Genomic DNA, 72089 nt, shown 5'->3' with positions numbered 1-72089 from the left:
TACTCAGCAGTGGACTGGACGTAGTTGAGGAAAGAATCAGTGAGTTTAAAAATAGGTCAATGGAGATTGAGATCATCCTGGCTAACACGGTGAAACCCTGTCTCTACTAAAAATACAAAAAATTAGCCAGGCGTGGTGGCGGGCACCTGTAGTCCCAGCTACTTGGGAGGCTGAGGCAGGAGAATGGCGCGAACCCGGGAGGCTGAGCTTGCAGTGAGTTGAGATCGTGCCACTGCACTCCAGCCTGGGCAACAGAGCAAGAGACTCTTCTCAAAAAAAAAAAAAAAAAAAATAGATCAATAGAAACTTCACAAGTGAAAATGTAAAGAGGAAAAAAGAAGAGTGAAAATTGAACCAGACCAGCACATCCAAAAACTACAAAATGTTCAAAAGGGAAACATAGATAACTGGTTCACAAGAGTAGAAGAAAGAGAGACTAGACATTCACTATGGTAGATCGCACTGTATGTAAATAAATACTACTTGAAATTATTAAAATAATAAAAATAAAGTAGTTTATGAAATCACAATGGAATTAAAATAGAAATAAATATCAGAAAAAAATAGCTAGAAAATCCCCAGATACTTGGAAATCAAACAACACACTTTAAATAACACACAGATTTTTCTTAAAGAAAAGCCCTAAAATATATTTTTAAAATGTTTTTAACTATACAGACATGAAACACAAGTTTTCAGAATTTGTGGGATGCAACAAAAGCAGTGCTTACAAGGAAATTTATAGCATTGAAGACATACTTTTAAAAAGAAACAAAATCAGTATTATGTTATTTTAGGAAACTAGAGAAAAAAGAGCAAGGTAAGCCTAAAGTAAGCATAATAAAAAAATATATATAACAGAAATCAATGAAATTGAAGACATAAAATCAGTAGAGAAAATTGAGAAATCCCAAAGCTGTTTTTATGTAAGGGTAAGTAAAGTCGATAAGCTTCTAACCAAGTTAAACAAAACAAAAAGCATCAACATGTAAGTTATTAATATCAGAAATGAGATCGGGGCCATTACTAGTGATACCATGGGCATTAATTAAAATAACAATGAAAGAATATTCTGAATAACTCTTTGTGAGAATTTTGATAATTTTGATGAAATGGACCAGTTCCTCAAAGTCAATTACTATAACTCACACAAAGGTATATAAGTAATATGAAGAAGTCTATACCTACTAATGAAATTGAATCAATAAATAATAACCTTTCCCCACAAAAATTACTGGGCCTAGTTGGTTTCACTGCTGAATTTAACTTTAAAGTTTAAGTTAAAAAAAAAAAGATACCAAATAATTATCTACAATAACTTCCAGAAAATAAAATCTGAGGGAAATCTTCCAAATTCATAAGCCAAAAAAATGAACGTAGACACCACTAAGCTTGCATCTTTCACAGAAATCAACTCAGTACAGATCATAGACCTAAATATAGAAAGTAAAAGTATAAAATTTCGAGAACTAAACATAGGAGCAAGTCTATGTGACTTGCAGTTAGGTAATAAGTTTTTAGACTCAACACCAAAAGCACTTGTGTGGACTAGCTTCAGAAGTCATATCCTGTTCTTTACATGGTATACTGGTGGTTACACAGGTTGGTCTTATTCATTGAGCAAGATGACTACACAAAAGATTAATATCACAAAATAAGAATCTTTGAGGGACATCTGGAGGCTGCCTACCACTTCCTCAAAAAAAAAATCATGTCAAAATTTCAAACTCATGAAATCTGACTCCAAAAGCGTATTAATTCTGGCACTGCCAGTCACCAGCTGTGTGACTTTAGGTAAATTACTTTAACTCTTTTCACTTCTCTTCATTTCAATTTTGCACTCATGAATTGAGGATGGTGAAAGTACCTCCCTCCAGGGTTATTTATAGAATGAAATAAGAAAATGCAAGTAAAGCAGCACAGAGACTACAACCTGGTAAAATTTAATAATAGCAGCAGCAGCAACCACCACCACCATCACCACCATTTTTGAATGCATAGATTGTATTATTATTGTGCTAACTAGTTAAATGCTTTCCACATATCCCCTCATTTAATCCTCAGTTTACCACATTATTCTATTTATAGTTAGAAAACTTAAAAGGTGCAATATTTAATGTACTCATTTTAAAGAAAACTACTTTGTAGTTTTAAATTTAAATTTAAATTCTTTAAATTTATTTAAAAATAAATCCTGAAGATTTATTTTTCCTTAAAGTTATTTCAATATCACAGAATGCAGTTTCTTAGGGATAGTCAATGAGAGGAAAATCATACTGTACCAGCTAAGTAGCCTAGTAGCCTGTAAACAGACTTCTCCTTAACCTGTATTTCAAGCTCTTGATAGCAAGTGCTTTCTCTCTCTCTCTCTCTTCATATATCTATAAATTTGTACTCGAACTTTTGGCATTGAATGTGGTCAGACTTAAATCTCAGGATCAGAAAAACTGTTAGGTAAAATGATTACAAAGCTAAATTGGTGACCATCACAGAAAGTTAACCTGCAGAATTTAGGCTAATCTCTACCTCGTCATCCTTTGGTAATATTCTGAATTTAAAACGAAAGCTTTAAGAAATGAAACTTGTCAGGCGTGGTGACTCACGCCTGTAATCCCAGCACTTGGGAGGCCTAGGGAGGCAGATTACCTGAGGTCGGGACTTCAAGACCAGCCTGACCAACATGGAGAAACCCCGTCTCTACTAAAAATACAAAATTAGCCAGTTATGGTGGTGCATGCCTGTAATCCCAGCTACTTGGGAGGCTGAGGCAGAAGAATCACTTGAACCTGGGAGGTGGAGGTTGAGGTGAGCCAAGATCACGCCATTGAACTCCAGCTTGGGCTACAAGAGCAAAATTCCGTCTCAAAAAAAAAAAGAAAAGAAAAGAAAAGAGGTACAAGAAATGATAACATAAGAAGTTTTGCCGTCATGCTTTAACTATCTGAGAATCTCAAACAACTGGAAACACTGAATAATAAAGAGCAATATAAAAGGGACATTGATTCTATGATTTACCAATAATGGGGCTGGAAAGATTCAGCCACTTTGATTGTTTCTTTTGTCAGTTTTGTGTAGCTATTATTTTTTCAGTGTAAACTGTAGCCCCATGGATTACATAAGAGAAATTCAAAGAGCAGCATAAACTTAAATCTTAGATGTTTCCTTTCCATAATTAAGAAAGATTATTTGGGTTTTTACTTGTTTCACCATGGCTTAGTAAGGACGACCTTATTCAAATAGAGCACTTAGAATCACAATATCATAACATTTTTGAGAGGAGAATGGTGTCTGTATATATATATGATATCATCCATCTTATTTCATAATGTAGAAAGCAAGAATGCTGGAAGTGAATACATTTGTCAAAGTTTATAAAGGCCAGAAGTCACCAGAGTCCTAAAGATTTTAGTATTACAAGTTGACATACTACTAGTCTTATGTAAATATGAACCTTTAACGTATAATTTTCTAAAAGGTAAAATCATGCACATATAAGACAACATATACCAAATATTTTATGCAACACATTAATTAATGAATCCCTAAGATGTTCAAAATATTGCAAAAAGAAGTTTTGAAACAAAGTGTTAATGGGTAAAGTTAGAATATCATTATTGGTTGGATACAAAACTGGTTAATATTCAAAATACCATAAACTATTATCAGTGGAATTGTCTGTTCCACTGGACATAAATTATTTGCATCTCTACTAAGTGAAAATCTCAGAGTTACTGATCCTGAAGAACCATAATATAGAATAGATAACACAAAGTCTCCCAGCACCTCACTGAAAGAACACCCAGTAATTTATTTTTCTCTTTTTGTACATTTTGAATAATTTTTGTAATGGTTTTGTTTTTGGAAAGTACATTTCCAAAGTAAAAATTTCTCTTTTTCTTTTAAAGTCTTATGAGAATTACATGAAATGGGAAATTATAAATGAAAATGCTATGTAAACTAACTAAAAATGCAAATGTCAGGCTGATTGTTTTTCTTCCTAAATATATTTATTTTATGAAATAAACCATTTTTGTTAGTGTTGATGGTATATATTATACATTTTCTTATAATATAATTATCACTTAATTCCAGTCAGTGAAGCTCTTATAGCAAACTCCACTCTGCAGAAATATAGCTGCCACCCTGGAGCCTCTGTCAAATGGCATTCCCCTTTACTTTAAAATAAATGTATATCATCTGTTTCTTCAAATGCCTGGACGCTTCTGCCTTTTGCAGTGTACATTTAGTGAACTTTACTTTGTAGTTAAGAAATTGTCACCTTTATAGGTTTTTATAGCTTTTTTTCCAGTAAATTATTGACTATCATGTGCTGGCTAAGTGTTACTAAACGTACAATTGAGAAAAGCCATACCATTTTTGCCAACTACTTTAATAATGTGTACCATAAATGGCCATTGCTAATAAAAAGCCCCAGAATGCCCTGCAGTTAACCTCCTGCTTGTCTATTTGGCGAATCGAAAGGTCAGAGCCTGAAGGCAATGTCAACACTTGATCAAACTAAAAAGAATAAATAAAGATACAATAATAGTCTAACTCCTTGTTGACAGAACGTTTCTAAGCCCATTTGAGAGACATGGTGTCAGCTCTCCGCAAATATCAATCCATGTCTGATGCTTCCTGACAAATGAAGAATGATACTTACAAAATTGTGAAAAAAGGTGAGTTTTTATTTGAAAACTTTACAAATCCCCTTTGCAAATCTCCCTTTATTTTTATATCTCTATTTACTGTGAACCCCTAAAGATGCCAAATATAAACAATTATAAGGTCCGTAACATAGAAGGATATAGCAGATAATAAATTGTGCATACATGTGTCTGCGTGTGTTGTATAATTGCTGGGCTTTGAGGGAAATTTCTGTGTGCATGCATGCATATGTTTTTTTAAAGCAGAACTTTCTTCAAATTCTTCTGATTGTGGCCATCCTTCATTGTGAGTCATATGTTGTGAGGAATTTTAACTATTTAAAAAACTGAAATCTAAATTATGTGAAGTGTATGAATATACTATGTGAAATTTCCTGATTTTTAAAACTGGCCTAATTTTTATAAAACATGAATAATAGTCAAACAAAACATGTCTGACCAAAATATATGTGTGTCGTGGCAGTAATAATGGCAAAATTTAGTTACCCATTTTAACTATAAGTACTTCATTATATTTTACTTTGATAAAAGTAAAAAAGAAGCTGATATTGCATTAGAAAAATATTTATTTTTAGCTTTCTCAAACACTTGTAAAATTTATTTACTATTCGGTTACTAGGAACAGAATTGAAAAACAAAAAATGTTATCATAAAATTCCAATATTTAAACAATTAAAATAACCTATAGAAATTATAAGAATAAATTATGCAAGACATTTTAAGTAAGTTTAAGGAGTAAAATTTTTTCCAAAACATAGCTAAAACATGTTTTTTATTCATTTATTTACAAATCTCATTCAGTGGAAAGGTGGAATACAATATTTAGTGATTTTGCCTAGTAGCATAATGTGTCCAAATGCTTTGGCTGAAATTTCTAGTCAATTAAGGTAAAGATGAGATGGCCTGGAATCTACATTAGCAAAACTTTGCCACTCAGTGAATTTGCCAATGTCATAGCATCCACTTAAAATGAGGAAATCATGGGAAAGTGAATATAACCAAATTCTGCTAAATGCCCTCCTTGTTTAAGTTAAAGTTCATAATCTTTTTTAGCCTGGCCTAGATTTCAGTCACACCTCTTACTTCCTTCCCTACTTCTTATCACTAGCTAGTGTTGCAAGAGTCAGAGCATCTTATAATACTTAGTAGAAGAGCTTTGCAGTGGCTCACACCTGTAATCCCAGGACTTTGGGAGGCCCAAGCGGGGAAATCATGAGGTCAGAAGTTCAAGACCTGCCTGACCAACATGGAGAAACCCCATCTCTACTAAAAATACAAAAAATTAGCTGGGCATAGTGGCTGGCACCTTTAATCCCAGCTACTCAGGAGGCTGAGGCAGGAGAATTGCTTGAACCCAGGAGGCAGAGGTTGCAGTAAGCTGAGATCACGCCACTGCACTCGAGCCCGGGCGACAGAGTAAGACTCCATCTCAAAAAAAAAAAAAAAAAAAAAAAAGAACAAGAATCCTGGGCCAAGTAAATTAACCTCTTAAGTCTCAGCATCCTCATTTATTTTTTTCAAGTTTCAGAATGCTACAATTTCTAGCTTTAATTTCTGAAAAATAAATGTATATTATAAGAAGTAGGTTATTTATTTGGTAGAAATCTGTCACCTCTGGGAAAATAAGTAATACGTAATTACAGTAGAAATGTCATTTTGGCTAGGCCTGGAAATACACTGATAGTAAAGTTTAAAAAAGCACCCACCAAACAAGATCGAATAAACTTTAATATATTTAGTACCTCAATTCCCTACAAGTAAGGCAGGACTTTTTTTTAATTGAAGTGGTCAGGTACAGTCTTAGTCTGTTTTGTGTTGCTTTATATCTGAGGCTGGACAATTTATTTAAAAAAAAAGCTTTATTTGGATCATGATTATAATGGCTGGAAAGTTCAAGATTGGGCACTTGCATCTCGTGAAAGCCTTATTAGGCTGATTATTTTTATGACAGAAGGTGAGGGGGAGTTGTGTTGTGCAGAAATCACATAGTGAAAGAGGAGAAAAGACCGAGAGGTGACATGCCAGTCTCCTTTGAACAACCAGCTCTTGAAGAAACCAATAAAGAACTCACTCACTTCTGAGAGAGGGCATGATCTATTTATGAGGAATTTAACCAAAACACCTCCCAGCAGGCCCCACCTCCAACACTGGTCAAATTTCAACATGAGGTTTGGAGGAGACAAACATCCAAACCATAGCAGGTACCTAAATCATCTCATTAGAAAGGAGTCGGAAAGGCTTAACTGAAAAATAATCAATTCAACAACAGACCAACCAAATAGCTTTAGTCTCTTCTTAAGTGCCATAAAAAGCTATGCAAGATCTACTGTATTATTTAATGTAAATAATTATTTATTAGAGAAAAATAAAGTAAATATAAAGAATAAACTTTAAATGCTCGTTATTCTACTACTCAATTATAAATACAATATTGTAGTAAGTTTCCAGGTTTCTATCTGTAATGTTTTCTATTAACATTGCTGTAATCAGCATTTAGATTTATTTTTTCACTTGGCTTTGTATTATAAACATAGTGTCATATAATTAAATAAGGTTCTATTAACAATGTATTGTGACCACAGACTCTCACATAACCAATAGCCAATTACAAAGAAACTTTAGTGACTTAAAGCAATACAAATATTAATATATTATCTTGCAGTTATGGAGGTCAAAGGATTACAGTGGGGACTGCAGAGTGGCATTTCTTCTGGAGGCTGTAGAGGAATCTGTTTCCTTGCACTTCCAATTTCCATAGAGAACTTGTGTTGCTTAGTTCATGATCTTTCAATCTTCAAAGTCAGCAGGGTTGCATTTTCAATTCCCTGTGATCTCCTGCCTTCCCCCTCATAAGGACCCTTTTCAATACATTAGGCCAACCAAATAGGATGATACAAGATAATCTCCCCATTTCAAGATTCTTAATTTAATTTATGCAAAGTTTCTTTTACCATGCAAGATATCATGTTAACAGTTTTGAGGATTAGGACATTGACATCTTTGGGGCCATTATTTAGCTTACAATATAAACTCTATTTTTGACATGTGTTTTTATTTTTTCTTGTTATAACTAACTCTGCATTTCATATCTGGTTGAATATACATTTTCTGCTTTTTTAGATAACTTCAAAAAATTATTTGCTTTGGTTTGCTTTCAGGATAAATCTTTAGGAGCGTAACTATTGAATGTAGGTTATTAAAAATACTATGGTCTTTAATTCATTTTCCAGTTAACAAAAAAATGCATCAATTTACATATCTCCTAGCAGTTTATGAGAGTGTTGAAAATGACATGCAAATTGTAAATGGATTAGCAGACTATGTTAACTCTTAAATGAGCTGAGGCTATGTTAAAATACTGACAGCTTTTGTTGATAAATCCCTCACTCACCACAGCCGATACTTCCTCCTTTCACAGTTTTGTCTGTGCCCACTCTGTGTTGCGCAGTACAGAGATATTTTAGATTCATAGTGTATCCCCAGTTCTCTTACACATCTACTGTTACAGGGGCTGCCTCTACTGCCGGAAATTGTATTTTACTCCAAGTCTGTTTAACAAACCACTACACAAACTTCAGGTCTGTCTGCCTATCAATACCATTAATAATAATAATAATAAACACTATTTGGAAAACATTTTCTAATTTACAAATAGCATTCACATCCTAATCCTCAACACCTAGTCCCAAACGCTAAGATTCATAGAGCTGCCCATTTGTAGATGATGCTCCAGATAAGCTGGCATTTGAGTTTAGAAGGAGAAAAATTCTGGAGAAAAATTCCAGAGAAATATTTAAATATCATAAATTATTTTGAACCTGCTTATACTCTATGGTTATAAAACTCTTTCCATTAATGAAATAGCTTTGTTGTTGCTACTGTCATTTTTGGTTTTATAAAAACTATTTTTATTTTATGATAGTTAAATATTCACAAGAAGTTTTAACGATAGCACACAGATGTCCTTTGTACCCTTCATTTTATTCTTCAGTGGTAACATCATATATAACTATCACTTCATAACAGGTGAATTGACATTGGTACAATGAGATTATAATTAGAGAGCAAGCAGAGTTGCATGCAATATGGTTCCTTCTCGGTTTCTAAGTATAATTTATGGAGACCTAGGGTATGTGTACTTCTGAATTTCCATTTATTTTCAATAAGATTCCCATAGTTCAGAGACTATATTCAGCAGACAATTTTCACTATTGTTCTATTTTCTATAAGACTTCTACATGAGTGATTTGCAGTTGTGAGAAGTAAATATTACTTTTAAAAATACCTCATAGATATTAAATTTCCCAGGATATAGGGAGCCCTGGGCATATTATTCAGTCACCCTTTATAAAAGAGCTTTAAAATCATTTAAAGGCTTTAGATTGGAATCATTCTAGTGAACCTCTACATTTAGCTTCTGTGATCCTGTATACTTTCAAGATACAAACGTTAAATTATGAGAAGTTTGCATGTGAAATGCCTAATTTGACAGTTCTCATTGAAAACCTTGGCAACACCACTCCACTGTCTTTCCAAGTAAAAGTGATGTTTCTGAATACAATGATATTTTATTTTACTTATATATCTAATCATTCTGATTCAAAAGATAGCAACATTCTTCAAATATAATAATTTGAAGTGTGTGCCTTTCTTAACAATAAGAAACATATTATTTGATCTTTGCTTATTTGTATAATCAGAGCAAAAGTTGTATTTATTTGGGACTATCAGATCATTTGTGAGTGCTGATGACCTTAAAAGGAATCTTGATTTATATTTGAGAAGCTAACAGAGATATATGCCTCTTTTTTCTTTTCTAAACATATGAAAATCTTCATGGAAAAAATATAACAAAGAGGTGAACTAATTACTAGATTCTCAGATGTTATATATACAAACATAAAATGATAAATCATTGCCATAGGAACAATAATGAGTTATGGAGAAAACCTATTCTATGGTGTAATTAGCTTTGAAATAAAAGATCCACTTACTGTTCTTTATAACAACACTATATTTTTTCTTAAATTAATTCACTCCTCTATTTTTAATAACAATACCTGAAAATTTTTAGAAAAGCAACAATATAAGAGGATTGTTGGTCTGGGTGCGGTGGCTCACGCCTGTAATCCCAGCACTTTGGGAGGCCGAGGCAGGCGGATCACGAGGTCAGGAGATGGAGACCATCCTAGATAACACAGTGAAACTCCGTCACCACTAAAAATACAAAAAATTAGCCAGGCATAATGACATATGCCTGTAGTCCCAGATACTTGGGAGGCTGAGGCAGGGGAATCATTTGAACCTGGAAGGTGGAGGTTGCAGTGAGCGGCGATCATGCCACCGCACTCCAGCCTGGGTGACAGAGAGAGACTCCAAAAAAAAAGAGGGATTGTCTTTTGGGATTTTGTATAATGTGCATTACATTATATTATTTAAAAATGCATTTAGAATAGCAACTACATTGTTGTTTAGAACTTGAAATATCACTAATCTTGTACCTTTAGCTCTCACTGTTCATATCTGTTTAGTATGAAGTTTAACAAAACAACTTGAAGTTCATTCAACTCGTTACTTTGTTTCTATCATTTTTTGCTTCTTTAGTAAGCAACTTGAGTCCAAATGGACACACACACAGACACGCAAACACACACACACGCCCACATGCATACCCTTTTTTCCTGTAAAATAGTTAGATATTAACATGCATTAATAAGAAGGTATAAGAAGTACTGTTATCAGATTTATCAATCATCCAGTTTTAGATTCAATGTGATTTTTGTGACAAATCACAGCTATTTATAGTTGATTACGGTAAACTTAGTGTTATTCTGGAGTATATAGTTTAGGTAACAATAAAAAAATAGTATTTATAGAAGTAGTGCGTAGTCTATTTAGAGAGATAAAAGCTAAGAATGTGAAATAAATAGGGAAGAATTCACTTTTGAATGAATAAGCAAATAACTTTTAAAATTGAATAATGAATGTCTCTGACATTCAGATGCACACACACACCCACACACACACACACACACACACACACACACACACACCCACCCCCCCACACACACACACATGCGAGATTCTTATGGGATAAGTTAGAAAAGAGCACATGTTAATGATAAAGAATTACAAGTAGATTCATTAGTTTTTGCATTCTTAGCTTGAGAGGGATCTCTGGAAGTATCACACACATATATATTAAGTACCGACTATATGTTTAATACTCTTCTGAAAAATATAATTCAGAAAAGAATCACTTAATAGAGCTTGTTTACAAGATATATTTAGTCTCCTTTGAAATAAAAAGCCAAGCCACATGAAATGAATAGTAAAAAATACAACTTTATTCCACCTTTAATAATACATAGAGCCACCAGATAGAAAATCAATAAGGAAACAGCAGGTTTGAATAACATTGTAGACCAAATAAACTTACCAGACATATACATACTTTTTATCCAACAACTGAAGAATACACATTCTTTTTAAGTGCATGAGAGACAATCTTGAGGATAGATCATATATTAGGTCACAAAACGAGTCTTAAAAATTTAAGAAGACAAAATCATATCAAATATCTTTTCAAACTGCAATGTATTAAAACTAGAAATCAGTAACAGCGAGAAAATGTGTATAAATTAATAACATGCCCTTGAACAAGCACTGGGTCAAAGAGAAACTCCAAAGAGGATTTATAAATATCTCAAGATGAAAACAAAACATATTCAAACTAATGGGATGTAGCAAACATAATGATGAAAGGAAATTTTATAATGCTAGTACTGTTTTAGGACTTTCCCTTTAGTTCAGCTAAAAACAGGATCCTTGTCACACAACCATGAAATATTAGGCTCACAGACATTTTGAGAGGTAAGAAAAATTGAATTTATTTGGCAAAAGGGAAAAAAGAGGAAACAGGGACTCTTCACAGAGTGAGTCTTGCTAGTATAGGCTTCCCACCCCACAGATTGAATTCCAGGTTCCACCCCAGAAAAAGAGAGGCCAGGCTCCTCCCTGCTGCAAATAATGCTGACTTCCTGAAGCTCCACCCCAGTGCACACTCCTCCTGGTGTGCAGGTCGGTTGGAGTTTCCCTGAGGACTTCTTTACATTTGGCTGTCTTAATACTTACACTATAAAAGATATATCTCAAATAAACAACTTAACTTTGCAACTCAAGGAACTAGAAAGAAAAAACCCAAATTAACAGAAAGAAACAATAAAGATCAGAGAAAATAATAAAATAGATAATAGAGAAACTATAGAAAATATCAACAAAACTGAATTGGTTTTTCTTTTTTTTTAATTTTATTTTAAGTTCCAGGATATAAGTGCAGAAAGTGTAGATTTGTTACATCAGTATACATGTGCCATGGTGGTTTGCTGCAGCTATCATCCTAACATCTAGGTTTTAAGCCCCGCATGCATTAGGTATATGTCCTAATGCCCTCCCTCCCCTCACCCCCACCCCCTGATTGGCCCTGGTGTGTGTTGTTCCCCTCCCTGTGTCTATGTGTTCTCATTGTTCCACTCCCACTTATGAGTAAAAACATGCCGTGCTTGGTTTTCTGTTCCTGTGTTAGTTTGCTGAGGATGATTGCTTCCAGCCTCATCCATGTCCTTGTAAAGGACATGATCTCATTCCTTTTTATAGCTGGATAGTATTCTGTGGTGTATATGTACCACATTTTCTTTATCCAGTCTACCTTTGATGGGCATTTGGGTTGGTTCCATGTCTTTGCCATTGTAAATAGTGCTGCAATAAACATACATGTGCATGTGTCTTTATAGTAGAATAATTTATATTCCTTTGGGTATATACCCAGCAATGGGATTGTTGGGTCAAACGGTATTTCTGGCTTTAGATCCTTGAGAAATCACCACATCATCTTCCACATGGTTGAACTAATTTACATTCCCACCAACAGTGTAGAAACATTCCTATTTCTCCACAGCCTCATCAGCATCAATTGTTTCTTGGCTTTTTAATAATCACCATTCTGACTTGCATGAGATGGTATCTCATTGTGGTTTTGATTTGCATTTCTCTAATTATCAGTGATGTTGAGATTTTTTTCATGTTTGTTGGCTGCATAAATGTCTTCTTTTGAGAAGTGTCTGTTCATATTTTTTGCCCACTTTTTGATGGGTTTGTTTGTTTTTTGCTTGTAAATTTGTTTAAGTTCCTTGTAGATTCTGGATATTAGACTTTTGCCAAATCAGTAGATTGCAAAATGTTCTCTCATTATATAGGTTGCCTGTTACTCTGATGATAGTTTCTTATGCTGTGCGGAGCTGTTTAGTTTAATTAGATCCAATTTGTCAATATTGGCTTTTGTTGTAATTGCTATTGGTATTTTCATCATAAAGTCTTTGCCCATGCCTGTGACCTGAACGGTATTGCCTAGGTTTTCTTTTAGGGTTTTTATGGTTTTAGGTTTTACATTTAAGTCTTTAACACATCTTCAGTTAATTTTTGTATAAGGTGTAAGGAAGGGTCTCAGTTTCAGTTTTTGACATATGGCTAGCCAGTTTTCCCAGCACCATTTATTAAATAGGGAATCCTTTTCCCATTGCTTGTTTTTGTCAAGTTTGTCAAAGATCATATGGTTGTAAATGTGTAGTGTTATTTCTGAGGTCTCTGTTCTGTTTCATTGGTCTATATGTCTGTTTTGGGACCAGTACCATGCTGTTTTGGTTACTGTAGCCTTGTAGCATAGCTTGAAGTCAGGTAGCATGATGCCTCCAGCTTTGTTCTTATTGCTTGGGATTGTCTTGGCAATATGGGCTCTTTGTTGGTTCCATATGAAATTTAAAGTAGTGTTTTCTAATTCTGTAAAGAATGTCAATGATAGTTTGATGGGGATGGCATTGAATCTGTAAATTACCTTGGGCAGTATGGCCATTTTCACAATATTGATTCTTCCTATCCATGAGTATGGAATGGTTTTCCATTTGTTTGTGTCCTTTCTTATTTGCTTGAGCAGTGGTTTGTAGATATCCTTGAAGAGGTCTTTCACATCCCTTATTAGCTGCATTCCTAGGTATTTTGTTCTCTTTGTATCATTTGTGAATGAGAGTTTGTTCATGATTTGGCTCTCTGCTTGTCTATTGTTTGTGTATAAGAATGCTTGTGATTTTTGCACATTGATTTTGTATCCTGAGACTTTGCAGAATTTGCTTAAGAGCTTAAGGAGTTTTTGGGCTGAGACGATGGGGTTTTCTAAATATAGAATCATGTCATCTGCAAAAAGAGACAATTTGGCCGGGTGTGGTGGCTCACGCCTGTAATCCCAGCACTTTGGGAGGCCGAGGCGGGCAGATCACGAGGTCAGGAGATCGAGACCATCCTGGCTAACATGGTGAAACCCTACATCTACTAAAAATACAAAAAAAATTAGCTGGGCATGTTGGCGGGCACCTGTAGTCCCAGCTACTTGGGAGGCTGAGGCAGGAGAATGGTGTGAACCCAGGAGGTAGAGCTTGCAGTGAGCCGAGATCACACCACTGCACTCCAGCCTGGACAACAGAGCGAGACTCCGCCTCAAAAAAAAAAACAAAAAAACAGACAATTTGACTTCCTCTCGTCCTATTTGAATACCCTTTATTTCTTTCTCTTGCCTGATTGCCCTGGACAGAACTTCTAATACTATGTTGAATAGGAGTGGTAAGACAGGATGTCCTTGTCTTGTGCCAGTTTTCACAGAGAGTGCTTCCAACTTTTGCCCATTCAGAGTGATACTGGCTATAGATTTGTCATAAATAACTCTTATTATTTTGTGATATGTTCCATCAATACCTAGTTTATTGAGAGTTTTTAACATAAAGGGATGTTGAATTTTATCAACAGCCTTTTCGACATCTATTAAGATAATGATGTGGTTTTTGTTATTGATTCTGTTTATATGATGGACTATGTTGATTGATTTGTATATGCTGAACCAGCCTTGCATCCCAGGGATGAAGCCGACTTGATCATGGTGGATAAGCTTTTTGATGTGCTACTGGATTTGGCTTGACAATATTTTATTGAGGGTTTTTGCATTGAAGTTCATCAGGGATGTTGGCCTGAATTTTTGTTGTTGTTGTTGTTGTGTCTCTGCCAGGTTTTGGTATCAGGGTGATGCTAGATGAGTTAGGGAGGAGTCTCTCCTTTTCAATTGTTTGGAATAGTTCCAGAAAGAATGGTACCAGCTCCTCTTTGTACCTCTGGTAGAATTTGGCTGTGAATCCGTCTAGTCCTGGGCTTTGTTGTTTTTGTTGTTGTTGTTGTTGGTAAGCTACTGATTACTGCCTCAATTTCAGAACTTGTTATTGGTCTCTTCAGGGATTAGACTTCTTCTTGGCTTAGTCTTGGGAGGGTGTATGTGTCAAGGAATTTATCCATTTCTTCTAGTTTTGTTTTCTCAAAAAATAAGATAGACAAACCTTGGCTCAACTAACTGATTAAAAAAGACAGAAAATTCTAATAGAATCAGAAATGAGGGAGAAGACATTACAACAGGTGCTTCAGAAATAAAAAAGATTATATGGGATGATTATGGATAATTATAATCCAACAAATTGGATAATCTAGAGGAAACAAATGCATTTTTAGAAACAAAAAACCTACCAATACTGAATTAAAAATAAATACTTTAATAGAATAATAACAAAGAGATTTAGGTAGTAATAAAAAAAATCTCCCAACAAAGAAAAGCCCAAGAACAGATAACTTCCTGATTAAATTCTGGCAAACATTCAAAGAATTAATACTAACTTTTTAAAAACTCATCTAAAAAACAAAATCAGAGGAAACATTTTCAAACTCATTTTATAAGCCTGCATCACCCTCATACCAAAGCCAAACAAAGATACAAGAAAGCAAGCTACAGGTCAACATGAACAGACATGCAAAACTCCTCAATAAAATAGCACCAAACCAAATTCAACATCACATCTAAAAGATTACACACCAAGCCCAAGTGGAAATTTTTCCAGGGAGGTAACACTGTTTTTTGTTTGTTTGTTTGTTTGTTTTTTTTATTGAGACGGAGTCTTGCTCTGTCGCCTAGGCTGGAGTGCAATGGCCTGATTTCAGCTCACTGCAATCTCCCCCTCCCAGGTTCATGCCATTCTCCTGTCTCAGCCTCCCGAGTAGCTGGGACTACAGGCACCCGCCACCATGCCAGGCTAATTTTTTGTATTTTTTTAGTAGAGTCCAGGTTTCACCGTGTTAGCCAGGATGGTCTCGATCTCCTGACCTCGTCATCTGCCCGCCTCAGCCTCCCAAAGGGCTGGGATTACCAGTGTGAACCACCAGGTAAGACTGGTTTAATGTACACAAAGCAATCAACAGGATACACCACATTAACAGAATGAAGGGTGATGAAAGCACCTATTGAGATAAGCATACTTATCTCAATAGATGTAGAAAAAGCATCGAAAAAGTTAAACCATCGTTCATGATAAAAGCTTTCAATAAATAGAATAAAAGAAAATTTTCCTCACAAAATAATGGCCATTTATGAAAATTCCAAGCTAACATCATAATCAATGAAGAAATATAAATGCTATTCCCCTATGATATAAAAATAGGCCAAAAATGCCCATTCTCACTTCTACATAACATGCTGTTGAGAGTACCAGCAAGAGGAACTAGACAAGTAAAACAACAAAATCACATCTATATCAGAAAGGAAGAAGTATAATTATTCATGTTTGCAGGTGACATGATCCTATATGTAGAAAACCCTAAACTCCATAAAAAATAGTGTTAAAAGTTACTCAGTAAAGTTGCAAGATACAAAATCAACATACAAAAATTAGTGGCATTTCTTTGCATCAATAACAATCTATGCAAAAAGAAATTTTTAAAGTCTCATTTATGAAAGCATCAAATTAAAATCCTTAAACATGAGTTTAACCAAGTAAGTGCCAGATCTATATGATGAAAACTATAAAACATTGATGAAGGAAATCGAGAAAGACACAAATAAATGGAATGATATGTTGAGTTCATGAATTAGAAAAATAGGCATTGATAAAATGTCTGTACTACCCAAAATGGCATAAAGATTCAATTCAATCCCTATTAAAACTCCAATTTTCATTTTTTTACAGAAATAGAAAAAGCAATCTTAAAATTTGCATGGAACTCAAAAGACCCTGAACAACCAAAACAAGCTTGACAATGAAAAAAAAAAGAGGTGTCACACTTCCAGATTTTAAATTATATTTCAAAGCTATAGTAATCAAAGAAATATGATAGTAACATAAAACCAGACACAGAGACCAGTGGATCAGAATAGAGAGCCCAGAAATGAACCCAAACCTATACAGTTAACTAATTTTCAACAAGGCTACCAAGAAGATGCAATAGGAAAAGAATAATTTGTTCAAGAAATGATGTTGGGAATACTATATCCGCATGAAAAATAATGAAATTGGACCCTTACTTATACCATACACAAAAATCAACTCAAAATGAATTAAAGACCTAATTCCATTACTTTAAACCATAAAACTTATACAAAGAAACATTGGAGAAAAGGTGCCTCATATTAAAGACAGCAATAATTTTTAGATATCACACCAAAAGCTCAGATGACAAGCACAAAAATTAAAAATAAACAAGTGGGACTACATCAAGCAAAAAAAGCTACTGCACCACAATCAATCAACAACGTGAAAATGCAGCCTAAAGATTTGAAGACAATAAATTCACACCATATATTTTATAAGGGATTAATATCCAAAAAACATAAGAATGTCACACAACTCAATAACAGCAACAAAACCAAACAAGATTTAAAAATGGGCAAAAAATTTGAGTTGACATTTTTCTAAAGAAGACGCACAAATAATGAACAGGTGTATGAAAAGGTGTTCAACATTACAAATCAGTAGGAAAATACAAATAGAAAAACACTATGAGATATCACTTCACACCCTTTTAAAATTTTTTTTATATATTTATTTATTTATTTATGAGACAGAGTCTCCCTTTGTTGCCCAGGCAGGAGTGCAGTGGCATGATCTCCGCTGACTGCAAGCTCCGCCTCCCGGGTTCACTCCATTCTCCTGCCTCAGCCACCCGAGTAGATTCTACAGGGGCCCGCCACCACGCCCGGGTACTTTTTTGTATTTTATAAACACTTCATGTTTATACCAAACTTAAACAAATTCAGTTTTAAGATGGTGTTTCACTGTGTTAGCCAGGATGGTCTCGATCTCCTGACCTCGTTATCCGCCCCCCTCGGCCTCCCAAAGTGCTGGGATTACAGGTGTGAGCCACTGCGCCCGGCCTTCGCACCCTTTAGAATAGCTATTATCAACGTGTCAAGAACTAAATGTTGGCAAGAATGTGATGAAAAGGAAACTCTTATACACAACTGGTGAAAATATAAATTGCAACAGCCATTATAAAAAATAATATAATAGAGTTTCCTCAAAAAAAACTAAAAATAGAACTACCATATGACCCAGAAATCCTTCTGCTGGTTATGCACCCCAAAAAAATGAATCCTTACCTTGTAGAGATATCTGCCCGCCCACGTTAATTGCAGTATTATTCACAATAATCAAGATATGGGAAAACAGTGTGTGTCCATCAATGGATGAATAAAGACGTTTTAGTGTTCATATACCATACAATGCTATTCATTCTAAAAAAAAAAAAGATACTACCATTTGCAACAACATGAATGAACCTGAAGAACAGTCTGCTAAGACATTTCATTTTCAGACATCAAAAGAAAAAGATTGTCTGATATCACTTATATGTGCAATATAAAAAACAGTAGTCTTCATTGGATCAGAGTGCAATGGTGGTTACCAGCATCATGGAAGTGGAAGAAATTGGGTGAAGCAGGTCACCCAATTTGCTATTATGATAAATGAATAAGTCTAAAGATCTAACGTATAGCATAAAACTCTAATGTGCACTGGCTGGGCGCGGTGGCTTACTCCTACAATCCTAGCACTTCGGGAGACCAAGGCGGGAGGATCACGAGGTCAAGAGATAGAGACCATCCTGGCCGACATGGTGAAACCCCATCTCTCCTCTTGTAGAGATTGTAAAAGTTTTGTAAAAATACAAAAATTAGCTGGGGGTGTTGGCATGCACCTGTAGTCCCAGCTACTTGGGAGGCTGAGGCAGGAGAATTACGTGAATCTGGGAAGCGGAGGTTGCAGTGAGCCAAGATCATGCCACTGCACTCCAGCCTGGCGACAGAGCAAGACTGTGTCTAAAAAAAAAAAACTAATGTGTACCTTAAAGACCAGAGTTAATATTATTGTATTGTATTTTTAAAAATCTGTTAACAGAGTAGATTTTAGGTACTCTTGTAACATAACAAAGGTAAGGATGGAAGGTGATGGACATGTTAATTTACATCCATAGTCATCATTTTATTGTGTATATGTATATCAAAACATTGTGTTGTACACCTTGAATATACAGAATAAAAATAAAAATAAATAAAATACAATTTTATATGAAGAAATAAGGAACATTCATCATAACCCACAAAGGCCAATTCCCCACATTGCTTCCCAACACTACTTACACATATTATTAGGCTTGGTCATTACTGCCCTGAACAGGATAAATTAAAAAGTCAATTTAGACAATAGAATCTTAAAATATATTCTTAGCACATACAGTTTACTCCCAAATATTAGATTTATGTAAAATTCACAACTAAATTTCACTCAATATGGGGGAAACCCAAATGCCCATTAAGAGGTATTAATAAATGAATAAACAAGTTGTGGTATATGCATACAATAACATACTCTTTAGCAATAATAAGAAATTCATGGACAATCACTAAATACAGCAACATGGGTGAAAGTCAAAATAATTTTTCTAAGTGTAAGAAACCAGGACCTTTTGAGAATGTGCAAAATCTATATTTACATTTATATAAAATTTTGCAAATCCTAAACTAATATATGGTCACAGAAATCAGATCTGTAAAAAAAAAATTGTGCAAGTGAATTCTAAAATTTAAAATATCTATTTCTTCTGTTTTCACTTCATGTTTATATCAATACTTCAGTTTTAATTAAACATTGATAGACCTACCAGATTATCTTAAGTCAAGAAAAATGGATTTTTCTGTTATTTTTATGATACAATAATGACCAATAATTGCTCTCGCTCAAAATAAAATACAGAAAAATCATTACAAAAATAAAATAATTTTGAAAACTTTTTACTTGTCCAGAATATTTTATCCAGTAAGTAGTAACAAAACTTATTTAAATTTAATATGTAGTTTTTAAAATGGGGCAAAAATAAAATGAAGGTGGACGTTCAAAGGCTGTCTATTGCCCACCCAACCCTACACACAAGCACATCTTTCGAATTCCTTGCAAATTACTTAATTTAAATAATGTGTTTCCATAGTAAATAATTTATTTTCCCACTATTGACCATGCTGTAAGGGAGAAGTTAAACTTTTAAATCATTTGGAATAACTGGTCTTAAGTTCATAACAAAGACAAATAGAACATGCAGAGTAGAATAGGATAGTACAATAATAGAAAGTACAGAAATTTGAAGCTGTCCATGTAGTAACTGAATGGGCAAATTTAAAAAATCATCTCTCATGATCCTTACCTGTTGGTATTTTATCTTTATATTATTCTCCTCACTTTGTATTTGGACTATACTTGGCCACTTATAGCCCCATTATATTGAGGATATAGTGCTTTCATGTTCAGGATACAAAAGATTGTGGTATTCCTAATACTTCAACTCACTTTCAATTTTATTGGCATTCTACCTTGCACTCTTCCATTCATGAAGCTGTCTGTCATGTTTCCAGACAGTCTTCAGATAGGACTACGTGGCAAGAAACTAAAAGAGACATTCAGCCACAGCTCCTGAGGAACTGAGGCCTTAATTCAAGAAAAACTGAATTTTGAAACAATCACGTGAGTGAGCTTGGGAGTAGATCTTCCCCAGTGAAGACTGCAGATAAAACTGCAGCCCTGGCCAACACTTTTACTGCAAACTTGTGAAAGATCCCTGAGTCATAGGTACCCAACTACGCTGTGTTCAGTTTCTGACCCACAGAAATTATAAGATAAGTATTTATTGTTTCAAGCTGCTGATTTGAGGATACTCTGTATTTGTTGTGCATTAATAAATAACAATTACAGTAAGGAATTAGGTAGCACATTAAAGATACCTTATAATGCATTATCTCCCAATTTTATTTGAGGTTATATAACCAAACTTAGGTTTGGCTGCTGGCTGCTGGAAAAGCCAGACACAAGAAGTTATATTTTAGTAAGTCCCCCTCATCCAATTGCAGATTCCTTAGGTATTTTGCCAATATCTTACCAAAAATAGTGGGTGAGTTTTTGAACCCTTGAGGTAATACCATCTAACAGCATGGCAAGGTCATCTTTGTTTCTGGGTCTTACCATTAAAAGGCATATAGCATTTGGACTCTTTCTTCAACTGAAACACAGAGTAAAGCATCGTTTAGATCTAGTACTCAGAACCATCCACAATTTCCAAGTATAGAAGTTAGCAAAGTTATACTTCCAAGAAGTTATACTTCCAAGTATAGCAGTTAGCAAAGTGTAGGAGTTGGGCACAGATGACTGAATGTTTTGGACAATATGATTGACAGCTCTTAAATCTTGTACAAACTGATATTCATTTGAGTGTGTTTTTTTCACAGGTAGGATAGGGTTATTTTATGGGGGACCTGCAGGGACAAATTAGACCATTCTTCAGAAATTTTTCTGATACAGGTTGTATGCCTTCTAAGGCCTTCCTTTTTATTTATTTATTTATTTTTTTAGATATCTTAGGTCCCTCTTTTATTTTTGTGTGCACAATCTGCATATTCTTGGCCTTGCCTGGGGTCTCATCTACCTAGACACTTTTACTCACTTATTTGTAGTTCTCCAGGGGGAAGAGATTCTCTCTTTCCTCCTTGGGGTGAGTGATCAGCATGTGCAATTGCAGGACCTGCTCCATCAGGACCTGTAGGTGAAGCTTCTGCTTCTCCAAAGAGAAGGTCCCCTGGGCATCTTCAACCCCAACAGAGGGTTTCGATATTCCAGCATATAAAGGAAGCTGTGTCTCAGCTCCAAATCTCCTAGCCCACATTCCAGAGGCTGGAGGAAAGCCTTTTATTGCATATTACCAGTGACCTCTGTTACAGGTTCTGTCATTTTAGTACTTCCTGTCTCTCTAATGTTTAGAAGTAAATTGCACCAGTCAATATCAATTAGAAAGTCAATCAATTTGTTCTCCACTACCAGTTGTACCAGACACTCCGGGGGGAAATTACGATCCCCTCTGAAAGATTTAGGGGACCCAGTGGGCTTTCTTATTCATTACTGGAATCATAGTTCTGTTCCACCATCTGCTGATGTGCCTTTCCCTATTGTTATCTGTCTTTTTTTCTGATCTTTCTGATTTTTCTTCAATTAGGGGCAGTCAGATTTCCAGTGACTTTTTTCCTAACAGTAGGCATATTGGTCATAACCTAGAACTTTGCTCTGACTGTCATTTGCCTTTGTTTTTGTTTTTTTTTTTCTCTTCAGAGAAAATCCTTTCCCACTATTTCCTTGTACATCATGACCAATTTTAGCTTTCTAGCCCCCTGTCATTGCGTACTCTAAAGGCAATATTCACCAATTGAGAGTTCATCCCAAATGCTCCCTCTTGTTTTGCAGTTTCCTTTTAATATTGAGTGCATTCTGTTGGATGAAAGTTGTGTTTATCATTCTCATATTTTCAGGAGCCTATACAGCAGCATAGGTGTATTTGCAGTAAGCCTGGTAACTATGTTCTAAAACTCCAGAAGGTCCTTATCTGCTTTCTGAACAACTGCCTGGACTTTATTTAAACTTTTGTGTTTTGGTGCTCATTTGTTTAGTCCTGCCAAGATGCATTTTTTGTTATGGTCCAGCCAGGCTATTTTCCCATGATTAGGGCCTTAATTAGGATCCCTGGGTGGAACAGCTCCCTCAAGGTCAGGAGTTCTATTTGGGTTTTCTTGGTGGAGGCGTGGGGCCTCTTCATTGGCTTTACCTATTATCTAATACTAGCCTCTTCTTGTCTGCACTTAAAGGATGCTCAAGAAAGCCTGTACATCTTCCCATGCAGGTTTTAGGTAACAAAAGTGTAGGTGAAAAGATCAGCCATTCTCTGTAGGTTCTCCCTAAAAGGTGGATTGGAACTTTTCCAAATAACAAGTAAGACATTGAGAATGAGCTGTAGGTCCAATACTATTTGGCAGGCTACCCTTGATTGTTTAATCCACTGATAGGATACTGTCTTAGTGGATATTGCCTTGCTTCACAGTCATATCCTGACCAAATTGGGTACCTTGCTATTTCCTGGAAGGGGAGACCATTCTTATTCTCTTGCCATATTGAGATGAGGCCAGCATTCCTAGTACAGAGCCTCATTCATCTGTTCCAAAGGGGCTGGTGCCACTGGTGGAGAGGGATTCGAGGCATTTATGAGGCCAATATCATAATTATCATTTTCCTCTTCAGTTTTACTTTCTGGAAAGGGAGAGGCTTTCTTCCTGTTCCTCTGTACAATTAACCTAGATCCTTCATGGGCTATCGTTATTGTGTAATAGCATAAATGCCTGGACATGTGATATATCATCCAATTTTTCAGACCTTTGACAGAATGACTTCAATTGTAATATAGTGTAATCCTGGAGGGAATCATTCAAAGGCCACCATTTATCATCTAACATGACATAGGCCAAGCAGTGTTTCAATAAAATAAAATCTTTATAGTCATGGGTTCATAACTGTAAGTCTTCCAGTCACCCAAGATGTGGCCCCAAAGGGCTTGTGGGTGGCATGAAAACTGAGCTGCCCATGTCCAGAAAAGAAAGTAAAGGATCACAGACACACAGATATTAAAACGAACAAATGGAGTACCCTCAAACCAATTAGCCTTTGGAATTAGGTTAGTCTTTGGGATTCCCATAGAGAGAGACTGGAAAGCTAACAAATCTTGTCTCAAACCAATTGGTACCACAGATGTCCTATGTTAGGTACAAATGGTAAGAAAAGTCTAAACAGCAGAGATGGGATTTCTGGCATACACACCTGTTCAGTCCTGAAGCCCATTAACTTCCCAATCACATTTTTTCTGCACCAACAAAATGTTGCAGGCAGCTGACGCCATGGTGAGGAGAGGAGAGAGAATCCCCAAGAAAAAGAGGTCTTGGCAGCTGCTGGGACATCCTTAGAATCCCAGCTGTGGAGGCAGCTAGCTGCAAACAGCTGGCACTCACAAGTAGTTGTTTCTCTGTTCAGTAAAGCAGGCCTGCAGATAGATACAGGCCTACAGATAGATACAGGAGGTAAGGGTTTCTTTTAGTAACCACAAAGAAGCTTTCAGGTCATTTATGCACTGCTTAAGCTAGAAATCCAGATCCCTGAACTCATTAATCCAAGAACCAATTAGGAAAATTTATCCTTAAGGTTCTATACCTCTAGAATATTTCTCAATACCAGAATCTATATCTATCAACCCAGGTTCTCCAGAGAAATAGAACCAATAGGAAATTATATTTATATATGTAAAAATATAAATCATAATATATTATTAAATTAAATATTAATATATAACTTATATACATGATTTCATACATATGTGTGTGTGTATATGTGTGTGTATGTATATATATATACAATTTCCTGTAGAATGAGGAAGATCCAATGTTGCAGACAAAGTCTCAAGGCTGGAGAATTTTCTTGCTTAGAGGAGGCCACTCTTTTTATTTTACTCAAGCCTCTGGTTAACTTCACGACCCATATTCTGGAGGCAATCTGCTTTATTCAGAGTCTATTGATATAAATATTAATTGCATCCCATAACACCCTCACAGAAATATCCAGAATAATGTCTGAACAAATATCTGGGAATTGTGTGCCCCAATGAAGTTGACCATAAAATTAACCATTGCAAATACCTACAGCAGACTAGAAACACAAAGCCTTACAGTTGAAGGAAGTTTGTTGAAATTTTGGAGACAAGAGAGCAAAGCTTAAGAGTTCAAAGATTTTACCCATGTTAATAAAAGCCACACAATAAATTTACATACAAATTTTTACATTGTATTGAGTTTAGAATTTTACTGCTTAAAATAGCCCTAGTGTTGGGAGTCATAAACTGGCCCCAAAACTGGCCATAAACAAAATCTCTGCAGCACTATAACATGTCCATAATGGCCCTAACGCCCAAGCTGGAAGGTTGTGGGTTTACGGGAATGAGGGCAAGGAACACCTGGCCCGCCCAGGGCGGAAAACCACTTAAAGGCATTCTTAAACCACAAACAAAAGCCTGAGCGATCTGTGTCTTAAGGGCGTGTTCCTGCTGTAATTAATTTGGCCCATACTTTCGTTTCCCTTAAGGGATACTTTTAGTTAATTTATGATCTATAGAAACAATGCTAATGACTGGTTTGCTGTTAATAAATATGTGGGTAAATCTCTGTTCAGGGCTCTCAGCTCTGAAGGCTGTGAGACCCCTGATTTCCCACTTCACACCTCTATATTTCTGTGTTTGTGTCTTTAATTCCTCTAGCGCCACTGGGTTAGGGTCTCCCTGACCGAGCTGGTCTCGGCACCCTAGTATTGAAGAATGTAGAGCAAAATTCAGTATACCAATTTATCTTTATCTATTCACATTTCACAGTCTATGATAGACTCATTATGACCACCTTAAAATATTAGTTTATATGTGTGACTCCTCTACTATAATTTTCTGAAGAATCAGGATATTTACTAACTCACCCTCCATACTTTTGTACACAGCACTCACTCTGTGGCAATCATCAATCAATACTGGCAAACTAACACAATTTTTGACTAAAGTTTGCTATGTAAAATCTAAAGTTTTTATTTTATTAATTGATAGGTAATAAGTTATTACTTAACTTATTTTCTATTAGAAATGTGTAATTTCCCTCTCTTGAAGGTAAAATGCTGACATTTTCTGGGCAGCTTCTCAGAGAGCACAGATAAAACCCTTCATATTACAAATGAGGCTACCAAACATCAGAGAGATACATCGATGGCCCAGATTAAAACTCCTGTGGTCAGAGTCTAATCTTAATGCTTTTAAAACTAACCCAAAGTGTTTCCACTCCATAATTTTTAGAAGATGTTACAGACTACCATGATCATTCTGCTGACATTTTACAAGGATAAAAGCATGCTTTTAACCTTTAGTTTAAATGTTTTTACCTTAAATGACAATTAATGTATTATATTTTAACATCTAAAAATAGTGTTTCTTCTTTCCTTTCAAAATTACAGGACATATTATTGAGTGAAGTCACTGTTCCTTAATGTTATATTAAATTATACAAAGTTAATGTAGTACAGTCTAAGTATTATTTTAAGGTCCAATTAATTATTAGCATTTTTACAATACAATGTAATGTTTACTAATGAGGGTTCTAAATATAAAACCATGTGGTTTGCTAACAAATTGCCTACATTTTCTCAGAAACTTAATCATGACCTTAAACAAACTCATCACAATAGTTAGATTTTATTACAAAAATCTGCCTTCCTGGTACTTGTCTAGATTGAATGGCAAACATTTTCTGGTAACAACTGGTGATATCGTGATGCTGATATTTGAATGTTACATGCAGTGGAGAATGTTCAACCACAACTTGTATTGTTGGTCACTAAAACCAGTTGTTACTGCGGTAATTAAGCAGTCAGGGTGCCACTTAGCTACGCAGTAATCTAAATATTAAATATGGTATCTGCTTCTAGTCCTGTCCATTTCCACTTTCTAGTATTTCTTCAGGGTTTACAATTAAAAATCTCTGGCTTCTCATCAAACTCATGGGATTTGTGGGGAAGTTTTTCAATCTCAAGACAAAGTGTCTAAGAAATATAGCATTGCTTTTGTAATATAGAGACATATATAGATTAATACAGTATTTCATTACTTATTTGATTGCTAACTGTTTTGGTTTAGAGAGCATATTTAATTATGCTGACACTGGCAACTGTCTTCCCAATGAAGTTTTAGATTGCAAATTCCACTACTGTAATTTTGAGAAAGAAACTACAGAACTATATATACACACATTAAAATATAAATATATTAATACAGATATAAATTTGAAATTCAGTCCTATTTTAAAATTTTTCAAAAAATAGTCTTTTTCTAGGATTACTGTGACAACACTTGAGTTAGATTAAAGATGAAATTCAACTGTCAGCTTCTTATATTTTCCATGTTAATAAGGCCTCTACAATTCCTTTGGTACTTCCTGCCCTATGTAACACACCCATGTCTTTTTCTTTCCCTCTACACACACACACACACACACACACACACACGCACCCCTCTTCTTCCTCTTTATTCTCTTTCAGTATTATTGCCTATAAATCAATAGTTTCCAAATGATAGTTTCAGAAATTTTTATCTCTCTATAATCACATGAGGAAAAAATTATAATTCCAATATAGCCTATATTTACTTGCCAGTTGCAGGCTAACATCTGTCCTTCTTGGGGCAAATTTTGTATAACTTTAAGATTATACCCTTCCAATTTCTTAGAGTCAACATCTGCTTTATGAAACTATGATGATGCTTATAATATTTATATTATTGTAGTGTTCTGTTTGTTTGACATTGTTTGGGAAAAAATAAAAACTAGTATCAATTTTTTGGACCCCTTATTTTATTGAGTATTTTAAATCAAATATTCAGAAACTCACTGCATTGTTTATAAAAGTTCTTTTAGGCTTTGAAATCTTAGAACTTTCGAATCTTTATTTTAACTAAGAATTAGACTCAACGTGGCAGACTCACAGGATCTGAATTCCAATTTAAGCTCCATCGCTTCTAAGATCTATGATATTGGCAATATTATCTCTGAGTCTGTTTATCTGTGAAATGCAAATATTAACTCTTGACTCAAACAAGCAAGATTTATTGCCAATTTGTAACATTGGTTTAGCATGTGAAAATCAATCAGTGTAATACAGCATATGATAATCTTTTGATGTGTCAACTTGAATAGGCAGTTAGTCAATAAAACACATATTTAGGAGTTGTGAGGGTATTTTGCAGATATAATTAAAGTCCATAATCAGGTGCCTTTAAGAAAGGGGGATTTTTCTTGATAATCTGGGAGGGTCTAATTCAATCAGTTGAAAGGTTTTAGAAGCAGAGGTCAGCCCTCCCTGAAGAAGAAGAAATTCTGCTTATGGATCATAGCTTCAGCTCTTATTGTAGAGCTTCAGGCTATCCTTTCTTATAGCCTATCTTACCGATTTTGGACATGCCTAGCCAGTCTTCACAAATTGTGTATACTTATTTCTTCTAACACATTTCTTCTAATAAATTTCATAGTATACATGTCTTCCTAGTTCTGCATATCTGATTGAAGTCTAACTAACCAATGCCCACTGTCTTGATAGAATGAACACAAAAAGCATCTGATCATTTAAATAGATTCAGCAGAAGCATTTGACGAAATGCAACATACTTTCATAACAACACTCAACAAACTAGGGATAGAAGGAACCCTCTTCTGTCAGATAAAGAGTATCTATGAAAAACCCACAGTTAACATCATAATGATGAAAACTTCTGAGGATCATGAACAAAACAGATGTCTGCTCACACCACTTCTATTCAATATTTTACTAGCAGTTCTAGATAGAGTAAGCAAGGAAAAGAAATTAAAAGTATCCAGATTGGGGGAAAATTAAAAGGTAAAACAGTTGTTATTTGTAAATAGCATGTTGTGCATAGAAAATCCTATTAAAACCTCTTAAACAATCTGTTGGAACTAAAAAATGACGTCGTGTGAACTATGGGATATAAGATCAATGGACACTGAAAGACCATCCTGATCTGAAACACTGAAATCCTATTGTAGAAATGAACAATTGATAGGCCATAAATAAAATATCAATAATTTCTGAAGAGCAGATATACTATAAAACCTACTTCTGATCAAGCACATTAAGGCAAACCATTAAAATAATAAAGTAAAGCATCACAAACATGGAAATTAAAAAATAAATGAACAAATAAATAATCTTTATAATTATTGGCTCACAAACTAAATAAAACTGTAATTGCTGAATATTTATAAGATTATTTCTATAAAAGATAAATATTTCTATTAAACAGGAACTTAACAAAAAATTCCAGAAGAAATGGAAATTATGGAAAGTAGATCAATTACCACAATAGAATGAAAGTAAAACATCAGATTTCTACTCATATATAAAGCATCAATCCCAGGGAATTTTATATAGAAATTTTTCCTAATGTACTAAAAATCATATGAATGTCATTTAAGCTAATCCACAGAATAGAGAAATGAAGAAAAACACTGGTATAATTATTTGCAGAAAATAATATTGGCATCAAAATTTATTAATTAAAAACCTATAGATAAGCATAACATATATCATTTCAAAATTCTTAGATATAATATCCAGTAAATTGTGGAAAAGAAGACTAATAAAAGGACACATGACACTGCCAAACATCAAAGAATCACACCAAGCCACAGTAATTAAAAGAAATATAGCACTAGCCCATAAACAGAGAGTCCAGAAATATATTAAAATGCTTACTTTAGTTTATTGTACAGCATAATAATGGGATTGATCACTTGAAATAACTTTTTAAAGAGTGAGAAAATCATGGATATACCAATAGAAAGCATTGGGACAACTAATTGTTTATATGGAAATATTTTTTTAAAAAAGTAGTCATCAAACTGCACATGAATATACAATTACTAAAAAAATCACAATGCATAATTAAAAAACAGCACAAGTAATTATGTAAAACAGAAAAGGGATTTTACATACACACGTGTGTTCTCTACTTTTCATTTTACCTGGGAATAGTTGCACTTTTAAAGATAAATTATCACCTTAAAGTCAAAGGTAACTAAACCTGTTCTTAAATGTCTGTTCATTTTTGTGTAAAATTTGTAGCATCAGAGTTGTGCACGCATGTATGTGTGTGTTTGTGTTTTTGTGTGCATGCACACATTTAGCATTAGTGTTTTAAATTTTGCATTTCGATTTTTGGGATGACATCTGTAACTGGTAACAAAAATATCATCTGTTTTTAAATATTTAAGACAGAAGTTAAACATCATTATTTCCACAAATGATTCAAGTTGTGAATACTCTTGCTGGTGTGGCCTTGGTGTTTATCAATTAATCCAAAATATATATTAATACAAAAGTAAGATAATTTAAGATACTCAAATTAGATGTTCGATTGTTTTGATTGCTATTCACATCTGTTGCAGAGCTTTATCAATTTCTGAGCTTACATGCAAGAATTTTACCTTCTAATATGGAAGATAAGGTCAAGCATTCACATGCACACACACATACATAGAAACAAACACAGGGTCACAAACACAATTATAAAGTACTTGAGATTAGCCATACCAATGGCTGGAGGTAAGGAGTTGTAAGTCCTAGCGGAGGTAAATTGCCTAGAAACCTTAAAGTAATAATAAAATTGACTAATAGTCTGCTTTTTTTCTTATCTTGATGTGCAGGCAAGCCTAAAAAAGGCCAATTATGTACTATTCTTCCCTGAAATATAATCTTTTTGTGTTCTAAATTTTATACCTCATGGTTGTAAAAGACTTTTATTAATCTATGTTTTTGTATTAATAAATATACATGTTTAACATAAGAATGTTTTATTAGTTACCTATTAAGAAACTCTGTGGTTTTTATGGATGTTAATTAGAATAACTGACAGTTAATCAAAATAACTCAAAATGTGGGCTTAGGGACACTAACCTTTAATGAATAGAGTATTTTTGTAATTGGGAGCTAATACGAGATACACTTTGTGTCTACTCCTGTGCTAGCTCCCATTTATCATTTAAATAGTAGATTCAAAAATCAATAAAGACAGCACAATGGCTGCAATGGTTGTAAAGATGAAGGAATAGAATCTGAATTATTTCAATCCACTCATTCTTTATAACTATTTAGAGATTTTATTTGGTTTCAAATTTTAAAAATTAAAACATAATGTAGACCGCAACATGTAATATCTTTCTTAAGGGGAAAATTTTGAATTATACATACAATATTTTACAGAATCTGAATAATACATTTTAATTGAAATTTATCATTTTAAAGTCATTAATTGTTTAAAACTAAAAAAATCAAGAAACTACTGTTACTGAACTATTATATAATTATTATTTAAAATGCTTTTATTCAATAACAAAGGGTTTTTTAAAAATTACCCCCTCCTGGTGCCAATATCTTGTTACATCACTGGAAGACAATATAATCATTTGCAATGCATACAAGAGTGTGTAGGAAATAGTTATAACCCCACATGGACCAACTGTACATGGCATATTTGGTTTAATATTTATTGATTACTAATAACTTTCTGAACAGGAATGACCAGGAACTATGCAGCGACAGGTGAGCAAAATGGGGATGCTGTTCTTGCCTTACTTAAATCTTGGCATGTATTTTCAACCATGCTATATTTGCCTGCAAAATCTTTGGTCCCTTACATGGGTTTTCCAGCTTTGCTGAGGGTCAAAACTATGTCACAATGAGGGTAGCAGATAATCAGCGTCTAAAGATACTACTATCGCATGACTTACTAAAACAAATGTGAAAATGTGAGTCCAAGATTGTTTACTGACAACTAGAAATATGCCAAAAATTTTTTCAAGAACACTAAATACGAGTGTTAATTTTATTTGAATAGGGAAATTGCGTTAACTGTTTTACATCACAAGTGCATGGCTCAGACTAACTGAGGCAGTAATCTCCTGTTACCCAAGTGACTCATTAAAATTAATACTTTGTTCAAAATGTGCCTTTTTTTCCCCTTCTCACTTTTTGAAGGTTCCTTGGAAGTTTGGTTCTGTAATTGTCTAATTTTTATTAAATTACGCCAGAAAAAAAGTGGCCATTTCATTGAGGGCAGTGGGAGCTATAATTGGGCACTGCTTGAATGGCTGGATGTGACTTTTAAAACAGTGACCAAGGAGAAATCTCTCTTTCATACACAGGTATATAAACATATCATAAATATCTTGAAATTATATTATTCTCTTCCTAAACACATCCACTGAATCTTACACCCAAAGAAAAAGGAATGGTTTACCTCCTTTTAATGAGGCACTTACTATCAAAATCTACAGTATTTACTACTGAAAATTTCAGCTTACTCTTCTGTATTTATATGACTGATTAAAATTGAGCAATCACATAACATAACTGCCACATCAGATTATTGAGTGAAATGTTCACAACCACCTTAACTGAAATGATTCTTAACGAGAAAATTCTTTAGGAGTTGTCATAATCCAATCAACAACTTTTTTAAAATTTAAGGAAAGTGGTAGTTACTAGATTATTACACAGAAAAACTGGTTCCACGAAATTTATCCCAAACTCATGTTTTCAGAAATAAAACTGAACAAATACATTAACCCAAGATAAAGAAATAATAAACTGTTGGGATAAGGATTTTAAGCAAAATAATCCAAACTATCAACTTCAGTACTTCACTCCTGTTACACCATCTTATATCTGTATACACCCATGTAAACAACTGATCCCATTTAAAACTGAGTATCAATCAGAAAGAAACATGAGTGGGACTTAAACATAAATGTTAAGAGGAAAAAGAGAGTGGAATAAAAACAAATAACTACATGAAAAACATACATCCCAAGAGGAAGTATTTTAAAACGTGGTGGTTTTCAGAAAAAAAAAAATTAAAAAGCATTTCTCTCTGTTCTCAAAATATCAAAAAGTACATAACCACTTAAAAACACCTGAAGGAAGAACAACAAGGATTCTAATACATATTATAAAACACAGGAAGTTGGGCCAGGCGTGGTGGCTCACGCTTATAATCCCAGCACTTTAGGAAGCCGAAGTGGGTGGATCACCTGAGGTCAGGAGTTCAAGACCAGCCTGGCCAACATGGTGAAACTCCGTCTCTACTAAAACTATAAAAAACTAGCTGGGCGTGGTGGCAGACACCTGTAATCCCAGCTACTTGGGAGGCTGAGGCAGGGGAATCACTTGAACCTGGGAGGCAGAGGTTGCAGTGAGCCGAGATTGCGCCACTGCACTCCAGCCTAGGCAACAAGGCCAGACTCCATCTCAAAAACAAACAAACAAACAAAACAGAGGAAGATGAAATGAAAGAGGTAGATGAACTCAGATATAAAATTGAAGGGAAATAAATGTCTGCCTTCTTGTGCACACATAGTTTAAATATAAATCTATTTTTATGTTTAGTTCTAATTTTCCAGCTTAAGAAGTGTTAGAAAAAAAGGAGAGAGAAGAGGTAGGAAGAATTTACTGAAAGATGGCAATAGGATGATGGAACTAGAATTTATTAAGATAAAGATTGCATCATATACATCCTTGATTTGTTTTAATTTTCTATTTCTATCCTAACCAATGCAAATCTCCTTCTGAAACATAAACTCTTTCAGAACATGGGATGATAACTTATAGTAAGATCGCAATAAAACTATGATGATGAGGAGTAGATAATACTACATAGTGTACCTAAGATTGTGGTGAGTAATAGAAGACACACCAGAGAAAAAGAGTAATCCTGAATCCATAATATTTAAAGAAGTCAAATAATGTATTGAACAACTTAAATCATATATTCAATGAAATTATTTAGTGCTGATAGCAAGTCTTTATTCCTTGTTGAATTGAAATCACCATAGGGAAAAATTGTGGATATTCACATGTATTCTACATAAAGCTATAAAAGGGCCATAATAAAAGATCACTATGTTAATCTTGTAAAAAGGGGTTATATTTATAGTTAGCAATAGCACACACAGCTGATTGACAAGAAATGCAGATGCAGTGAAGTTGCAAGCTGAAACCGTATTAAACTTCTAACATGGCTTTATCTGACAACCATTATTACCACCTAATCAAGGACTATATAAATGTAGAACCATACAGTATTTACAAAAAAATATATAAATCCATAGAGTACTGAAGTCAGAAAACTCTGGCTGTGTGCCAGGCTTAGCCACACAATTGCCTTGAGAATTTTAGCAAATCGTTTCACTTCTTGGACATCATATTTCCATAAGTCAATTGATAGTTCTAATGATGAATATTTTAATGCTTATGAAAATGCTTTGTAAACTGCCTACTGTATACTATATTTTATAAATTCTAAGCAGCACCTTAATTTTCACATATTTAATATATCTGAAATTGAGTCGCCTTATACAAGTGCTAGTTTGTCATTGAAATTGACAGCTATTTTTCTTTGTTAATGTACTTTAAAAATAGTACATCTTACAATTTATGGTGTTACAAGAACATCCATTCATTTAGGGATACAAACTAATAGAATTCATGCCATCTTCAAAATGTGTTTTTTTACTTCTGGGGAATTTCTTGACTCTCTGCCTATCTATCTCTGATAACACCATGGTTTGTGTGATGGGTAAGTCCTTACACTCTAGTGAGTGTGAAATATAGACTCCCCACTTAGCCTTTGTTGGTGTAGGTGAGGGTGGAGCATGTTTTACTCTGGTGCTTGCCTGGATTGGAGCCATTATTTTCTCAAAGTTTCTATATTGTGATGCTGCTTCCTTCCTACTCCTTCAATGGGGCCTTTTCTGTCTGTGCCCATTGCGATTTCTAGGTTGCTTGTTTCTTCAGTTCCAGTTCTGTAAAATATGAATCAAAAAGAATACCCAGGTAACTCACCACTGTGCCCTTCCTTGGGTATTGACATCCCCAGAAAGTCCAACTTCTCTTCATCTTTCAGAGTCTTCTTAAGTTTTGTAAATAATGTTCAGCACTGTTTGTTATATTTACTAAGAGAAATAGGGAACAGTATGTGCCTTCCTGAAAGTACTTTATAGGCAGTTTTTAAGAACAATCGCTTTGAAATAATCATGGTAATCATGGATTCAGATTTTAGTTCTGCCACACAGAAACTTTTGATCATTATACAAGCCCTTATTTCATTTTTTTCTAAGAATTCTTAACTTTAAAATAGAGACAATTATATTAACTATTTCACTGAGCTGTTATAAAGAGGAAATATAAAGACTTTTAAAATATGGATGGCTATATATTAGCATTCAATAAATTTTAGCTACTATAAAAATGCTACAATTTCTGTATATTTAAATTTTTATTTTAAAAATTCTAATTTTAATCATGGTTATAAACAAATGAGCTCATTAGATAGACCATTTTTAATTGAATATTCCGTAGGTCCAGGACTTGGTTTCCAAGAAGCCCCTGTACATGGCCAAATTTCATTTCTTCAGCTACCTCTGGATAACATGTATATCGTGCTGTCATACTCCTGTTGCTGTTAGTGCTACCAGGGTTATTAATTTCCTCTCATCAATAATTACAATAGAAACTGTAAATCGTGTTACTCTGTAGATCTGGAACTTTTTTTCCCCTAGCTTTGTTTAAATTGCCATTCTGTCTCTAGCTATTGGTGTAAGATCCAAATTTTACCCATTTTCTAAGCTAAGCAAATACTACTCTCAGTGAGGGAACAATCCCTATGTCCAAAAATACATGGAAGTACACTTGTGTCTTTCTCAAGAAAAAAGAAAACAACTTGTATTTCTTTTCACTAATACACACACACACATACACACATACACAGACACACACATATATACTAGTTTATTCTGAAGAGGACCTTTATGCTAGAATTAAAATTTTTAGTTTTTGGATACTAACATTTGACATGCACCTGCAGTGTTTTATTTTAATGAAGCAGACATTTCTTGGGATTGTCAACCTAGAAAATTTAATGATTCAGAAAATCAGGTACAACCTGGTTGTCAAAAAATCATAAACATTGTATCACTATTTTCAAATTGTATGTTTCTTTTCTCTGCTGAAGATCTTAACAAGCTCAAAATACTTTACTATTCAACATATCCTTCCCAATTTCATTTTAAAAATTGCCTTAGTTCAAAAGAAGCTTTTATTCTCAAAGCTACTGTTCAATAATGCTAGTTTTCTTTCATTATGTCTTAGAGACAAATTGTTCAGTAGGCAATTATCTATTTGTGTTTCAGACCAGTAGGAGGCATCATTACGTTGCACTGAATGAAACCTCAGCTATATGCAAGGAAGTATTGAATCCTAGCATTACTAACATGAAGCCACAGTGATTGGTTCAAATTCCCTCCCTGGAGCTCAATACCAGAAGCTTAGTAGGTGACACAAGTATTTTATATGCAAAAACCCAAAGGGTTTTGTTCACTGTAGTTAAATTTTGTAAACACATTGCAACATCACAAGTTATAATGCTATACCAGCCTTAGGTTTAACATTGTGATTGTGTGCTAGCTTTTTTCTAGTTCTTTTTGTCCTAAAAGAATTCATTTATAATCAGTCAATCACTTAAATGTTTGAAACTATTTTGAAATCAAAATGGTGATGCTGCAGAAAATAAGAAATAGTGACTTTACCTATTCATTTTTAAAATGACATCTACATATTAGCTACTTTAATAAAATACAAATAATCACTTTATGTTTTTCTATGACCAGCATTAGAATTAGGAATATATTAAAACTACAGTCTAAAATATCAATTATGAAGAGGAACCTAATTTTAAGTAATAATAAAGTTCTCTAATAAAGATGCCTTTAAAAGAAAATGTTACATTAAGTGTTTTTTGTAAAAAAAATTTAAATATGAGTTCACACCAACATTCATATGCTGAAATAAAGTGCACATATATATTTTTCTCATTACTTATTCAATTTATGGTTACTGATGATTCACTTAAATAATTATAAGCCACACTTTAAAATTAATGTACTATTTAATGTGCTTAAATATGACTGCATCGAAAATATTTTATTAGCATCTTCAGTGCAGAAAGTTTGGACTGTACGAGCGTGTGAACCTGCAGAAGACAATTTTCAGATTATTTGGAGGGTGAAATCATTAAAAAATGTAAACACATTGTCAACTTTTAAATTGATTATGTGAACCAAAAGTATATTGTTTCATTACATAAAATACTTATGTTAAATAAAAATATCTTGCTTTGGTATTTTTATTTCATTTTTGAAACAAATAATCTTTACATTACTGATTGTCAGACTATATTTCAATAAACATTTTTGACTTATATGATTACTGTCTAACTCAATATACAACTATGCCATTGAACAAAAAGTCACATACTGTACATTCTCACTTACAGGTGGGAGCTAAACATTGAGCACACATGGTAATAAATATGGAAACAACAGGCACTATGGACTATTAGAGAGTGTGAGGAGTAAAAAAAATTGCCTACTGGGTACTATGCTCACTACCTGGGTAATGGGATTACATGGGAATATTCATATAATATTCCCATGTAACAAATCTGCACATGTAACCCTTGTATCTAAAATAAAAGTTGAAATTAAAAATAATTCCCTAACATTGGTAACAGACATAAATTTACATATTGCAGAAGCAGAACATTCTTGAGGTCAAAGATTATAAATACAAATCAATGTCTAGTGCATCAAAGTCAAACTTCTAAAATCCAAATTAAAAAAAAAATTGAAAACAATCAGAAAGTAAGTAATGTTACATACAGGGACATAATGACTCAAGCAGCTGTTTACTTCTCATCACAAATTGGAAGAAATCAGTGAACCAGTATCTTTAATGTAGTGATCCAAAAAACTCCTAACCAAAAATATTATATTCAATATCTTGGCAATATCTTGCAAGAATGAAGGGTAAATCCCTTTTAATATAAAATAAACAAAATGTATCACCATCTAATGGAAACTCAGTTGAGAGAAAATTACACTGGGAAAAACAAACAAAATTTATGACCCTATGAAGGAATTAGGAGCATTTAAAAAGATACTCATATGTACAAATGGAAAAAAATATCTTGCCATCTTAATTTATTTAGTATACACATGACTACAAATAGACACAATAGTTTCTTATCAAGTGTATGACATGTAAATGTTATATGTATGGTAATGTAATATTTAAATAGATAATTGAAATTACCTATATTTTATGTAAAGTGGTAAAATATTAATGATAAGTAGTTTTCATTAATATAAAAGAAAAATGGCACATATTTTAATCCATAGAGTAGCTAATATTAAAAATAATTTGCTATTGGTAAACATAAATGACAAATAGTAATTAAATTCCAAAAATTTGCATGTCAACCAAAAGAAGACAAGAAAGAAGGAAGAGGAGAATAAAAAATTGAGGAGTAAAATAGAAAAGACATAAGAGATGGTAAACCTAAATCTAACCATTTGAATCTTTCAATTAAATGTCAATACAGTAAACAATTCAAATAAATGGCAAAATAGTTCCAAAATAGAGATAGCTTAGATGACTCTAAATAGGATAATGGATGAACGAACTTTGGTACATCGATGTAATGCAATACTAATTGACAATATAAAGATATAATCTACTGATATATTAGGCAATCTGAACACATGATGCTGAGAGAAAGAATGCTTAGAAAAAACAATATAAACTGTGTAATGCCACATTGAGAAAATAACAGAAGCTCCACTCTGGTCACCTTCAAGTCACTACACAAAAATAAACACTTTTCTAACATTTAACAGCCTTAATCTGTTTTGTCTGTACTAAAACTTCTTATGATTAGCATCGTACAATACATACTCCTCTGGTCTGATTCGCTTAAAATTTTTTGCCTGTGACAACAATTAATACTGTTGCTGAGTTACTATTCACTTGTTTTCATTGCTGTATTCACTTGTTTTCATTACTTACTTCATGAGTAAACTTAACACATTTATTAATTTTCCTGTTAATAGGCATTTGGCAAGTTTACAGTTTGAACTGTTATGAACAATGCTAATACAAACATTTACAATAAATGTTTGTCCATGTATTTTAAACATATGTAAGCATTATAGTGGGATATATACCTAGGAGTGAAATTGTGTGTCATGGGATTTGTATGTGTTCACTTCTTAACTTACTGGCAGTTTTATGATGCAACTTTATCCATTAAAAATTTTGTCTGCAACATCAACGCTTTTTGAGGTGCTGCACATTGTTGCCCAAACTTGATATTTAGTACTTTCGTTACTTTAGACACTCTATTTTACAGGTAGTTGTATTGTATTGTAGCTTAATTTTGCATATTCCTGTTAATTAATGAATGTGAGAACTTATTTTATGTTGATATCTGATTAATCCAATATCATTTATTACAAAGATCATAGTTTTCACTGTAATGATCATTTTACCATAAGTCATGTGACTGAATATATGTGGGTTCATTTATAAGTTGTCTATTATTTTTCTGTCCCTACATCAATCATATATTGTTCAATGTTAAAAAGCTTTAAATTGTTTTTTTCACAGATTATTTTTTATGAAAATTTAGAAATAACTTGTATATTTACATACATAGATATTCACACACTGATATGGTTTTGCTGTGTCCCCACCCAAATCTCATCTTGAATTGTAATTCCTATAATCCCCATGTGTCATGGGAGGGACTCAGTGAGGGGTAATTTAATCATGGGGGCAGTTACCCTCATGCTGTTCTTGTGATAGTGAGTGAGTTCTCATGAGGTCTGGCGGTTTTATGAGGGACTTATCCCCCTTTTGCTCAGCACTTCTCCTTGCTGCCGCCATGTGAAGAAGGACGTGTTTGCTTCCCCTTCTGCCATAATTGTTAAGTTTCCTGAGGCCTCCCCAGGCATGCAGAACCGTGAGATTTCTTCTATTTATTTCAATATGCATGATGGTTTGAATGCTAATATAAATAACGTTATTTTTAAATGTTTATTTTTCTCTAGAATAATATTGACAGGTATCCTTCTTTAATTTTAATTTAATTTTCCAGTGTTAAACAAACTGTATAATAAAACTTATTTGATCAGGATTTGTTATATTTATATGTAAGTGGAACAAATTTTTTACATTACATGAGGATAGGTTTTTTCATCTGTATTCATAAAAATATTGTGTTGTACTTTATAACTTTTACAGTCTTTGTCATATATTTATTTTGTTATACTGAATCTATCTCACTTTATAAATTAAAAATTGTAACACAAACATAATATATTATCAGTAGGCAAAAACTTGAGCTGACACTTTATAAAAGCAAAGTTATATAAAAATTGACATGCAAAAGCACATGAAAAACAGATGAGCATCATTTTCATGATAGAATTGGAAATTAAACTGCAATAATATAGAACTTCATACTTACTGTGTCCAGATTGGTAAGTGACCAGACAGAAAAATTTCAATTTACCCTCCCTCTTGGGCTTTAGAATCTTATTTGGTATTCTTCCATGTTCAATTCTAGTGGCTTTGAACATACCACTTTGTTTTTCTACGGCTTTGGCTTAATTCTTTAACTTCCAGTACTACTCAATTTTCATAATTCCTTAAAGGACCTGAAGGAAAAACCTTGATACTAAGCCAGTGCCAAGAATGGGGTTGTGACTTCCAGGTCAAATGTAGATTCTCAGCCCTTCTCTGAAAGCTTCTTGCCTCTTTGAAATTTATCTCCTCTTAAACACTGTTGTATCAGAAGTTTCATAGGAAAGTTGAAAAAAATCCAAGTGGTTTATTCTGTATCTAACAGTGAGTCCTGCAATGACGGTGAGATAACGATTTTAAGAGATTATATTTTGACCTTCATGAAGCTTTCCTAGTTTGAAAGACAAACATGTAACCAAGTCAACTATAAGACAAATGTTTCATAAAAATAAAAGTGCATAGTCTGCCCTGGAAAGCATTTTCCTACTTTTAGTATGAGTATATTTAGCCATTTTGTTAACCTCACTGTGCTTCATCCATCACACATATTTCATTTTTTCTCTCAGGAAAAATTTGAGAGATAAGAATTTTAATGTCGAATAGATTTTTGGAATTGGAATAGAGATTTTTAAAGAATTGACTGTTAATGTTAATGACAGTTCAAAAATTAACACCAGACAAGAACATTAAAACAGTTTTGTATATATGAGTATTTTGTACAGAAAATTTAATTATATCATGGTTAAATCCCATATAAGAGAAACTACTTCCTTTCTTTTATCTTCAGGTATTTCTGTGAAAGAAACAAATGGCATAATCCAGTTATTAGCAGCTGGCACAACAGGTAAAAAATATCACCAATGACCAAGAGAATAAGAAGGAAATAAAACCAAAAACACAAACTATTAAATGTTGGAATTAGTCAAAAGTTATGAAAATATTGATGAATAATATGAGAAAAACAAAAAATATATGGACAACATAGTTGGAAGAAACAAAAATAATGGACATAACTCAAATCCATACTGTTATGGTTTGAATATGGTTTGTTGCTTCTGAAATGCATGCTGAAATTTGATTACCATTGTGCAGTGTGTGAGGTGGGACCTAATGGAAAGAGTTGGGTCATGGGGTTATGTTCTTTATGAATAGATTTATGCTATCTTGTATGAGTGAATCTCTCACAGAACTGGATTAGTTACCACAGAGCAGGTGGTTATAAAAAAAGGTTCCTCCTGGTGTTTGCTCTCTTTGCGTGTGCCCTCTTCCCCTTCCACTTCTTCCCATGTTATGATGATGCAGCATGAGAGCCTCACCAGCAAGTGACTAGATGGGACTCCCTGATCTTTCATTTCCAAGACTCCAGAGCCGTGAGCAAAACCAATCCTTTATTCTCTATAAAATACCCAGTCTCAGGCAATCTGTTACAATAACAGAAAACTAAGACACAAACAAATAGAATCAAATGGAAATTACTGAACTAAAAAAAACACAGTAACTAAAAGTGGTCTTTATTATACAATAAAAAGCCAGTCAGATAAGCAGAAATTCTACACACTTTTAAACAACTGGATCTCATGAGAACTCACTTACTATCCACAAGAACAGCAAGGGGGAGATTCTCCCCCATGATCCAGTCACCTCCCACCAGGTCCCTCCTCCTACACTGAGAATTACAAAGTAAAAAAAAAAAAAAAAAGGAAAAAGTTATAATCACTTCAGTAGTTGTGAAGTAGTATCTCGTGATTTTGATTACCATTATTCTAATGACTAATGGGGTTGAATAGCTAAAAAGCTACTCATAAAAATGTGCTGATTGACCATTTGTATATATTCTCTGAAGATGTGTGAGGTCCTTTGCTATTTTTTAAATTGGATTGTTTTGTTCTGCTGTTGATTTTAAAACAACTGTTATAAATATTCTCAAAGTGCTAAAACAAAAACTGAAAAAAGAATTCAAGAAAATCAGGAAAATGATGTATGAACAAAATGAGACTATCAATAGAGATCAACATTTTTTAAAAGGAATACAAATATTCTGAATCCAAAGGTACAATGACTAAAAAAAAACTTCTTTAGCAATTCAGCAGCAGATCTGAGCAGGCAGAAAACAGCATGAGTGAACCTGAATATATGAAAATTGAAACTATCTGTTATTAGAAGCAAAAAGAGGTAACAGAGCATAAAGGACTTGTGGAACACCAGCAATCAGACTAATCAGACTAGGCACTGTAAAAGTTCCAAAGAGAGAAGAGAGACAGAAAGGGGCAGAAAGAATATTTGAAGAAAAATGGCCAAAATCTTCATTCTTTGTCGTGTGGAAATCTACTTGTCTCAGCATCATTTGTTGAAGAGACTGTTCTTTCCTCATTAAATGGACTTGGAACCCTTGAAAAAAATCAGTTGACTACATATTTATAGGTATATTTCTTCTATACTCTAAATTCTATTACGTTGGTCTCTGTGTCTGTGTCGGTGAAACGGGAAAGGTTCCCTTGTTCCCTCACAGGGCATGCAATGGTGATGTGGATCACTTCTTCAGTGCCCCACTGCTCAAACCTCTAGAGGAGCACACAGATGGGCAGGCTGTGGGGCTCCAACCCCACGGGCAGTGTTAGGGGTGAATGTTTATAGCTGAAGCCCCATTGGGCGTGTGTTACAAGTTGCTCTTTTAGTTTGCCTTCTATAGGCGGCTTGTGTTAATCAGCTCAATTAGACCCTTTACCTTGTCTCAAGGAGAGAGGGCTTTCTGTATCCTGGGTTCTTGCCTTGGTGTACTAGAAGAATGGGGTTATACATGGGTTTGGAGAATGAGTGTAAAGTTTTATTGAGCGGAAGTAGCTCTCAGCTGATGAAGGAGCCAGAAGGGAGATGGTCTTCCCCTAGAGTTGGGCCACTCAACAGCCCCGGCTCTTCTACAACTAACCCGGCCAAACTCCACATCTAGCCTCCGGTCGATGACCTGCTGGCGTGCCGGCATCTGTCAGTGTGCCCTTCTGCTGGCGTGCTCCCCTTGACGTCTTCTTGCCGTCCAGCCCTTGTGTCTTCTTCTGCCAATCCGCTCCTCTTCACATCCATCCGCTTCTGTCTCTGCCTTGCTAGGGTCTTGGATGTCTACAGGCCCAGGATGGGAGCGTGGCAGGCCAGGGTGGTCTTGGAAAATGCAACATTTGGACGCGAAAGCAGGTGTTCCAGTCCTCACCTAGGTCCATGGGGGTGGAGCCCTAGCCAGGGACCCCCTTTCTCTACCCAGCGCTTCCCGCCCTGCTCCCATATCATCAGCACCACATTATTTTGATTACTGTAGCTTTGTAATAAGGTTTAAAATTAGGGAGTGGCCAAGTGTGGTGGCCTACACCTGTTTTCCCAGCTGCTCGCTACTCAGGAGGCTGAGGCACAAGAATTGCTTGAACCCGGGAGGCGGAGGTTGTAGTGAGCCGAGATAGTGCCACTACACTCCAGCCTGGGTGACAGAGCGAGACTCTGTCATAAATAAATAAATAAATAATATAATAAAATTAGGGAGTGTGACTCCTCCAACTCAGTTATTTTTCAATACTGTTAGGGTTATTCTGGGTCCCTTGTAGTTCCATTATGAATTTGAAGATAGTTTTTTATATATCTGCAAAAACAGCTGTTGGAATTTTGATGGCAATTTTCCTGAATCTGTTTATTCCTTTAGGTAGTGTTGCCCTCAAAACATACTTGGATAGATGATAGATAGATAGATAGATAGATAGTCTTATTACTTGTAGTAATGTTATGTATAGTTGCTGCAAACACTGAATTAGCAATATTGGACAATTTCTCCTTGAAGAAATAGGGTTAGGTTCCAGTGAGCATCAACCCAAAACATTTTTGTCAGCCAATCAACACATAACTGGTTTTATGTGTGTTTCTATTTTAAAATACATCACTTAATATACATTGTTAATTCAATAACATTGAACTCATAGCCAGCAGTACTATAACTCATGCCTAAACAAAGCTTATTTAATATACGTATTTTCTCTGCCTTCTTGTATGTGTGAACAGCAGACAGCACTCAGTCATATGTTTAGAGGGCATTTTAAGCAATAAGGTCAACAAAAATAGCACAAAAATGCAAAAAAATGGGACTAAATAGACTACAAAAAGAGTACACGTTTATAGTATTAGAACTGAAACGAGAAGAAAGAACACCACTTTATTCTACTTCAGCTCAGAAAATGTGAGCTGGGTGATTCAAATTTTTCACTGCTCTGCATATGTCAATACTGACTGCAATAAGGCTATAAGTAGTATTGACTTTGAAGGTAGAAATACATTTAATGTATAGGGGAATTGTGAAATATGGAATCTATGAATATTGAGAATCAACTGTATAGGAACAAATAGATTAATACACATACACACATATATTTCTATATGTATTTACATATAAATATACAGCTTTTTTGTGCATACAATTATACACACATGAATGAACATATGGAGTTTTATTAGGAGGTTTTAAACATGAGTTACTTGGGACAGAGAAGTGTGAGGGGAGAAGAAATACAACCAGAAATGAAGAAAAGAAAATAGTGTACATCAAAAAGAGCTAGTGGCATGTATGTATGATTTTATAACATAAACAATGATTATTTATTAAAACTCTAATCATTAGATTATTTAAAGTTTGATATTCTTGATTAAAGTCTTTCAAGTTTTTGTGTTTTTAAGTGCTTTAATTTATAAAGCAAATTTTTACACATGTAGAGAAAAATAAATGAGCAAACGTTTTCATAGTTGCATTTTTTCTGGAGGAATAGAATAAAGAGTGAGAAGCATCTGGGAGTCATTATTAATAAGAAATAAATACTAGTCATAACAATGCATATATGAGGACTCCATTTACAAAAATGAGATATGTATATATATTCATATGTATATAGTTACAATGAATAGAATGCACATTATATGGATATCAAGGTTTTACTTCAATGCATGAAAGGAGTGAGGTGAATTTGAAAAAATATTGCCATAGTTTACTCCATATGTTATTTGAATAATTAACATTGAAAATGTATTTTTTATTTAATAGTTGTCAGCAGTTTTGCTTACAGATAAAATCGTTTATATATTTTTTAAATGAATGATGGTGGGTGGATATCAACTTTTCTTAATAAAATTTTTAAAATTCCAATTGATACATAATTATACATATTTATAAAACACATGATATTTCATTACATGTATACAATATGTAGTGATCAAATTTAGGTTATTGGTATATGTATCATCTTCATCATCTTAAATGTTCATAATTTCTTTGTGTTGGGAACATTCAAATTCCTCTCTGCTAGCTATTTTGAAGTATATAATAAATTGTTATTAGCTCTAGTCAACTGTACTATGCTATAGAACGCTAGAAAGTTATTTTGTTATCTAACTGTAATTGTGTACCCATTAAACAACCTCTTCCTATCTCCCCTTCCCACCTCATCCTTCCCTTCCTCTGGTAACCACTATTCTAATATCTACTTTTATGACATCAACGTTTTAGCTGCCACATATGAGTGAGAACATGCAGTATTTGTCTTTCCGTACCTGGCTTATATCACTAAATACAATGTCCTCCACAAATGGCAAGATTTCATTCAATTATCTCTTCAATGTATTCATTGTCTTTCCTTTGGATATATATTCAGTAGTGAGATTATTGGGTCACATGATATTTCTATTTCATATGTTTTTCCATAATGGCTATAATAATTTACATTTTCACCAACAGTGTATAAGAGTTTACTTTTTCTGCCTGCTTGCTAATACTTACCTTTTATTCTTTAGGTAATAGCCATTCTAAGAGATGTGAGGTGATATCTCATTGTGGTTTTGATTTGCATTTCCCGATGGTTAGTGATGTTTAGCATTTTTTAATATACCTGTTGGCCATTTGTATGTCTTCTTTGAAGAAATTCCTCTTCATGTCCTTTGCACACTTTTTAATGAAATTTTAAAAAACTATTGAATTCTTTTAGCTCTTTATATATCCTGAATGTTAATTCTTTGTTGGATGGATACATTGCAATTATATTCTCCAATTCTATAGGTTGCACCTTCACTCTGTTGGTTGTGGCCATTGCTGTGCAGATACGTTTTAGCTTGATAGAGTTTAATCTGTCTGTTTTTGCTTTTGGTGCCTGTGCTTTCAAGGTCTTACCCAAATAATCGTTGCCTGGACTAATAGCATGAAGCATTTCCCCTATGTTTTATTCTAGCAGTTTTATAGTTTTGGGTCTTACATTTCAATTTTTAATCTATTTTGAGTTGATTTTTATATGGTAAAAGATAGGAATCCAGTTTCATTCTGTTGCATGTGAATATCCAGTTTTTCAGCCCCATTTATTCAAGATACTTTACTTTCTCCAATGTATGTTTTTGGTGCCTTTGTTGAAAGTGAGTTGGTTGTGAATATATGGATTTGCTTCTGAATTCTCCATTATCTTCCACTGGTATACATATCTGTTTTTATCACAGAACCTTGCTATTTTGGATAGCTTTGTAGTATATCTTAAAGAGAGGTAGTATGGAGTCTCCAGCATTTTTGTTGTTGTTTTGTTTTGTTTGTTTTTGCTCAGGATTGTTTTGGCTTTTCAGGGTCCTTTTTGATTTTTTAATAAATGTTATGATTGTTTTTCATATTTCTATGAAGAATGCCATTTTTATTCTGGTGAGGATTACATTGAATCTGAACATCCCTTTGAATAGCAAGTTGTCTAGTTTTTAAACAGACAAAAGGATGGCAAAAATGTGACAATGCCCTGATTAGGGTTAAAAAACAATATAATTTTTTTTTACACATTTAATAAAATTGGAAAAAATGTAACGTACTTTTTAAAAAAGTTGTTCAGTTTTTGAAAATTGTTGAGTGGGAAAAATATATCTGTAGATATTTTATCTGCTTTTTAGTAAACTGGTTCTCATACAGGAAAAAGTCAATGTACAAAAGCAAGATTTATACAAGTTAACAAACACATAAAGGATAAATGCATTACTCACAAATGACTTAAACTGCAAACTTCCCAGTTATTAAACAAATATCCTAGATTTTCTAGATCTGAGCCTATATTAGCTTTATTGGTCCATCTCCTCATTACTTGCAGTCAGTCCTTTTAGATAGACAAATGCAATTTACCACCTTTAAGCTCTGCTTACTGTTTTTCCCTAGATTTGAATTCTCTATCTCTACCTGTTGAAATATTATCTAACTTACAAGATCTAGCTCAAGCTTCTCTTCCATGACTATTCCTTAATCCTCTGAGTCTGCCACAATTGCTCTTGTCTTTGCACCTATTAAGATCTATTAAGTACTCTTTTTTGTTACAGATACATGAACTTTTATGTTACCATTATTAGATAGGAAAATCCCTTAGAGCAGAGGCTATGTGTGACTTCTTACTGAGGTTCACTCCACAGCTAGAAAAATTCCTAACACATAGCAGATGTTTCATAAAATGTTTGCTGAATCGAACTGACTGTGAAATTGTTAAGTTCTCATTTCACCTTGACCACAGAACAGATTGCAGAAGCATGCCGGTGATGATAAATTGATTTTCGGCAGATTATTAATGCTAAGTTGTCACACGTGAAAAGATGGCTAAATAAAATGAGCATTCAAGAGTAAACTGACAACCTATAGAATGAGAGAATATATTTGCAAACTATGCATCTAAAAAAGGTCTAATATTCAGACCCTATAAAGAACTTAAATTAACAAGAAAAAAAAACACAACTCCATTACAAAGTAGGCAAAGTAAATGAACAGATACTTTTCAAAAGAAGACATACACATGGCCAAAAAACATTAAAAAATACTCAACATCACTAATCGTCATAAAAAAAGCAAATTAAAACCACAGTGAGATACTGCCTCACACCAGTCAGAATAGCTATCACTAAAAAGTTAAAAAATAACAGATGCTGGCCAAGTTACAGAGAAAAGGAAATACACATTGCTGCTGAGAATGTAAATTAGTTCAGCCATGTGAAAAGCAATGTGGTGATTTCTCAAAGAACTTAAAATGGAACTACCATTAAACCCAGCAATCCCATCTTTGAGTATACACCCAAAGGAATATAAACTGTTGTACCACAAGAACACATGCACGTGTGTGTTCATTGAAGCACTATTCACAATAGTAAAGACAAGGAATCAATCTGAATGCCCATCAACAGTAGAGTGAGTAAAGAAAATGTGGTATATATACACCATGGAATTGTATGCAGCCTTAAAAAAGAATGAGCAATATGGCTGGATCTGGAGGCCATTATCCTAAGGGAACTAACACAGGAACAGAAAACCAAATATGACATGTTCTCACTTGTAAGTGGGAGATGTATTAATTCTCACATTGCTATAAAGAAATACCCGAGAAACTGGATAATTTATAAAGAAAAGAGGTTCAATTGGCTCACCATTCTGCAGGTTTTTCAGGAAGCATGGTGAGGGAGGCCTCAGGAAACTTACAATCGTAGGAGAAGGCAAAGGGAAAACTGGCATGTCTTTATGGCTGGAGCAGGAGGAAGAAAGCAGTGGGGAGGTACCACACACTTTTAAACAACCAGATCACCTGAGAACACTATCCCAAGACAGTATCAAAGTCAGAAATCAGCCACCATAATCCAATCACCCCCAACAGGGCCCAAGCTCCAACATTGGGGATTACAATTTGACATGAGATTTGGGTGGGGACACAAATACAAACCATATCAGAGCTAAACATTGAGTACTTAGGGACACAAAGGAGGAAACAGTAGACACCGGGGTCTCCTGGAGGGTGGTGGCTGGGAGAAGGGTGAGGATCATCAAACCACCTATCTGGTGATGAAATTATCTGTACACCAAACCGCCTTCACACACAATTTAGCTATGTAACAAGCCTACCCATGTATGCCTGAACTAAAAATAAAAGTTTAAAAAATTTATTTTAAGGTATACAATTTTCAATGTCACATCAAATGTAATTAATTGAGAATATACCCAAAAAATTACTTTCAAATTTTACTTTCAAAAAATTTTACTTTCAAAAAATTACTTTCAAATTTTACTTTATCAATAGATTAAAAACCTAGAAATTATATTTTTATATTTATTATATTATTTGTAGTAGATATGGATATACATAGTATCCATCTACTTACCCATTTCCATATCTACTACAAATAATTCTCTGCTTCTTTTTCTCTGACGTTGATTGCCATGTCAACAACACACTTTTAAAGTATGCTACAATGGAAATATTCTTAAGGATGAAGTTACATGTGGTGCAAAAGCTTCACAAGTCATTTTTATTAGATGCTGAGACTCCTATCCACTTTAAAAGCAGATATAACTTCTGTCTTCAGATCAAGGAGGAAAGGCAATCACCCTAATAATAAATGTTTAGATATTTTATTGGAATAAAGAGAGAAGGAGGGAAAAACAGTTGACTAGCATGAGATTCATTCAATATGGGAATAACCCAATGTTTAAGGTGAAGATAAGCCTTGGAACAAGGAGGACAACACAACAGGTAGAGAGTTTGGATGGGAGGAAAGGGGAGAATCTGACAAAAATAAAAGAAGGAAGAATTCTTTTTTTTTTTTTTTTTTTTTTTTGAGACGGAGTCTCGCTCTGTTGCCAGGCTGGAGTGCAGTAGCATGATCTCGGCTCACTGCAACCTCTGCCTCCCGGGTTCAAGCAATTCTCCTGCCTCAGCCTCCCGAGTAGCTGGGACTACAGGCATGTGCCACCACACCCGGCTAATTCTTGTATTTTTAGTAGAGATGGGGTTTCACCATGTTGGCCAGGATGGTCTCGATCTCCTGACCTCGTAATCCGCCCTCCTCTGCCTCCCAAAGTGCTGAGATAACAGGCACGAGCCACTGCACCCGGCCCAAGAATTCTTAATATTAGACGACCTAAAGCAAAATCAAACTTCAGTGATGGTAATATTAAACAAGTATCAATATAAAATGAGATCTAAAATTCAAAGTTATTTTTATTTCTTCCAAAGTCTTCCCAAAATGTTTTATGCCTTATAATATCTCTTTAGACATGGTTATACATGTTTCCTTTTACCACATTTTCTGAGATACATTTGAAAAGCCCAGACTTTGATTAAAATATTGCCATCATTGGTCGAGTGCTGTGGCTGAGGCCTGTAATCCCAGCACTTTGGGAGGCCAAGGCAGGAGGCTCACTCGAGCCCAGGAGTTGGAGATCGGCCTGCTCAACATAGCAAAACCCCATCTCTACAAAAATGCAAAAATTACCCAGGGGTGGTAGTGCGCATGCGTGCACCTTTGGTCCCAGCTGCTTGGGAGGGTGAGATGGGAGGATCTCCTGAGCCAGGGAAGTCTAGGTTGATGTGAACCTTGCAGCAGCTGCACTCCAGCCTCGGTGACAAAGAAGACCATGGCCAAAAAAATTAAAAAATAAAATAAAATAAAGAAAAAAATCCATCATGGTTAGGAGTGAGTAGGTGAAGAGATGTGACTAGTAATTGCAACTATGTCATCTATAAGAAATAAACATCACTCAATACACACTGTGGGACATAAATGTCATTTCATACATGATAGATTATCCAGATATATATTATGCCCCTATGGTGTATTATGCAAAGGCAGAAAATAACAATTCACATAGATGAAATTATATAATGATTTACTTTAATTAGTGTACCCTAAGTAGGCAGCATATGGTATATTTTAAATGTTTTCTAGAACTCATTTAACTTGGTTTAATTTACCAAAGAGTAAACTATTTGATACATTACATAGAAAGCAATGAGACAATCAGAAAGCCATCCTTTAAAATATTTAAAATTAAGGATGTCATATAACTACAGATTTGGGGATTACAACAAAATTTAAGCTATTTAATATGTCAGCCATGATTTACAAGAAGAAAACACTGAGAGAGCATAATTATTTAATGTAAGGCAATGTATTCATCCAGAACTTATTCTTTGTTATGATAAAGATTAACTTTTTAAATTTATCAAATTCCATCTCCTATAAAAATTAACTTTTTACATTGAGTGGAAAAATTCTCAGAGAATTCAGGAACATACTGATTTCAGGGAAAACAGGCTACTTCCATTTCTGATCTACAACGAATGAGACAATTAAAATAAGTGAGAAGATGGCAATTGGTACAATAAAAATAGTAATTTTATTGCACCTTAACAGTCTTATTTTATGTAGTGGATCTTCTCTATGAAATAAGGCCATAATCATCTGATCTACCAATAAAATAATGATTTGCAATTGAAATACCTACTTGGCCATAAAGTCAGCTGCCTCAAATATGAATATATGGTAGTATGGTTATGTCAATTAAAATCCCCAAGGAAGTATTTCAAATCTCTCATTAAAATATACAACCAGGGATTTCTGTATGGTTATGGTGGCAGGGGATCACAAATCATTTTGTATTACCCAAAATAACGTCTTTACTGAACTGAGTTAATTGCAGTGGCAAAAGTTATGCAAAAAAAGCCAATATAGTGAAAAAGAAACTACCTCAAGCAGATATTCAAACTCTATATCAGTATCTGATAGTTAGATTGTGGAAATCACACGATAAACTCTCATGTGTCTGGTATTTCTATGTTTAGCAATCATCTACCATGTAAGTAGCTTTATGTACATAAGTTTGCTTGGTTTTGATGACAAAATCTTGAATTTAAAAAAGCAGGCCGGGTGCAGTGGCTCACGCCTATAACCTCAGCAGTTTGAGAGGCCAAGGAAGGTGGATCACTTGAAGTTAGGAGTTTGAGACCAGCCTGGTCAACATGTCGAAACTCCAACTCTACTAAAAATACAAAAATTAGCCAGGCATGGTGGTGCACGACTGTAATCTCAGCTACTTGGGAGGCTGAGGCGGGAGAATCATTTTAACATGGAGGCGGAGGTTTCAGTGAGCCGAGATCACACCACTGCACTCCAGCCTGGGTGACAGAGTGAGGCTCTGTCTCAAATAAATAAATAAATAAATATAAAAAATAAAAAAGCAACCTAAAATTCATTCAACACGGATAAAAAGTATGTGCATTTGTAAGAACATTAACTTTACTGTGATGGGTTTAATATTTTTTCCAGATTCCACATTCACATATAAAAAATGGTGTTGAGGAGAAAGCGTTCTCTGCAGCAAACTTCCATAGAAGAGGTGCTTTTAATAAACAATAGAAAACCTCACAGGATGAAAGAGGTTTTATATCATGTAAAGGTAGCTGAGAATAGGATTAAAATATGACAATTACTAGGAACAGTTTATTTTAGACAGCAACCATCTCCTATTATGGGCTAAAAACATCTCTTTTAACATAAATTGTTATTTTGTCATCCCTAGGTGGCTATAACATTGGATTCTCAACATAAAGTGGAATAATATATTTTCTATACTTATGCTGGAAGTATGTGAACAAATTTATGAATGGCAAATTGGATTTTCTATATGACTATATTTAGTCAGTTCAAAAACTAAACTATATTCTAGGTTTACGAAGCTTTCATCATTTCATGTACCAGCGACAACTTTCTAAAGACAAGGCAGATTGTCATTATAAGGCATCAAACTCACTGGCAATAAGTTCTTTGCAAGATAATTAATGAAAACTTACATTGCCTCCCAAATATTGTAAAACTTGTTATGATTTTGGTATGTGTTAGTTGTTTAGAAATTAAACGTTTTCCATGTCTTCGCAGATTTACACATTCTGTAATAACGTGGACAATACTCAATAGAATACCAGACATAAAAAATCTTGATCATCGGTTATTTAAAAATATCTACTACAGTTTCATAGACAGTTATTTCCCTAGCCAGTAGAAATTAATAACTTCGCTGAGTAACAAATCTATTACTTATATTTTGCTCTTGTTATCATAATTTTTTACTAATATCTAATAAATACAATTAGAAACTTCATCGTATTGGGAATGTGAGCATGAATAGTATTGAATTTTAAGTTTTTCTCTCCTCCCCAGGAAACATTAATGTTTTTAGTGAAGTTTGCTCCTCATATGAGTTTTTCATGGTGGTTTTAGTCATGAGGAAATTAATAAAAATATCACCACAAAATAGAACTTTGCAGTGAACAAAGCTATAGAGACAAGCAAAGAAAGCCAGATGGGAGATAATTAAGGGGATTTGAGGTCTTCTGTATGAGAAAAGCCCTTAAAAATCAGATAAATTCTGAATTAATCCTATTTTAAATCTTTGCTTTAAATGATAAATATTATAAATAAATATACTGGTGTCAGATTAACAGTTATGAAGAACAAAATTAGGATAATGTATTAGGTTTTATATATATATATATATGCACACACAAATCTATTTGTGTATCCATATAAATTTGTGTGCTTAAATATTTTTCTCAAGTGATCTATGCCACTATAATTTTTCTATATTTGTCTAAACAGCTCTATTAAGTTAAAAAGGGAATATGCCACTATGTAAATGTATTTTTAAAGAAGACAGATGTTTGTCTTTCATATACTTTATAAATATTAGTGTGGGAGAGAACTATATAGCACAGATTGATGATTCACTTTTACACTGAAAGAGATAGAAAGTTAGGAAGAGCTGATATAAAAATCAACTAGTGCCACTGGTTGCAAAGTAAACTCACATCATTGATTTTTGTAGTTTTTAGTCTCTTCCACAAACCATATTTCTCCTAACCCATAAAATCTTACAATGAGAAAATTATGGACTATACCCACTAATACTTCTCTAAAAACTTTTTATTGTGAGCACCATTGTATAGAAGTTTGTGCTTCTTGAACTAAAACTATCTTTAAATTTTTATGTGAGCTAAAAAGTATCCTATTTATAATGAGCCAAATTATTTTGTTACCACAAAACTGAGTAAATATTTTAATTTTATTTTACTTGATTCAACTTTCTAATAACTTCCCTGCATGACAAATATATTTCTTATGTTTTGCTCCTGTCATCATGAATTTGTTTTACTACCATCCAATAAATACAAATAGAAACTTTATTGTATTGAGAGGAAACATAAATAGTGTTGAATTTCACTTTTTCAAATTGAAATTTAGGGTACTGTAAAATATGTTAAGTAGTTTTGAATTTAGGACATTGATACAAGAGCTACTAAACAGAGCAACCCACTGCAATTAATTTCCCAATTTTTCCCCATTTTCATTCTGCTTAAGTTCAAAGTCATGTAGGAGTATATATTTATTAAGAAAAAATATTTTCATAAGTCACATACAGAATTATGTCTATGTATTTTTTGGGGAGAGAGGGATCAAAACATTTCTCCAGAGAACACATAACATTTTGAAAAAGAAAATAGAATGCCCCAGCACATATACCCAAATGATCAAATAATAATGCAAGACATGTATTAAAATATTCATACCATCAGTAGTACATACTGTTAGAAAAACAGTGATTAGCAGAGGCAGTGATTATTCTGGGTAGTCTGAAAGAAAGAGATCCATTACTTGTTTCAGCTTTTAAGCCGATGTTTTCTAAGACAAAAACATGTCATTGCTTATTCTTTTCTTCTTTTTGACCAGGGTAGAGAGTGTTTATATCCAAAAAGTAGGCTTGGCTGAATATAATGACCTGAATCGTAATCAGGACTTTGGGAATTGAACCATCATTTCAATACAGCTGAACAGAAGTCTTGAATGTGTGACAAGCTTTTTGAGGAAAACTGCTGCTGAGCTGAATCGGTTCTCTGTCATATATACTTGTTTCTTTAGTTTGCAAGTACGCGTCTTTTAATTGGGGCATTTAGCCCATTTATATTTAAAGAGAAGAGTTGTTGGAAGCAGTGTGGGAACTGATGGGACCATTGAAAACACAAATAGGATCTATTAAAATATCTACTAAATCTTCCACAATTTGGGAATTCTTTTGTGTGTACTACTAAAATAATTATCTGACAAGTAGTGATTTTTTTTCCTGAACTCTGAGTGACTCCTTAAGGTGGCATCAAGTCAGATCATGAAGGACTTTTTATGAATTTTCTGCCCTCATTTCAATTAATACATAAACAAAGATGAATAATATCATATACTCTGACTCTTAGAGATCACAAGATTCTAATAGGTGGCCAAAGTCCTTGCAAATAAATAGTATGTACTACAAGACTCCAAATATAAATATAAGTGGGAATAATAAATTATGTGCTAAATTTTTAGCAGCTTGTTTTCCTGTGAAATGGTGCAATACAGTTTCAAACAACAAGAACCTTATAAGTTGAATTCTGTTTATTCTGGGTCAATTTACTTCTTTGAAATGAAAATTTAAAATGTAAGTCTGATATGAGATCTTATTTTATTATTTTCCCTCTAATGTGCCTTTTCTGAAATAACAACCATACGTCTGCCATCATTTTATTTTTGTGTTTTGAAAATAACTTTAATATTTTCAAAAAATACTTCCTTACAGTTTTAAGTATAGTATACATGATTTTCCCTTTTTTCTGATACATTTTTGACCATTTAAAAGACAGGATGAAAGGTAGCAGAGGATAAAGGTTAAATCTCAAGCAGAAAATATGTGGAGGTTCTGAGATTTTTTTAACAAGTGGCTGAGAAGATATTCTATATTGCTTGCAAGGGTAGTAGACAATGATGAGCATGTGAACCCATTCAATTGATTAGATTTGCCTGATATGGTTTGGATATTTTGTTGCCTCCAAATCTCATGTTGAAATGTGTTCTGCAGTGTTGGAGTTGGGGCCTAGTGGGAGGTGTTTGGTTGTAGGGTCAAAGCCCTCATGAATGTCTTAGTGCTGTACTCAGGGTACGAGTGAGTTCTTGCTCTGTGAGTTCACTTATGATATGCTTCTTTAAGAAAGCATTGCACCTCCTCCCTCACTCTCTTGCTGCCTCTCTTGCCATGTGACACACTGGCTCCCCTGCACCTTCCACCATGATTGTAAGCTTTCTTAGGCCCTCACCAGAAGCATATGCCGGCACTATGCTTCATGCACAACCTACAGAACTATGAGTCAAGTAAACATTTTTTCTTTATAAATTACCCAGTCTAAGGCATTCCCTTATAGCAACACAAATGGACTAATACAGCAGATTGATACCTAGGAGTGGGATGATGCTATAAAGATACCTGAAAGTGAGGCGGACTGAGATGGCCTAATAGAAACAGCTCCAGTCTGCAGCTCCTAGTCAGATCAATGCAGGAGGCAGGTGATTTCTGCATTTCCAACTGAGGAATACAGTTCATTCTACTGGGACTGGTTAGGCAGTGGGTGCAAACAATGGAGAGCAAGCAGAAGCAGGGCAGAGTGTGGCTTCACCTGAGAAGTGCAAGGACCGGGGTACCTCCCTCTCCCAGCCAAGGGAAGTGGTGAGGGACTGTGCTACCCATCCCAGGTACTACGCTTTTCCCACGGACTTTTGCAATCTGCGGATCAGGAGATTCCCTCGTGAGCCTACACCACCAGGGCCCTGGGTTTCAAGCACAAAACTGAGCAGCTGTTTGGGCAGGCACCGAGCTACCTGCAGGAGTTTTTTTCATACCCCAGCAGTGCCTGGAACCCCAGCAAGAGAGGAAAACTGTCCACTCCCCTGCAAAGGGGGCTGAAGCCAGGGAAACAGTGGTCTTGCCCAGCAGGTCCCACTCCCACAGAGCACAGCAAGCTAAGAACCACTGGCTTAAATTCTCACTGCCAGCACAGCAGTCTGGAGTCGACCTGGGACGGTCGACATTTGTGGGGGAGGGGCATCCACCAATAGTGAGGCTTTAGTAGGCGATTTTCCCCTCACAGTGCTAAGGAGACTGGGAGGTTTGGACTGGGCAGAAATCACCACAGCGTGGCAAAGTGGCTGTGACCAGAATGCTTCTCTAGATTACTCCTCGCTGGGCAGGGTGTCTCTGAAGGAAATGCAGCAGATAAAAGTCTCAACTCCCTGGGACAGAGAACCTGAGGGAAGGGGCGGCTGCCTGCACAGTGTCAGGAGATTTAATCTTTCCTGCCTGCTGGCTCTGAAGAGAGCAGCTGATCCTGACAAGGGGGATTCTCCCAGCACAGTACACCAGCTCTGCTAAGGGACAGACTGCCTCCTCAAGTGGGTCTCTGAATCCCGTGCCTCCTGACTGGGAGAGACATCCCAACAGGGGTCAACAGGCACCTTATACAGGAGAGCTCCAACTGGCATCAGGCAGGTGCCCCTCTGCAACGAAGCTTCCAGGGGAAGGAGCAGGCAGCAATTTTTGCTGTTATGCAGCCTCCACTGGTGACACTCGGGTGAACAGGGTCTGGAGTGAACCTTCAGCAAACTGCAGACCTGCAGACCTGCAGAAGAGGAGCTTGACTGTTAGAAGAAACACTAACAGAAAGCAACAACAACATCAACAAAAAAGAACCCCCCACAAAAAACCCATCCAAAAGTCATCTGTCTCAAAGATCAAAGGTAGATAAATCCATGAAGAAGGGGAAAAACCACCACAAAAATGCTGAAAATTCCAAAAGCCAGAATGCTTTTTCTCCTCCAAATGTTGGCAACACCTCTCCAGCAAGGGGGCAAAACTGGACGGAGAATGAGATTGATGAATTGACACAAGTAGGTTTCATAAGGTGGCTAATAAAATTCCTCAGAGCTAAAGGAGCATGTTCTAACCCAATGCAAGCAAGCTAAGAACCTTGATAAAAGGTTACAGGAACTGCTAACTAGACAGAATAACCAGTGTAGAGAGGAACATAAATGACCTGATGGAGCTGAAAAACACAGCACAAGAAATTCGTGAAGCATACACAAATATTAATAGCTCAATTGATCAAGTGGCAGAAAAGATATCAGAAATTAAAGACCACCTTGCTGGCATAAGGGATGCAGACAAGATGAGAGAAAAAAGAACAAAAAGGAACAAACAATGCCTCCAAGAAATATGGAAGTATGTGAAAAGACCAAACCTGTGATAGACTGGTGTACCAGAAAGTGATGGGGAGAATGGATCTAAGTTGGAAAACACACTTCAGGATATTATCCAGGAAAACTTCCCCAACCCAGCAAGACAGACCAACATTCAAATTCAGGAAATACAGAGAATACCACTAAGATATTCCATGAGAAGATCACCCCCGAGACACATAAACATCAGAATCTGTAAGGTTGAAATGAGGAAAAAATGTTAAGGGCAGCCAGAGAGAAAGTTCAGGTCACCTACAAAGGGAAGCCCATCAGACTAACAGCAGATCTCTCTGCAGAAACCGTCCAAGCCAGAAGAGAGTGGGGGTCAATATTCAACATTCTTAAAGAAAAAATTTTCAACCCAGAATTTCATATCCAGCCAAAGTAAGATTAATAAGCAAAGGAGAAATAAAATCCTTTCTAGGCAAGCAAAAGCTGAGGGATTTTGTTACCACCGGGCCTTCCTTACAAGAGCTCCTGAAGGAAGCACTAAATATGGAAAGGAAAAACTGGTGCCAGCCACTGCAAAAACACACCAAAATATAAAGACCAATGACAGTATGAAGAAACTGCATAAACTACTGTGCAAAATAACCAGCTAGCATCATGATGACAGGATCAAATTCACACATGTCAATATTAACCTTAAATATAAATGGGCTAAATGCCCCAATTAAAAGACACATACTTGCAAATTGGATAAACAGTCAAGACCCATCCATGTGCTGTATTCAGGAGATCCATCTCATGTGCAAAGACACACATAGGCTCAAATAAAGGGATGGAGTAATATTTACTAAGCAAATGGAAAGCAAGAAAAAAGCAGGGGTTGTAACCTTAGTCTCTGATAAAACAGACTTTAAACCAACAAAGATCAAAAAAGACAAACAAGGGCATTACATAATGGTAAAGAGATCAATGCAACAAGAAGAGCTAACTATCCTAAATATATATGCACCCAATACAGGAGCAACAGATTTTTAAAACAAGTTCTTAGAGACCTACAAAGAGATTTAGACTCCCAAACAATAATAGTGGGAGACTTTAACACCCGACTCTCAATATTAGACAAATCAATGAGACAGAAAATTAACAAGGATATTCAGGACTTGAACTCAGCTCTGGATCAAGTGGACCTAATAGACATCTATAGAACTCTTCACCCCAAATCAACAGAATATACATGCTTCTCAGTACCACATGGCACTTATTCTAAAATCTACCACATAATTGAAGTAAAACACTCCTCAGAAAATGCAAAAGAATGAAATCGATGCTTTAACATCACAATGAAGAAAACTAGAAAAGCAAAGCAAACAAATTCAAAAGATAGCGAAATACAAGAAATAACTAAGATCAGAGCAGAACTGAAGGAGATAGAGAAACTGAAAAATCCTTCAAAAACACAATGAATCCAGGAGCTGGTTTTTTGAAAGTATTAAGAAAATAGACCACTAGCTAGACTAATAAAGAAGAAAAGAAAGAAGAGTCAAATAGATACAATAAAAATGATAAAGGAGATATCACCACTGACCCCACAGAAATACAAACCACCATCAGAGAATACTATTAACACCTCTATGCAAATAAACTAGACAATCTAGAAGAAATGTATAAATTCCCTGACACATACACCCTCCCAAGACTAAACCAGGAAGAAGGTGAATCCCTGAATAGACCAATAACAAGTTCTGAAATTGAGGCAGTAATTAATAGCCTACCAACCAATAAAAGCCCACGATCAGACAGATTCACAGGGCTAAGTTTTTATTTTTATTTTTGAAGATGGGGGTCTCTTCTTGTTGTCTATGCTGGTCTTGAACTCTTGGGTGCAAACGATTCTCCCACCTTGGCCTCCTAAAGTGCTGGGATTACAGACGTGAGCCACTGTGCCTGGACAAACCTAAAGTTTAATCACCCTTCAAAGCAACTGTTCTACTTCTACCTTCCAAAACTGGTTCTAGGTAACTTCTATCTACTCAGAATAACCTTCTCTCCACCCATGTATTATCCTTATTTTTCAAAACATGACTTCTCTTCATAAATCCTTTGGCTTAACATATACCCACAGCTCCTGCTGACATTGTATAGTGTATTTTTAAATGTGCAAAGACTTTCCACTCCAGAGTTTGTTACCTTTAACTGATTACACATCATTTATACTGTAAATTGCATCATATCAATTTCCTCCCTAAATATTTTTTAATTCTTGTTCGAATGTGATCACCTTAAAGATATTTTTATTTTTATATCCTCTTAAAAATAATTGCTAACTTATAAGTGTTTTATATTGTTTTGTCTCTACCTCCATTTCTTGAGACTCATAAAACTACTTTTTATACTATTATCTCATCACCTAATCTAGTTTTTTGCAGAGTGGGGCACTGTGTTAGTCTGTTTTCATTGATCTAAATACATACTTGAGACTGGGTAATTAATAAAGAAAAGAGATTTATTTGGCTCATGGTTCTGCAGGCTGTACATCAAGCAGAATGCTGGCATCTAGCTTTCACTCACAGCAGAAGGTGAGGGGGAGCCAGTGTGTCATATGGCAAGAAAGGGAACAAGAGAGCAAGGGAGGAAGTGCAAGATTCTTTTAAACATCCAAATCTTAAATGAACTCACAGAGTGAAAACTCACTCATAACTGCAAGGACAGCAAAAAGCAATTCATGGGAGATCCACCCATGACCCAAATATATCCTATTAGGCCCCACCTCCAACATTGGGGATCACCTTTCAACATGAGATTTGGAGTGGACAAAACATACAAACTATATCACCCTACCCTTGGCACCTCTAACATTTCATGTTCTCCTCATACTGCAAAATACAATCACACCTTCCCAATAGTCCCCAAAAGTCATAACTCATTGCAGCATCACTCAAAAGTCAGTGTCCAAAGTCTCATCAGAGACTCAAGGCGAGGCAAGCTCCTTCCAATTATGAACCTGTAAAATCAAGAACAGGTGATTTACTTCCAAGATACAATGATGGAATAGGCATTGGATAAACATACCCATTCCTAAAGGGAGGAATCCACCAAAAGAAAGGAAAACAGCCTCCAGGCAAGCCTGAAACCCATCAGGGCAGACATTGAACCTTAAAGCTCTAAAATAATCCTTGACCCCATGTCCCACATCCAGGGCACACTGGTGCAAGGGGTAGGCTCTCAAGCCCTTGGGCAGTTCTGCCCTTGTGGCTTTACAGGGCGCAGCCCACATGGCTGCTCTTATGGGTTGGAGTTAAGTGCCTACAGTTTTTTTCCCACTGAGAGTGCAAACTGCTGGTGACTGTACTGTCCTGGAGTCTGGAGGGCATTGCCCTCCTTCCAACAGCTCCACTAGGCAGTACCCTGGTAGGGACTACAGTCTCACATTTCCCTCAGCACTGCCCTGTTAGAGTATCTCTGTGGTGCTTCACCACAGCAGCAAGCTTCACGTGGGCACTGAGGCTTTCCCATACATCCTCTGCAATCTAGGTAGAAACTGTCAAGCCTCCTCCACTCATGCATTCTGTGTGCCTGCAGAGTAAACATCACATGGAAGTTGTCAAGTCTAACAGTGTGTGCTCTCTGGAGTAGCAGTCTGAGCTGCACTTAGGACTTTGAACCATGACTGAAGCTGGAGCAGCAGGGATACAGGAAGCAGTGTGCCAAGGCTGTGCAGGGCAGTGGGACCCTGTGTCTGGCCCTTGAAACCATTGTTTACTCCTAGGCCTCTGGGCCTGTGATTGGAGGGGCTACCTTGTAGATTTCTGAAATGTCTTCTTCAGCTTTTTCCCCATTATCTTGGCTCCCTTTTAGTCATGCAAATCTCTCTGGCAAGTGGCTTCTCTGCAACCCACTTATATTTCTCTCCTGAAAATGTTTTATCCCTCTTTACCACATGGCCACATTGTTAAATTTCTAAATTTTTACACTCTGCTTCCCTTTTAATTATAAAGTCCAACTTTAAGTCATTCCTTTACTCCTATATTTGATCACAGTCTGTTGGAAACAGCCATGCAACTTCTTGAATGTATTTCTGCTTAGAAATTTCTTCCACCTGGTACTATAAGTCATCAGTCTTAAGTTTAGACTTCCACAGATCCCTAGGACATTAACAAAATGAAGCCAAATTTGTTGTTAAGTCATAACAAGAATGACCTTTGCTTCAGTTCCAATAAATTCTTTGTTTCTCTCTGAGACCTCATCAACCTGGCCTTCACTGTCCACATCACTATCAGCATTTTGGTGACAAAAACTTAACAAGTCTCAAAAGAAATTCCAAACTTTGCTTCTCTTCCTGTCTTCTTCTGAGCCCTCCAAACTCTTCCAACTTCTGTCTGTTATCCAGGTCCAAAGTTGCTTCCACATTTTCAGGTATCTTTTTTTTTTTTTATTAACTTGTCTTTTTTATTTGTTTGTTTTTAAATTTTACTTTAAGTTCCAGGATACATGTGCAAAATGTGCAGGTTTGTTACGTAAGTATGCATGTGCCATGGTGGTTTACTGCAACTACCAATCAATCATCTAGGTTTTAAGCACTGCATGCATTTGCTATTTGTCCTAACGCTGTCCTGCTCTTTGTCCTAATGCTGTCCTGCTCTTTGTCCCCCAACCCAGGACAGGCCCTGGTGTGTGCTATTCCTCTCCCTGGGTCCATGTGTTCTCATTGTTCAACTCCTACTTATGAGTGAGAACATGTGGGGTTTGGTTTTTGGTTCCTGTGTTTGCTGAGAATGATGGTTTCCAGCTTCATCCATGTCTTTGCAAAGGCATGATCTCATTCTTTTTTAAGGCTGCATAATAATCCATGATGTATATGTGCCACATTTTCTTTATCAAGTCTATCATTGATGGACATTTGGGTGGGTTCCAAGTCTTTGCTAATGTAAATAGTGCTGCAATAAACCTACATGTGCATGTGTCTTTATAGTAGAATAATTTATAATCTTTGGGTATGTACCCAGTAATGGGATTGCTAGGTCTAATGGTATTTCTCGTTCTAGATCCTTGAGGAATCGCCACACTGTCTTCCACAATGGTTGAGCTAAGTTACACTCCCACCAACAGTGTAAAAGCATTCCTGCTTCTCCACAGCCTCACCAGCATCTATTGTTTCCTGACATTTTAATAATCGCCATTCTGACTGACATGAGATGATATCTCATTGCAGTTTTGATTTGCATTTCTATAATGATCAGTAATGATGAGCTTTTTTTCAAATGTTTGTTGGCCATATGAATGTCTTCTTTTGAGAAGTGTCTGTTCATATCCTTCGCCCACTTTTTGATGGGGTTTTCTGTTTTTTTTTTTTTTCTTGTAAATTTGTCTGAGTTCCTGTAGATTCTGGATACTAGACCTTTGTCAGCTGAGTAGATTGTAAAAATTTTCTCTCATTCTGTAGGTTGCCTGTTCACTCTGATGCTAGTTCCCTTTGCTGTGCAGAAGCTCTTTAGTTTAATTAGATCCCATTTGTCAACTCTGGCTTTTGTTGCAATTGCTTTTGGTGTTTTTGTCATGAAATCTTTGACCATGCCTATATCCTAAATGGTGTTGCCTAGGTTTTCTTCTAGGGTTTTTATGGTTTGGGGATTTACATTTAAGTCTTTAATCCATCTTGAGTTAATTTTTATGTAAGGTGTAAGGAAGGGGTCCAGTTTCAGTTTTCTGCATAGGGCTAGCCAGTTTTCCCAGTACCATTTATTAAATAGGGAATCCTTTACCCATTGCTTGTTTTCATCAGGTTTGTTGAAGATCAGATGGCTGTAAATATGTGGTGTTATTTCTGAGGACTCGGTTCTGTTCCATTCATCTATATATCTGTTTTGGTACCAGTACCATGCTGTTTTGGTTACTGTAGACTTGTAGTATTGTTTAAAGTCAGGTAGAGTAGTGCCTTTTTGCTTAGGTTTCTTTTTCTTTTTGCTTAGGATTGTCTTAACTATATGGCCTCTTTTTTTGGTTCCATAGGCAATTTCGAGTAGTTTTTTCTAATTCTGAGAAGAATGTCAGTGGTAGCTTGATGGGAATAACATTGAATCTATAAATTGCTTTGGGCAGTATGGCCATTTTCATGATATTAATTCTTCCTATCCATGAGCATGGAATTTTTTTTTTGCATTTGTTTGTGTCCTATCTTATTTCCGTGAGCAGTTGTTTGTAGTTCCCCTTGAAGAGGTCCTTCACATCGCTTGTAAGTTGTATTCCCAGGTGTTTTATTCTCTTTGTAACAATTGTGAATGGGAGTTCATTCGTGATTTGGCTCTCTCCTTATCTATTGTTGATGTATAGTAACACTCGTGATTTTTGCACATTGATTTTGTATCCTGAAACTTTGCTGAAGTTGCTTATCAGCTGAAGGAGTTTTTGGGCTGAGATGATGGGGTTTTCTAAATATAGAATCATGTCATTTGCAGACAAGGACACTTTGACATCCTCTCTTCCTATTTGAATATGCTTTATTTCTTTCTCTTGCCTGACTGCCCTGGCCAGAACTTCTAATACAATGTTGAATAGGAGTGGTGAGAGAGGACATCATTGTCTTGTGCTGGTTTTCAAAGGGAATGCTTCCAGATTCTGCCCATTCAGCATGATATTGGCTCTAGGTTGTCATAAATAGCTCTTATTATTTTGAGATATGTTCCATTAATATCTAGTTTACTGAGAGTTTTTGAAGTGAAGGGATGTTGAATTTTATCAAAGACATTTTCTGCATCTATTGAGATAATCATTTGTTTCTTGTCATTGGTTTTGTTTATGTGATGGATTACTTTATTGATTTTCCTATGCTGAGCCAGCCTTGCATCCCAGGGATGAAACTGACTTGATTGTGGTGGATAAGCTTTTAATAATTGCTTAGTGTAATTGTTTAATAATTGCTAAGTGTATTTTGATACAGAAAGCATCAAATTTTTAAGGGAAGAAAATAAACCATCGAAATGGTTCTTTGTAGATCAATAATTGTTTTAGCAGAGACCTATTTATAATCTGGTATATTGAAATTCAGATTATAGTGGATTTGTGGGTGAAATCATATAAGCAAAGAAGTAAGGATTCTACTTTCAAAAACTTTGGTGTTTAAAAGAACTTTTTGATCAAGAGAGACAGGCTAGAAGAAATGCCACTTTAGGATGGGAAAACTTGATTCTTTTTGTGAGTATAAAAGAAGAAATCAATGAATATACAGAGATTAAAGATATAAATGATAAGATATATATGCATAGATGAAGCAATAATGTACTGAAGACATACTTAGATACACTAGTTTACTTCAGTGGCAAAGTAAGAAATTTCAAATTAAACTACACTAAATCAGAAAAGAAAATTGTGATTTCTAATAATGAAGTACTGGGGATTTACTGATTAAAGATGCAAGGCCTAACCTGACAGGGAAGCACAAATGGCAGTTAATAAAATGACAACAAGATTTGGTTATACAATATAAATGGGAAGAGGGCCTTCGGTAGAAGCACAAGGTCAGTTCCACCCATGACTTACATTCATCCCACACATTTGAAACAACTGCACCAATTGCTAAAGTATTGAATATACCCACACTGGCTGATAAATGAATAAATTCATGATTCTTGAGTTGCCTCCTTGCTACCCAAAGTGCTTCATTTCCCCCAAGAAACACAAAATGTCCAGTATCCAGATAATAAAGACTAATTTCTGGCCAAACCTGGGAGACTCTAAGACTCAGCTTCAGTTGTAAGGTCTGTATCATTCTAACAGGACAATGCTATACAATTTTTATAGATTGTGAATATTATCCATGGTTTCATCAATGCAGGAAACAATAATTCAGGAAGAAATATGGGTCTGCATACTGAAAACTTTAACCAGCTCAACAGAGAATGTATAGAATAAAACTCAAGTGTTGAAAGTCAAGAAAATGAGCCAGATTTTGCAAAAAGCCAGGGATGAAGGGTATTGAAAGGGGTCGTTTCCTATACCCAGTCAATTTGTTTACAGTTGCTAAAGGAATCTGAGTCCTGATAGGGTTACTATTCCTTATAGCATCTGGCCAAATGAAGGCTAGGCTCGATTTCCTGTAACTTCTTAGAAAAGCCTGACCATTTTTCCTCCTTTTCAGGTACTCTGTTAGCACATATGGCCTTTCTGTGCTAGTTATAAAAAATATGTTCCTATGGGCAGACCATTCATAAATGTCACCTTCTCCAAATCCCCCATCCTCTGAGTTAACCCCTCCACATTAAAACCACTGGCTTGGTGAGCAGAGTATGGAATGGATTTCAAGCCCTATTTGTGTCTCCTTTGCCACATACAGGTTTTATTAAGGCACTCTGGGCAGGTAGTCCTAGTACACTTCCCCATATGCTCACATAGCTTGATGGTTCTTTGGCTCAGTTGATAAATTGGATGGTTATTTTGGGTCAGAGTAATCTAGCTTTTCTGAAAAGGATACACGTAAGTTGCCATAAAGTAGCTGGAATGGATTTCATAGCCTTTTCATTTCTCTTTTATTTTTCAGCTTGCCAAGTGAATCTTCATGCCCTCATTTATTCTGTTCAGTTGGAACCACTTAAATAAATATGTGGGGTTGAAACTGTAGCCTTTACACTTTGGAAGAAAAGGTCTCAAAGCTTATTTAAAAGTAAAAAAATATATATTTTCACTGTATCAGTTTTTTCTTGCAAGGCAGCTCAGAGAACATTTTCCTTAAAGCTCATATAAATGGCCTCTATACATCCTGAAGTCCATAATAACACTCAGTCTTGTGGACAGTTGTTTAGTGTATCTGCCCTTTAGACCTTAAGCTTTTTCCACAGAAGATAAGTTAACCTTTTCACATATATACAATACAAGGAAAATACATTATTTATGAGTTTGAATTGATTGAGCTTCCAGCTATCACACACTTGCATTGCAATATTTGATATATTATGATTAAAAAAATAAAAAAACTTTGATTTTATTTCTCAAGCCCATGGAGTGGATTTGAAAATGCATACTTAGATGTCTAAAACCCTGTGACAGATCCATATTTCACTTTGGGGAAAGACTCTCTGGTGGCACTCTGTTCCAATGCATCACTAGTACGATGGTGCTGTGATAATATACTACCCAGTCTCATCTGTCAGTGGAGCACTAGGGAGAGGAGAGAAGTAAGTTTAATTATTTACTATTGCAATGTATCATCACAGTGTCACCAGTTTGTGTTCAGGAACATGACCCCAGATATGAGATGCCATACTCTTATTTTCGTAAGTAGTATCCAGGAATCCAAGGTGAACAAACCTAGGCTCATTACAAGACTTTTCTAAGAGAAAATGTTATAATTGCACTGTGAAATCAAAAATTAACAAAGATGTCAATGATCACATAGAGATAATAATTTAAATTTCCTTTACAAAGCTGCTGCCTAAAAGCTGTAATCACAAACTGTAACTAATTTTATATCCTTTATGATGCAGTTCATTTTAAACCATGATACTTCTTTTAAGAAAAATATATTTTAGGGTCTGTACTTATATTTTTCTGATAAGGAGTGCACTGTTTACTGGTTATATCTATATACCAGTTAATGATGATGGAATAGATGAACACTGAGTAAATAAGAGTATTCCTTTCAAATGTTTATTTTTAGAAAACTAGTCACATTTTGTTAATTAAGACATTAATTCCACTAATATTCATTGTGACCCTATTACATGCCTGGTGCTATAGAGAGTTCCTGGGGTATGATAATACATAATCCTTTAATCCAAGAGGTATATTATCTTAGAGGGAAAAATGCATAAACCAATGTAAGGCATAATATAAGATAAGCAGCCCTTGACATTCAGAACCTGCTCTGACACTATCGCCCAGGCTTTGGTGTCACTGTGAGCCAGAATGATATTCACAGCCAGGACTTGGCATTCTTCTGTTGAACATAAATAATGTCACAGAACATGAATATCAGACAAAGTCATTCTCTGATAAAGAATAACCGAAATAAAAATAAGACTCTTCCATAATTACGTCTGAACATAGACAAACATGATCATTGTCCAAGTTACAAAATACGAAGCATACTTCTCTTCTGACTAAAATAAGTGACTCCAATTTTTTTTTACCATTTATAACTATATTTTTTCTCTAGTCAGCCCTATTCATAGATATTTATTTAGATTCCCAACCCAATCATACAAGTACTCTACTTTCTGACAATACGCAAGCAAAAGCAAAGCCCCTTTTCTTTAAATCTCCCCAAAATCACCTAAGAGAAGCTGAAACTCTATGCTAAGTCTTTCTAACACCACCTTAATAAGATACCCTACAGTTTCCTAGAGTATACCTGGGTGTAACAGATTTGAAATCCAACTTGCTTAACTGCAAGTGTATTCTTAGTGGTCTTTGGCCAGATGGTATTGACAAATGAAACATAATCAGTGATGAATTAGAAAAAAGGTGTTAGAAATAAACTCATCTGTGTGTCTGTGTGTATGTGTGTGTGTGTGTGTGTGTGTGTGTGAGAGAGAGAGAGAGAGAAAGATAATTGCACAATGTTAAAGGTTTAAAAACAGCGACATGGTTTGGATCTGTCTCTCCTGCAAATCTTGAAATGTAACCCCCAATATCAAAGGTGGGGCCTAGAAGAGTTTAGGTCATGGGGGAGGATCCTTCATGAATGGCTTGGTGCCCGCCTTGCAATAATAAGTGAGTTCTCACTGGAGTTTGCACAAGATTTGCTTGTTTAAGGGAGCATGGGACCTCCCCATAATCTCTCTCTCTTCTTTCCTCTCTCGCCATGAAACATGCCTGCTCCTCCTTTGCCTTCTGCCGTGATAGGAAGCTTCCTAAGCCCTCACCAGCAGCAGATGCTGGAACCATGCTTTTTGTGCAGCCTGCACAAATGTGAACATAAATAAACCTATTTTCTTTATAAATTACCCAGCCTCAGATATTCCTTTATAGTGATGTAAAATGGCCTAACGTAGACATTTATAAGAAGAAAAAACATTCTGCTTGCCCACTCCCATGAAATTCAGCCTATTCAATAGATTGCACATAATCTTAGTGAGAGGTGAAGCCAGTTGGACTTCCTGGGTTGGGTGGGGACTTGGAGAACTTTTCTGTCTAGCTAAAGGTTTGTAAATGCACCAATCCATACCCTGTAAAAACGCACCAATCAGCACTCTGTGTCTAGCTAAAGGTTTGTAAACACACCAATCAGCTCTTTGTAAAAACTCACCAATCAGTGCTCTGTGTCTAGCTAAAGGTTTGTAAACACACCAATCAGCACTCTGTAAAAAAAAGCAACAATCAGTGCTCTGTGTCTAGCTAAAGATTTGTAAATGCACCAATCAGCACTCTGTAAAAACGGACCAATCAGCATTCTGTAAAATGGACCAATCAGCACTCTGTAAAATGGACCAATCAGCAGGACGTAGGTGGGGCCAAATAAGGGAATAAAAGCTGGCCACCCGGGCCAGCAGCAGCAACCTGCTCCAGTAACTTTCTACTGTGTGGAAGCTTTGTTCTTTTGCTCTTCACAATAAATCTTGCTGCTGCTCACCCTTTGGGTCCACACTACCTTTATGAGCGGTAACAGTCACCGCGAGGGTCTGCAGCTTCATTCCTGAAGCCAGTGAGACCACAAACCCACTGGGAGGAACAAACAACACCGGACGTGCCACCTTTAAGAACTGCAACACTCACCGTGAGGGTCCGTGGCTTCATTCTTGAAGTCAGCGAGACCAAGAACCCACCGGAAGGAACCAATTATGGACACATTAGCACATGACTTACATATTTCTTAGAGCCGTAAACTGCAAGAAGAAATATCTTCGGGTCATCTTCAAATTCCTGAAAAACACAAACTTGTCAAAAACATTAAGAAAGTGTCACCTGACAATGCAAGTCAGCGATTGGGCACGTTGCCTGATTACATCCGAGATAGCGTGTTGTGTAATTTAAGGTCATCAAGGCTTGAAAAATCACATCGAGCAGATCTACCCATCTACATCTAGGAACAGGTTGCCTGATTACATCCGAGACAGCGTGTTGTGTAATTTAAGGACATCATGGCTTGAAAAATCACATCGAGCAGATCTACCCATCTACATCTAGGAACTGTGATGCTCACCATGGAAAACCATCCACCTGTGGCCACCCAGGACAATTACCCCAGAGTAGACAAACTTCCCAACCTCAGAGCTTCAGAAGAAAAACTTACTTGGTTTCAAGTCAGGAAACTTCATTCCTAGTATGCATTCTTAATCTTCCTATTGATCTTAATCTTCCCATTATCAATAATCCTGTATTTTTTCAGTGTTTCATATTCTCTCCTAATGTACTCTGTGTACAACAGCATTAGTGACTCGCTGGGAATTGCATCGAATCTATAGATTGTTTTGGGCAATAAGGTAATTTTAATAGTGTTGATTCTTCCCATTTATGAACACTTCCCATCCTTCAAAAAAAACTTCATCTTATTTTTTGCTGACAACCACATTTTTACACTAGCTTCCCAATGTGTCTAAAATTTAACAAGATATATCTACAACAGGAAACCAAACAAAGCAAAACTAGAATCAAATAAAATATTTCTGCATTAGAATGAATACCATTCTATAAGTCTATTAATATAGTTGCCTAAGACTTTCTTAAAATATAAATTAAAACCATAAACATTAAGCACAAGAAATACAAGCAGGCTTGTCATTGAATGAGAATTGAAATAAAAATACCATTACTACTATTATTACCTTTCATAAATTTTAACTGCATGATAAACTCTCCAATAAATGTATATTATCTCCTTCAATCTTTACAACTATCTGAGTTAGTTTTGTATTCCCATTTTAAGATGAAGAAATTGGGAAGTACATGCTACGAGTATAATTATGGTCAAATAGCTAAAATAGATGTAGTGTTTAAAAGAAAATAATATTTTAATTCCATTTTCTAGCTACTGGTTGAAAATTTTGTCCAATTGAATGGAAGAAACAACTAAAAAATACTAAAGAAAACTAAAATTATGTCCCAAATTACTCAACGCCTACCTTGGTGAGATAACTTTGACTCTCAATTTCTTCCTCTATATAATGGACAAAAATATGCAAAGAAGTCCCTCCTCTGTAAATATTCGTAATGTTACAACTATCCTAAGGAATATAAAAACTATTTGCATAGATTTTTTGAATTGTAATTTTATTTCATTTCTCAGTATTATTCTGCCTTAGTATCATTGGTATATCATAATTCAATTCATATGTTAATCTTGTAATATATATTTTTATTTTTATGGATTTAGGGGATTCAAGTGCAGTTTAGTTACATAGATATACTCCATAGTGGTGAAGTCTTGGCTTTTAGCGTACTCATGGCAGGAATAGTGTAGATTGTACTCAATGGGTAATTTTTCCTCTCTTACCTCACTCTCACTCTCCCATATTTTGGAATCTCCAGTGTCTAATATTCCACTCTGTATGTCCATGTGTACATATTCTTTGGCTTCCACTTATAAGTAAGAACACACAATATTCAACTTTCTGTTTCTGAGTTATTTCACTCAGGATAATTGTCTCCAGTTCCATACATGTTGTTGAAAAACACATGATTTTATTCCTTTTTTTAATGGCTGAGTAATACTCCATGGCACTGCAAAGCTATTTGGGCATTTTTATAGTTCAATACAAACTTAGGATTGTTTTCTCAAACTCTGTGTACAATGGCATTAGTGACTGGCTGGGAATTGCATCGAATCTGTAGATTGTTTTGGCCAATAAGGTAATTTTAATAGTGTTGATTCTTCCCATCTATGAACATGGAATGCTATTCTATTTGTTTGTTCATCTACAGTGTTTTGTATTTTCCCTTGTAGAAATCATTCAACTCTATAATTAAATGTATTTCTAGGTTTGGTTTCTTTTGGAAATGGGATTAAGGTCTAGATTTGGTTCTCAGCTTGATCGTTATTGGAGTATAGAAATGCTACTGATTTTTCTAGGTTGATTTTGTGCCTTTAAATTTTGCTGAAATCATTTATCAAGTCTATGAGACTTTTGGAGGAGTCTTTGGGGCTTTCTAGGTACAAGGTTATGTCATCAGCAAACAGAGATATTTTGACTTCCTCTTTTCCAGTTTGGATGTTTTTTAATTTTTTTTTTTTTTTTTTTTTTTTTTTGCCTGATTGCTGTAACAAAGACTCCCAGTA

Source organism: Pan paniscus, chromosome 8 (genome assembly GCF_029289425.2).
Source record: "Pan paniscus chromosome 8, NHGRI_mPanPan1-v2.0_pri, whole genome shotgun sequence".
NCBI lineage: Eukaryota > Metazoa > Chordata > Mammalia > Primates > Hominidae > Pan > Pan paniscus.
This window is presented reverse-complemented; position numbering follows the sequence as displayed.